This window comes from Nothoprocta perdicaria, unplaced genomic scaffold (assembly GCF_003342845.1).
Source record: "Nothoprocta perdicaria isolate Ctin4 unplaced genomic scaffold, notPer1 scaffold_110, whole genome shotgun sequence".
Taxonomy (NCBI): domain Eukaryota; kingdom Metazoa; phylum Chordata; class Aves; order Tinamiformes; family Tinamidae; genus Nothoprocta; species Nothoprocta perdicaria.
This window is the reverse complement of record NW_020454206.1, coordinates 72,696-141,792: the sequence shown is the minus strand read 5'-3', so window position 1 is coordinate 141,792 and position 69,097 is coordinate 72,696. Positions and strand designations below refer to the sequence as shown.

At 41.8% G+C, this 69,097-nt stretch overlaps 2 protein-coding genes across 2 annotated transcripts in view; both read left to right on the top strand.

Annotated features, from left to right (window-relative positions):
* Window positions 1-8,862: 8,862 nt before the first annotated feature.
* Window positions 8,863-40,072, top strand: TM9SF3 (transmembrane 9 superfamily member 3). Its single transcript, XM_026050240.1, has 14 exons — window positions 8,863-9,053; window positions 12,869-12,991; window positions 15,104-15,264; window positions 18,133-18,210; window positions 19,648-19,779; window positions 20,394-20,560; window positions 23,064-23,158; window positions 24,995-25,125; window positions 31,353-31,492; window positions 32,957-33,025; window positions 33,113-33,259; window positions 33,710-33,793; window positions 33,913-33,989; window positions 37,452-40,072. Exons 1-14 carry the CDS (start codon window positions 8,888-8,890, stop codon window positions 37,517-37,519), a joined length of 1,638 nt encoding a protein of 545 aa, XP_025906025.1. The 5' UTR covers window positions 8,863-8,887; the 3' UTR covers window positions 37,520-40,072.
* Window positions 40,073-46,877: 6,805 nt separating this feature from the next.
* Window positions 46,878-69,097, top strand: part of TLL2 (tolloid like 2) — an 84,179-nt gene continuing 61,959 nt past the window's right edge. Inside the window, exon 1 of the mRNA XM_026050367.1 lies at window positions 46,878-47,007. Coding sequence (XP_025906152.1) covers window positions 46,878-47,007 — 130 coding nt within the window. The remainder of the gene's footprint in view (window positions 47,008-69,097) is intronic.

Sequence of the window (69,097 nt, the reverse complement as noted above, 5' to 3'; positions counted from 1 at the left end):
CCGCTCCGGGCTGAGCCCGGATCCCGCTCCGCGCTCCGGGCGGCCCCGCTGCGGGCTGAGCCCGGATCCCGCTCCGCGCTCCGGGCGGCCCCGCTCCGGTCTGAGCCCGGATCCCGCTCCGCGCTCCGGGCGGCCCCGCTCCGGTCTGAGCCTGGATCCCGCGCCGGGGGAGCGGCGCTCGCTCCGCGCCTGCTCCTGTACGGTCTGGCGAGCCGAGCCAGCGCTTCTAACAAAACCCATGGAAAGACACTCCGCCTGRAGCTGCGCTTCCTTAGCAAGCTGCGTAATCGCGTGGGTTTCCTCGTGCAAGCTGGCTAGGATTGCTTTTGTTGGCGKCTGGTGGATTCGTTGCTGTTGGGGTTAAGGTCGGGAACGTTGGGCCCGTGGGCAGCGAGGGGGTGGTGAGAGTGTTCCCAGCGTGGGCTTCCCTGTCCCGCTTGGGCAGCGGAATCTGCTCGGAGAATCCAGGCTGTGCCGGATTTGTGCAGTTTGCCCAGTATCCTTCGTTTCCTTTAAGGCTGTTCAAGTTGTGGGATTTCCAGTCATTCCTTTAATATCAGTAGTTCTCTGGGTAGAAAAGTGTTTCACARACCTGCCTTAGAGCTTTAATGATTTCCTGATAAAAAATGAATTATCTAACTTTCTTTTTTCTTTTTTTTTTTGTCTAAACAATTATTTATGGGGAAAAATGTTTTCTTGTTATTTTTTTTTCTTATAAGTTAGTCAAGTCTTAGTTGTAATTCTGTCTTTAAGGTTATTCCAGTATATGTGGTGATCACTTTAGTAATATCATACAATTGTCTAGAAATAATTGGCATAAGACCATGGAAGATGATTGCTTTGGAATCCAGTCTCTCTTATTTAGATAGCTGGATACTATAATATTATATAGGAGATAGGGAGTAATATTAAGTGTATTAAGGGGGAAAAAAARGTCTTATTTTATAGTACCCCAGATTTGAAACCGACTGTGTTTGAAAAATGAATTTTTCCGCACCCTAAATGTTTTAGTTCATTTTGAAAGCTCYGCTCACCTTCTGGGAAGCTAAAGAGAAAAAAATGATCTGGGAATACCTGCTTTTAACAACTCTAGACCCTAAACTTTCCCTGGCTTTAAGACTGAGTCCTATACATGGGAAGATGCAATAGTGTGCGCTGCTGTTCCCTTATTAATTCTTGCACTGTGCAACTTTGTGTTTGGATGTGTACCTAGTTGTGAGGGGGTAAAGGGGCATCATTGTATCCTGCCACAGCTTTTCAGCTGCACGTGTGCAGTATCTCGCTAYGCAAGCTGTGTGCAGGCACTTGGAATGCTGTATGGTGCTCAGTAGTAGCAGGTTAATTTTTAATTTGTTTCCTGCAATTATAATAAGTTGTGTAAATTGTTAATGTTTCATCTCTGTCSTTTGTTTTATAACTATAGGACTGCATGGGCAAATATTATAAAAAGGTAATTATGGGGAGAGAGAGGACTGAAAATCAAACTCTGAAATTACAAATGTTAGTGTTTTTTGTGGTATTAGGAGTGGATAGACTACTAAAGGTCAATAGCTAACCTTTTCAGAAGAGGAATGTGTTATCTTAAATTTGAGGTGTCTTCATTTCCTTAGGAAATCAGTGAGATCACGAGATGAGGATGTAGATAATTTATAATCAACAGTAAATGAAGAGAAATTGGGATGTGACATTTAAAGTCTTCGTTATTAAGAAACAAAGCAGCAGCATAACTTCAGGCAGTGACAAAACAATTTATTGGAAACAAACCAAAAACATTCCAGCCTATTCTTTAACTTATTTTAGGTTTTCATGGAAGATTGTGACCTTTGTTTTTGTGTGTACTCATAGCTGTACCATTGACTGGACTTTTGGAAGTCATAGTAGAGGTGTAGTAGAGGTTACCTCATCGCGGTTTAATCTGATTTTKCAGAAGCAAGGTGAAGTTTAGGGTTGGTGCACCTGTGTCAGGTCTTTGCTCCCTTGTTTTCTGTTGGTTAACTTGGTGGTTTTGAAAATAAAATAAACGGAAAAAATACTCTGAAATAGCATGATATTTCTGTTACGGAGGAAAGAAAGGTTTAGGGAATGGGTAACATTGTAATTCCAATGCTACGTTTAGTTATCAGTGCTGAGTAAATGTGGAAATAAATACTGAGTATTACAAAGTAAAACCCTCCTGCATTTGGTATCAGAATTCCTACTTTGTATTATGATTGAGTGCTTTTAATGGACATTAATGGAATGCATTTAATGGACAAGTACTATGTAGTTCATTAAAATATGAAACTTTTTAAAAATTAGGATATAAAAATACCATGAAAACTGTGCGGTTTCTGTAAAAAGCCAGTTAGAGAAAGCGTATTAAAAAACTCTTCAGTGCAGATAAAATACATCTTCTCATGCAAAGTTGTGTGCAGACAAATAACCTAATTCTTCTCAGAGTTCTTGMAGTTACATTTTGAAGAGGTGGAAATAAAAAGTGTTGCAGAAGGTGGATGTGGCCGAGCAACCTCACACGTCGGGAAGTGTGGAAGTAAAGGGCTCGTTTTGTGTCAGCTGTGCTCCTGGTGCAGTTGTAGCCGTGTTCTGACCAGGCCTAAAACTCGGCAGGAAACACYGAGAGGGAGGTTGCTAGAAATAACCTGCTCTACCCTAATGAGAACATGAGGCTGAAAATAACAGTTAAATGGCCTGTGGATATGAGCTGCAGTGACTGAGCGTTATCACAGTGCTCAGTAGACAGAATATCCATAAGATACTGGGAAGCAGGTACTTTCTGCTCCTATGGTTTCCTTAATATTACCTGTCCTGCACCTGTAATTTTGCTCTGCCATTTAAAGATTTAAGTTTAAATCTTTGAATTTTTAATTAATTTAATTTAATTAGAAATCTTTAAACCTTTAAAATTTTAAGATCATTTTTCTCCCTGAGATAAATATTGGAGTTTAAGGGAGTACATTCTGGAAAGCTTCGCTCCAAACTTTGATTTGAATAAAGGAGTGGAATTGCAAAGTGTCTGAAAATATTTTGCTGATTTAACATCTAGGGTAAGCTAGTTGTAATGGTCTCTGTATCCCTTTTGCAAAGTGTTTTTCATTCTTTCAAAAATAATGCCCAAAACCTCTCTACTGCCAGTTTCACATCCTTTTCTGCGGCCTTGCACTTAATGGCTAAATCTAGCCTTAGTGGTCTTCGAAGGTAAATAGCTTATTTCCAGGGCTGCCATGCTAATTGCTGCAGTTGCAATATAATATATTGTTATTATAAAGAGAACATTAAATTGTGTTGCCTTTCACATGAGCATACTAGGGAGTAACAGGAAGAAGAGTTGCACGTATCCTGTGGTAAAGGTAGTCTCAGTATTTTCTGTGTTTGAATTMTTTCTGGACCTTGGAGATGGTCTTTGCCCTGAGCTTCAGCATGGCACAGAGACCTGTGTTTGGGAGTTCTCTTTATTGCCAGCTAATGGAAATCCACCCTTGGGCCTGTGTCATTGTATAGCCTTCTTATATCATTTGTTGTACCATTTTATTAGTCTCTCTGAACTATGTGTAGAATATCATCCCTTTATTTGAAACAAAACCAGAAGAAATTAGCAGTGTGAAGGTAGCAGCCTCTTACTAGTTCACCTGTTTTGACTCAGTGGCATCTGCGCAGTTGTCMTGTCAATAACTATGAACTCTGATGGCCACCTTCTAGCATGTGAAATACTGTGTTTGCATATCTAATTCTGTGCAAAGGAGACTGGAAAGAGAGTGACGAAAAGTTTCTGAAATGTCTTTACCTTGCTACAGAGAAATAACCATCCTCTGTACTAGAAATATATTTGGTGTTTGTGTTCTCAATGGATAAGCTTAAAATTGCTTTGGTGCAGAAGTATAACTCTAGATACTGTATGTAAGTAATTCAAATAATTTGGAGTTTACTCTGCAGATTGTTACTTCAAATTATTTTACCACTCGGCATGTTATTTCAGAGGAATATGTAGTAATAAAGCCCCTGTTGCAGTCTGTGGTAGTTTTGATACAAATGAAATAGGAATGTACTTGCTTCTTTCTAAAAGTCCTACAGCAATAATGGGTCAAGTAGTGACTCAAAACCTTTATCGCTGTATGTGTAAGGAGAACAGGAAATTTCTGTTTAGGTTGGTAAGGAGCCAGCTGCTCTACATGAAGCAGATGGAGATTTTTAACTGTAGACGTTTGATGTGGATTTTCTTGGACATTGCAGCTGACTTTTGCTGCCCGCTTTGATAGGGAATTCTTGAAACTATTTGTGTGAAGGTTGGTGGTTTTTTTTTTTTTTTTTTTTTTTTTGGTCCATTTCTTCTTTTTGTTTTCTTTCCCTGTGTCCTGCTCCTAGGATTTGGAGGGTTCTGTGGTTGAATCCAAGTATTTTGCTTGCTGATTATGTAGAAAAGAAGGAAAAAAAAGTCTCACTCTTCCAGTTGTGACAGCACAAGGAAGCTTTCTCTTACTGTATAGCAGTTTTTAAAGGAGATCATTGGACTTCATGGCGTATCCTGTGCTGGTTTTGACTGTGATGTCTTGCTGACTTGGCTGTTAACAGAAGTCAGTAAAATTTTGATTTGCTCTATTGCATTCAAAGCTCTCAGGATAAAACTGAGCAGCAGCTTTATCAGCCGCTATCACAGTAGGAGAAAGTAGAAGTGCAAGGTTCTGTTTTGTCACTTTGCTGAGTAGGATTAAAGCTGATCGCTTTGTGCTGAAAGGAGAACAGTTTTCAGCATGTTCTTTCCACTGCGAATAAGACATGGTGCCACTGAGCTGAAACTCTCCACCTATATTCTGTGGCCCCTATATTCTGTGGCCCCTATATTTCACAGTCTGTACAAGGCTCTGAATGACCACAGGTGACCTATGCAGGCTCGTGCAGTAGTTGAAACCATTGCAAATGCTGTTAACGAGGGGACTGACCCAAATCTTGCTGGTGCTGCAAGAGTGCCCGACAGCCCTGGCCCACTCTGAACCCTGGGGCTCTTCATCAGTTTGTCTTGTGAGATCTTCCTCTCACAGCACAGACATGCTCACTGTGAGATTCCTCTACATTGGCGTTCTCCACGTCTGGAAGACCTCGTAGAGAAGTGCTGAAACACACCCAGGAGATACTGTGGCTGCCTTGCCTCAGTGCATTTTTCTATAATTCTTTTGCATTTTGCATGCGTTGACTCTTGTAAATACTGTTATGGAGAAAGCAGTAATGCAAGAAAACACTTGAATTCTTTATGGCCCTGAGCTCCAATTAAAAAAAGCTCTACCAATAATAATAATAATAATAATAATAAAGGTAGTAGTACCAGCCATTGATGTATCTTGTTCTTCCATCTCTGGATGTTTTAAAAAGTGGTATGGGGCTTCAGTGGGGTGCACCAAAGGCCTTTGACTGCCATGCCCCTTAGCTGGGTGGGACTGAGCAGCCAAGGCAGAGGTGAGTGTGAAGGAAACTATAAAGAAGAAAGTTTTAAGAAATTGAATGAGGGTTGGCAGAAAAGAAAGCAGTTTCTTAAGCTTTCTGTGAATAAATTTTCCTGATACTTTGTAATGGTGTGAAGCAAGATAGTGGCAGACATCTCTGTTGCAAGGCTGTAACACTTTGCGCGTGAATTTATCATACTGTGTGAATGTATGACAGCGCAAAGATAAGAGTATGGCCCCACTGGRAGTTGGTCTGAAAATGCCATTTCAGATACTGCTTTTGAAAATAGGGAGTTCTCTTTCCAAAAGTGTTACAGATTGGTTAGGTGCTGGTGGTCTGGTGTTAGGTTCTTCACTGTATGGGAATGTGATGGCCGTCAAGAAATTATTTGTTACTGAAATGACTGTATCTAGTAAATACTTGTGTGGGGTTTTTTTTTCTTTTCTTTTTTTTCCCTCCTCCCCTGGAGGAAAGCTTATTGGCTACAACTAGAACCTTCGGCTTCTGGGTTTGAAGACGTGGTGGGTTATACCTGTCCCTGCACTCTTTGTTTAAATAAGCTGTAGGTAACTAACAGGGAAGCACTTTTAAAAGTCCCTCCACATGATTGAGAATGAACAAAACCCGACAAGTGTGCACTTGATGGTTTGCAAACTGCTGTAACTAGAGACCTGTTGGTTGTGAGACGTAGCCTGGAAGTGCCAAGGAACTCTTTTTTTTTTTTTCATATGGAAGTCCTGACCAGTTTTCCTTTGATCTATTTTGCTTTGATGGTTGTGAAAAAGGAGAAAAATAACAAAAATGGAGCAGTTTCTTTGGTTATGTGTGGTTTGAACGTGGAACTTCTAGAGAGGGTCCAGCGTAGAGCAACAAAGATGATTGAGGGACATCTATCCCTTAATCCTTATCTGCAACATCTATCTCATAATGAAAGACTAAGTGAGCTGGGCCTGTTTAGCCTGCAGAAGGGAAGACGGAGAGGGGAATCTTATCAAGATGTAGAAATACCTGAGGGGAGAAAGTAAAGAGGATAGGGCTAAACTCTTCTCAGTGTTGGCCAGTGACAGAACAATGGGCTATGGGTGCAAACTGAAACACAGGAAGCTTCATCTCCAGGTGAGGAAGAACTTTTTTTACTGTGATGGTGACAGAGCAGTGGCACAGGCTGCCCAGGGAGGTTGTGGAGGCTCCTTCTCTGGAGATCTCCAAAACCCGCCTAGATGCCACCCTGTGCCACGTGCTCTACGTTGAACCTACTCGAACCCTTCTTGAACAGGAGGCTTAGACTAGATGATGGCCTAAGAGAGCCTTCCAACCTCAGCCATTCTGTGATTCTGCATAGCCTCCTTTGTGCCAAAGTTGTTGTAATAGAGGGAATAATGCTAAACTGTGATACCAGCAGGTTAAGATCATTTTGAGAAAGGGCTGAAAATATCCTGTAGCTGCTGGAGGAAGGAACAAGAAACAAGTGTGGCAGAATAGGAGGAAATGAGGACCAGTTTGTCCCTTGCTGTCTTGGKGAGAGTTGTAGCAAGGACTCTGCTATCTGCCTCAACTGCCGAGTGACTGGAAGTGTAATTTTTTTCTCTCTCCACTTTCTTTGGAAGTCAGCTGTGTGGCACAGGTATAACCTCCCTGGCCATGGGTGGAGAGGGGGAGTGGCTCCTTTCTCTAGCTGTATTGTTTCCTTTGCTTCCTCCTTTGTTGGTCTTTACCCTTTGGAGCAGCTCCCGGGTGTGGGCTCCTTTCTCAGGCAGGTTTGTGAAACTGCAAAGTGTTTGATCTTTGCTGCTGCTTGGAATGCAGTTTTCCTGTTGGAAGTAGTTCAAGGAAAAGATGCAAGAAAGACTCTTGTGCCACATTGTAAGCAAAGGAGAGGGGCTTCTAAATGAAGTGACATGTTGAGATAAAGGGATTAAATTACTTCCTAAACACTCTTATATATCCACAGATTTAACTTTTGAACACCTCAAGAGGTTTATGTGTTCTGCATATAGCAAATAATTTCTGAGTCAACTTCTCAGTATGATAATGATTATTCAGAATAAATGAAGTTGAAGGACCTTTCTCCTTTTATTAAAAATGGAGATGCCCAGCTATATGAAGTATTTTACCTTTGTTTCCTGAAATAGTTACAGCTATTTAACAACTGGCTCTTCTTCTGTGTTTGTGCACCAGTCTTAATAGTATTTCATTTCTGTGTGCTCTAAAAAGAAAGTTCTCAGTGTATATAGTGACATGTGTGTATGCTGGTGGTTTTAAGGCAGTGTTTTCTGCCTTCAGACTTTGATCCTTATGCTTCCTGATGTGCTGGAATTAGTGCAGATGAAGGGCTCATCTTGAGTGAGAAGGCAACTTTGCAGTGACCAGCAAACCTCTTACATTATCCAGGCGCCCTCAGATAGAGTGTAAATAATGATTTTGGATCAGTTAATTTTTCTTTATTCAAACAGTACCTGTATACTGATGGACAAACAGATGTAAGGATTATGTTTGTTAAAAATTAAACAGACTTGACAAAAAGGCTTTGTCCCCTAGCTAGGGACATAAGTTTGGTTTGTTGATGGCAGCTGCAGAAAACTGAAGGTGAATGTTCCTCCAAAATTTTTGATTGCAATCACCAGACTTCTTCTGTGGGTTTTTTTTTTTTTCTTCAATGTGGGAATGGTGGAAATATATCAAAATATAGACCTCCTATCTGACCTGTTGTGTCTTGGCTGCTGGAGGTATACTGCAGTTGAATTTTAGTTCTCTCTAGGGTGTAATTCTCTGGGAATTTTGACTGTAAAAAGTTACTCCTTCTTCGGACGATTAAGAGAGAGTTCCAATTTAGGATGTAATTTCGCTGTGATTACTGGAATGAAGGAAGCTTGACTTCCTCCTTTGAATCCTGTTTGGTTGATTTATAATGCAGTTTAAAACAATTTAAACTCATGGCTATCAATGGTTGCCCCATCCGTAAGCTCTCTCTCATGGGCAAATGTCTGATTTGTTTGATAAGATCTTGTCTAACAAAGCGCTCAGCTTATTTACTTCCTTCCAGTAGCTCAGGAGGTACTTGCATAAGGTTTTCACAAAATTTGCAAATAAAAAAAACATTGTTGAGATTCCTGCCTTTCCCCCCCCCAATTTTGTTGTTTCTTTTCCTTTTTTTAATCTGATTTGCATGACCAGCCCTCCTCCTGTGGTACTTCTATGATAGTTGATCACACAGCTTCTTACGAATCTAAAACACTTTTCATAGAAAGGCAGGCTGAAAATCTTGTCATCTTGCCACCTAAAAACCCAGAAACATCAGACTGCTTTTAAATGTAACTGCTGCTTATCATTGAATGCTCCTGCCTCGCTAGTTAATATAAATAAGATATACTCTTCATTTTACTCTCCTGGGTATCTCATCTAACTGAGTAACTTTACCTTTCAGTATCAAGATAAAGAAGAAGTTGTTCTATGGATGAATACAGTAGGACCGTACCACAATCGCCAAGAGACCTACAAATACTTCTCGCTTCCTTTTTGTGTGGGATCAAAAAAGAGTATCAGCCATTACCACGAAACCCTGGGAGAAGCGCTCCAAGGAGTTGAGTTGGAATTTAGTGGTCTTGACATTAAATTTAAAGGTAAGCAATTGAAAGTGCATTTGGGCACTCTTTTAATTAAAAGAACTGCAAGTTACTGCTGCCAGCTGCTGAGTATTTTTCTTGCTTGAAACTCTGTACAGTTATCTAATACAGATGGCTCTGAAATATGCTAAGCTCTCATGTATATCCCTTAAGGAAGATGTTTTTTGTTGATAAATACTTCTGAAAACTGATTATCATTATCTTTTTTTTGTAAAATAAAACTGAGCTTTCAGAATACTGCATRAGTAAAGCATATTTGCAAGCTGCTTTGACCTATAACATGTTATATTTGTAGCATGTGTGAAGTGATTGCTCAAAACAGTAAATAATGTTACACTAAGACRTTTATCTCTGTCTACATCTATTCTCAAGAAGTCTTGCCATAAAATGATGGGATGATATTATTAATATGAAAACTTGTTTCATATAATATATTACATGATTGTTTTGATAATATTTTTGAAGTTCTTGATAATATTTTTTGAGTACTTTGGAAGATGCTGATTTCCTTTTTTTAGCTGGTTTCCAGCAGCTTCTGCATTAGATATTTTTCTTAAAATTTGGTGTTTTCCATTTGACAGATTCTTAATTAGTTTCTAAATTTGTCTATGCTTTATCCCTTGTTGTAAAGAAAGTTCTGTAACTTACAGAAGTTCATACAGAAGTTCAAATTGTTAGCCTGACTCTACTTATCCCTCTAAAAATACTATAATCATGGACAAGCACACATGTAGCTCAGGAATTTTATATAAATTTGTAAATATATACATATAGCCTCTGCAATTAAAAATGTATCTTTAATCAGTGGTGCTTGTCTGTGTTTCTGAAATGGCCATAACCTGTAAAATTATGACTTTGTGGAAATTCACGTTGCCAATAATGGAGGTCTGTGCCTGACACTTGCTGTGGTGTCTGGTGGGACAAATCTACAATATAGTAATGAACCCATGAAATATAGTGTTTCTGGCTGAGTTTTAAAAGCAAGTTTCTCTAAAGGATGCCAGTGACCGTATAGGATAGCTGCATTTCCTRTTTGTTAAAACAACACTGTCCAGGCTCATTGCAGGTCTCAAACCAGAAAAATACCTTTAAAAGAAGGTAGGGAATTATTACTATACTTTTGATAACTTTAGGTTTTCATTTAGTTTAATTCTATTTAGAATAGAATATTTAATTTAATTCTGTTCTATTCCAAATCTAGAATAATGATGCTTTTCATGTAATATGTCACATTCTTTATTCAAACATTTGGATTGACATCCTAGGCGAGCGGTGTACCTAAGTCCCAGAGGAAAATTAAATACATTGAACATTTATGTCGTAGAAACTTGACTGAGAAGATGAATTTTGGGCATTTACCCTTCATACGGTACCAGTTAGAGGACATGAGTTTGAAAGGGGAAAGGAAACTCCTTGTCTAGGACTTTTCTGCAGTATTTCTAGCAACGAGAGCTGTTCAGACTGATGCTGCATGTCATACTAAGAGATGGGCAGATAACATAACAAGGGATGTGGTTTGTATATCTGAGAAAAATCAAGGTAAACCAATCATTTCAGGGAAGCTTGAAATCTGGCTTAACTGTGCCTCCTTTTATAGTGAGTCTCAGGTTTGTGCTATTTTAAAACATTCTGAATGTGCTACTAGTGTCCTTGAGGCTGCAGKAGCAGATGTTGCCTGTTGATCCAGGTTATGGTTGTATCCAAAACATGCCAAACCTTAGATGTGGAAATGCCACAGTAACGAAGCACAGCCATAGGCTTCCCCAGCCACTGCCTGCTGTTCTGAGCCATTTCCCCTTAATCACTTAACCCAGTGGACTTGAGCATAACCACCTAATGAGAATCTCTGCCATGCAGCAAACCCACAGCTTCACTGCTAATGGCTGGAGAAAGAACTCTCTGTTCCCTTTGCCTGGGCTCCTGGCTGAGGTGTTCATTGTGTAGAATGTCTGAGGGTGAAGTGACGTAAGTTCAGTAAAATAGTGCTCTCGGTTTGCAAGATTTGTATGAGTTTACTGGCTTTTTGGGTGTATGCACTTGAGTAACTTCTCCTCAGCTGATTGTGGTATCACTGGCAGATCTCATGATGTTCTAAATATCAAAAGTAAAATCCATCAAAATGGGTGAAGGCAGCGTGTGGTGGCGTGCAGCAGTCTGCAGCCTGAGTCAGACGTGATGACAGCCGGTCCCCTTCCAATAGTGTTTCCAAGTCTCTTCTTCACAGCAGCACGAGCCAGTGCTCACACCTGCAGTATTAGATGCAGCTGGCTTGTTTCAGTTAGCAAAAAGACTCCAGGCAGCTGGAAACCAAGGAGGTACTTGAAATACAGTTATAATCTAAAGCCAAATTTATTTTAGATAATAAATACAAAGACTGCTGTATTCTGAGTAAAAGGGTCTCTAAACAAGACCATTTGTGTGATTAGAGTGTTTTTTTTTTTTCTTTTAGTAGTGACACTTGCTGCTGTCCCTATGTTGTCCCTCACCTACCTGTGCTCGAACTGCGCTTTGTATAGCTGTGAGGGGGWCAAGTCAGGGAGAGATCCAGTTAAAAATAACCATGACTGCCCCTCTTGTTGCCTGCAGACCAGACTTGTCTGCTGGGCCAAAATGTAATGCTTCATTTAACAATTTCTACAGGGTTATTTTCTTAAGTACTTTTATTGCTGTTTAATTCTGATTGATTACTGTTAATTAATAAATGCCAAGAAAATTCAAATCTCTTTAAGGTGAGAAAGCAGAGGCATTTTTGTGAGCATACCCCAAAACACATCGCATACAGATCAGCACAGGCATGAACGGGTGCAGCTGGGGCCTGGGTGTCCATGGTCGTGCCAGCTTTAACGCCTTGCGCCTCTTGATCRGGCCAATGTGGATCTTATAAATGTAGACCGTGGTGTTGCAAAAGAGAGCAGGGGGGAAAAAAAGAGAATAAATTGATGCTTTTCCTAGGAAATGAACAATGTCCGCATTCCAGGGCTGCAGGAGGTYGGCTCGGCTCTGCTGGGCGGCTTTTGCGGAGTTTCCTACTGTCTTGCTTTGTTGGACTCTGTTTTAGTTTTGCATGCCCAGTGATTGTGTATGTTTTTTTCATGTTGAGAAATAGATGTTATCAGAGAGAGAATGTTGGAAGTATTCTACTTGTATTTTTTCTGTGCAGCCTGTTTCCTTTTCTTTTTCAGCTGTAGTAATGTGTAGAAGAGTTTAAGTAAGCTAAATTTGGGTACAAACTGGAGCTATCCATGGAGTGCAAATTAATGCTGTCTGTTAGAAATGAGTTGCAATTCTGTGATGACAAATAGGAATAGGGAAGGCGAAGGTGGATTTTTTGTTTGCTTTATTTATTTGCAGACTGAAAGCATTCACTCTTAAGTRTTTTCTTCTCTAAAGCTTTTGCTGTTTTTTTTTTTCATTTTTAATACGCACTCTTTTGTTTCACTTGAGAAGAAAACAGAAAGCAATGAAATGGGGGTCCATGTCTGCTTACTGTCTGTCTTAAGCGGGGGAGGGAAATAGCCACCTGACTTGCAGAGGTGAATTTATTTCATGTTCAGATGCAGCCTTTGTGCCACCTTTGTTCCTGCTTTTGTCATCTTTGTCCTGTATGTCCTTGTTGCGTTCTGCATGCTAGAGGGCAGGAACAAGAAGTTGCTGTAGTGGTTCCTTTTTAAAATGCCCCTTTCTTTTAGCTACTCTCACACACAGATCCAGGAAGGGTTAAAGCCTCCAGAAACGTGTAATCCCGCTTTAGTTTGTGTTAATTTAGAGGCAGCTCACTAATAGATCATTAACAGTGCTTTAATTTCTTGCAGAGGACGTGATGCAGACCACCTACTGTGAAATAGACTTGGACAAAGGAAGAAGGGACGCGTTCGTGTACGCTATCAAAAATCACTACTGGTACCAGATGTATATCGATGACTTGCCGATATGGGGTGAGTGATGCTGCACATTAACAGCTCGAGCCATCGAGAGCACAGAGTGCCTGAGCTTGTGGTGTCCTCGATTCATTTCACTGAATGACTCCACTTCCTTAGAAGAATCTTCCGAGTGTGTGTGTGGAACCTCTGTAAGCAAAATAGAAATAACATAAGGATTATTGTGTTGAGGGAACAGTTGGGTGACTCAACTGTAAAAACAGTTGGGTATTACTCAACCGTAAAAACAGTTAACAGCAGAAAAATTATTCTTCTGAATGGTCTAGTAAGTGACAATTAGGTATAGGAGGTCAGATAYGAGGTCCGTAAAAGTATTCATGAATAAAATCTTAGTAAGCCTCTTTCATTGTTTGAGCTTCATAATGGTAGTTTTTGAGGTTTATTAATATCACAAAACCTTCTAATTTACTTTTATGGTAACTTGGTGACTTTTAACGTTTCTGCCTGTTACGTGTATTCTGTCATTTTATACAGTAATTTTATTTTATTTACTCCTATGCAGTTTTAAAAATTACTTTGGAAGTTTGATCTTGCTGAATGTTAYTAATCTGGTCAAAGAAATGTTTGTGTTTTGAATCAAAAATGTCCTTATTACAGTAGTCGCTTAACCTTTCTCCGGCTGTTCTCTGGCTGTTTTGCTGGCATTTTACCCTATAATCCGTATCTATAATGGGTTGCACTTTGGAACCATTAATATTTGAAATTTTCCTTAGGAATTCCTCACTGTATTCACTAACGAGTGCTCAACTTTCAGTAACGTTCAGACATAAAATATCTTTTCTTGACTGTTAATAAGGCAGTGACTTCAAATTGATGTTGTGATTTTTGGAAGGGCTGCATTATTATGTGAGCTTAAGAAGGCAAGCAAACCTGTTCAGGTGCATCCATGTAAAAATGATTCCTTTTTTTTTCCCCCAGAATTGCTAGTTCAGTGAAGTGTCTTGGCTTGAATGCCTTTGAATTTAGCACATATCCTTAAAAACATGCAACATGGYTTGAATGCCATCTTTCTGGTAGTGCTTGATCGGGATGCCCTTTACRCAGCGTAGAGGTCTGGATCGCTGTCGTTGGGGTGATGCTGTGGGAGCAGATGGCAGAGCAGGTGCTAGGCTGCACGATGGGGACACGAGCTGGCAGCTTCCTCTCCTGCATGAAGAAGTGCATAAGGCAGTTCTGACAGATGAGTAAAAAACACGACAAAAACCACCTCCTTAAATTGAAAAGCACAGATAACAACACACAACTGTTGTTCTTTCCCATACCTTTGTGGTAACCTTTTCTGTATCCTTTGTGTTTGCGTACTCTGGTCCATCTCTGTGTGGTCTTAATATAAGAAAAGTTATTGGTTTTGGCCTGTAAACTGATTACTATACTTGGTTTCTTTCCCTAGCCCCACCATACTACGAGATCTGGAATTTTTCTGTAGCTCAAATGTTTTGAAGTGAGTTATTAAAAAGGAAGAACTTAATTGTGAGCTAATTCTGAGTTCAGTTAACTGAACTCTGATGCTCCAGGAGCATCTGAGCAGTTTCTTGTCATGGATGTAGCCAGCATCTCTACATACGTAATATTCTTCTGTTTTTTTTTAATGAAAGAAATGCAGAAAATACTCTATGATTCTTGCCAAGCATCATGAACACATGAGCAAATAAGAGTAAAAAGTGTGGTCTTGAGGAATAAACTAATGTGGAATACAGAAAGTAAGTGAAGAGATTTGAAGGGGGAGAAAAATGAGTGAAGGGATAGTAGCTGGAACAAGGAGATGGAAAAATATGGAGGTCAGGGCAAAGAGTTCATAGAATTTAAATCTCTACTTGCATAGCTCATTGTCTTATATGAAACTTACATAAGATGAGACAAAATAAGTTTACTTTTGCTTCCTCTGAAGCATTAGTGGCTGCATCCTTTTTTATTAWGAACACAATGTTTTAGAAAGCTCTGTTACTCTCTTTCACTGTAGTGAAAAGGATTTCTCTTTTGCCGTAGTTACACTGCTTTTTTGCTGCTGAAACTGTTGTAAAGAAGCATGTTTTTAAAAAATAATCACAGGATATTTGGAAAAAAAATGCCTGCAACTCAGGTTTACATTTTAATTTAATTTCTATACAGGTATTGTTGGAGAAGCAGATGAAAATGGGGAAGATTATTATCTTTGGACTTACAAAAAACTTGAAATTGGTTACAATGGAAATAGAATTGTGGATGTGAATCTGACCAGTGAAGGAAAGGTGAAATTGGTACCAAATACAAAAATCCAGATGTCATATTCGGTAAGTAATTTGGTGATGTGTATGGTGTAAATATTACCATGGCTCTACATGGCAAATTTACCAATTTACCATGGCTCTGCATGGTAAAATATCTCAAAAATAGCTGAAGTTGTACATATCTTCTATGTGTTACTATGTCAGGATATACTAGAGAAAGATGCTGCTTGCCCCTTCAAATATTTTTTTCATTACTGGCTTGGTAAGAGTTAAACATGAGAGTTTTTTTTTTTTTATGAACACTTCAAACAAACTGGAGCTTCTACAATCTAYAGAGAAGTGTTTGGTTAGGAAAGGAACCTACATGAAAATGTGTGGAGACTGGAGATATCGAGATTCCCCCCCAGTAACTAGGTGTTTTCTGCATCTTCAGAGCAGTGACGTTTGCCTCGTAGATAACGTAGCAGATGGTTTCACTTTCCCCACGCCCTCCTTAAATTAAACTAGAATAAAGAGTAAAACCACTGTAAGCCTTTGTACTTTGCAGTTTATTGCTTTTAGTATTTATTCAGGTTTTGAAATTCCAGTAGAAACTTGTCTTATTTGTATAGTTTTATTTGCAAGATTTTGTCTGAAATCTGCTTGTGTTGAATTGCTATGTTAAAATGTAATGATTAAGCATGCATGTTAATATGGGATRTTGGAGTTTTACTATATTATTAACTTCCTTATATTTTTATTACTGTCATCTGTATCAGATCACCTGTCATATGTTTGCCAGACTTGTATTCTCACCCTGGTTGTTAATCCATTGATTTCCTGCAGTCAGGAGYAGGCGTCAGCCTAAGATCTCATTTTCTTGTCAGTGTCGTCTGTCCTATGCYGAGTGTGTCATAAAGTTCCACGTGCAGGTGGCTGTTTTCATCTGAGCTCCCCAGAATTAGGTTTATACCAGTCTCCCTTTTTCTACTGCAAAAATGGTACTTGTTTCGGTTTTCTGTTTCAAATTCCACCAGCATTGTGGAGTCCATTTGCTGTGTGCATTYTGAGGTCGACAGCACTGAGTAGCTGTAAGAAGTTAAATATCTTTGGCATATGATGCTCAAGATTTTACTTTAGATCTTGTTGACACCACTGAKCAGTTGCTGGGCTGCAGGCACGAGATGTTTAATTGACAGACTGTCTGGTGAACTTGTTCTAAGCAGTGCTGCTTAGTGGCAGATGCTCTAAGATAGAAACATGTCTATTTAAATCTATACTGAAAGCTATTAATGTTTTGAGCCATTAAWCTTGAACAAGCTGGTAATTTGAACTGAGTAACATTAATATTACACCTAAAAGTGAGGGTAGTATTTGAATATTGGGATTTTAGTCTGTCTCAGGGCTATGGTGACGGATAGGGGTACTCGGTCAACACTTAGAAGCTTTCTTCTATGCTGTGTGAGAGAGCATCGTGCTGGAAAAGATAGTTTATGATCCTGCTTTTAAATAAGGTGTATGCCGAAGTGGGAATGCACTGGTTTCCTGAGTAAAAGTTCRGATACTTCCTAAGACTGGAATGCTTTTGAAAAATGTGGACTTCGGTATAGAATTTTATTTAATTCTTGAAACTACATTTAAAAATTCAAGTTAAATAGCTTGCAAAAGTTCTGAAGTTTGTACTACAGTATTACATAGTAGCATTTATCTGTGCAAGTCCAAAGCAGTTCTCTATGGAACTAGTGGGGTAACTGAGAGCAGAAATAGGCTCATTATACAGAAACAAACTTTTCCAGCAGATTTCAGAGCTACTTATCGCCAGTAGAAGTGTACAGGTTACAAAATACCGAAGTTTAACAGTTTTCAGGCTACAGCTTTTAGGTTGTAGCTTTTAAATTTTTAATATCTGTCTTTTAGGGTTCAGCCTGTGCCTTGTTACACAGKTCCCTTCCAGCCAACTGAGTTCATGCTCTTCTTTTTCCAATAGTGTCTATTTTAAATCTGTCCATTTTTTTTTTGCATCTCCCTCACTTTGCTGGGCTGCTTCTTTTCCTTTGGAGTGCTGTACTCAGACARTGTGAGTACAGATGTTACTGCATGGCAGCAGACCAGACCTCAGCTGCAGCAGTAGAAGTAGTTACACTTGGTCTGAGAAACACTGATAATATGTTAGCATGTGGAAATGGTGAGGAAAGAAGGGTACTCGCTGCCGACAAAATGCTTGGAAGAATTCCACTGCTGTCTAGCACATCTTTCTTAAACGTATCTAGAAATTTATTTTCCTGGCACATATTATGAAATCTTGGACAAATCAGCTTGGATTTGTCTAAGGGCTTCTGCAAAGCTTCTGCGAAAGTTTCTGCAAARCTGTACTATCTACATTAAGTTGTCTTTGTCATTAGGAGTTTTATATCTTTGTGCTTTTGGATTTGTTGAGGGGAGCTTGTTTGTTTTCTAAGTGCATTCTTAGAAAYGGTGATTCAAGAAGACTCATCACTGCCTAAGCATGTGCTGTGAAAAGCATCCTCCATGAGCTTTTAGACTGAAAGAACTGAAAGCAGGTCATTTGCTGGAGGTCTTATTTGGCACTTCCAGTAAGAGTGTCAGCTCCGTCAGTAATCATGGAACGAGTTTGTTGTATTTGATGCTGAATGTTTGCATCTTTGTTTAATGTCACAGAGACATAGACAAGAGAGGAGTGTAAGACTTTTCCCTCTGCTTATTCCTGAACATATAGACAGAAGATAGGACTTACGAAGCAAGGTGGCCAGCGTTCATTCCGTCTCATCTATAGATGCAGGTTTTAGGAGAATCAGTCCCTTAATTTTGATAGACTTTGTGTCACTTTTGATAAGAAGTAGATGATATGAAAAATGTTTTGGGTGACGGTGAGTGAATATAGCTCAGTTTGTGTAACGAGTGAATTTCAAGTGTAAATGTTCTTTTCTTTAGGTGAAATGGAAAAAGTCAGATGTGAAGTTTGAAGACCGCTTTGACAAGTACCTTGACCCATCATTCTTTCAGCACAGAGTATGTARTGCTCTAAAACAACTTGACAAAATGTCCCATTGAAATGGATGCTTTAGTTCACCTTTTTTTAGGCTGTCTCTGCTAATTTTCTTCTGAAAAGAAAGGGGTATTTCAGGGTTATTGGTGTCAAATTTATCTCTGGGCTTTCCACTTGTCTCTTCAATTCTTTAGTGGTGTTTTTTTTAACTTTAAAAAGTTGTAAACCTTCTAATTTGGGGCTAGTAAGCCTTTTTTTTTTTTTATTTATTTTTTATTTTTTTTAATTGAAAAAGGTTCCATCTTGCATTGTGCTGTTAGAGTTACTGAAATCCCCCATCACTTGATCATTTGAATATCAGACCAGAAGGTGGTGTGCAGTATCAGGTATTTGGGTGGGGAGGTCTTTAAACCTAATCTGTTAGCTGCCTTGGTGAACTTAGTTGAGGTGGGATGAAGACAATGAAAGGACATTTAAAAAGCAGTAGTTCTGATTAATCATCTCTCTTATGCCTCTCATTTTGGTCTGGTCTGGAAGTCTGTGAGGCTTTCATCTCATTCAACAAATGGCAAAGAAAAGTCCCTCTCTTTTCATGAAGTTTTTGAAATTCAGCTCTAGTTAGTCTGGGGCAGTGTGGAGCCTGCTGCTATTGCCCTGCTAGCACTGGGCAGTTCTGGAGCAATGAGGCAGACAGCTCCAACACTCTACATTTTAAGCAACGCTTCTGTTGCTCAAATAGGAYGACTCTCTTCTTTTTTTAGTGTGCTTCAGTAAATGTCTGTGTGCGTGCCTCAAGCCCGCAGCAAATGCAAGGTAATTGAAGTAGATACATTTGTATGCTCAGAAGCAATGGAGTTTCAGGAGCACTATTGCTTATTAGTAAACTCTCACTGGCAATGTGTGTACTTCTCACCTAAGTAACTGCAAARCAAAAAACCTAAGCCAGTTTTGATAACACTTGTGATGGTTTATACCTGTGGTTATAATTTCCTGAAGGATGGTATACTGGACTGTATTTCTTTCTCAAATTAGGACTAAGAAGTGTTACTTGAAATTCAGTGAAAACCAGAGGATGTGCTTAGCAGAGCAAACGTTTTGGTCTTATACAAAGCAGTGGCTCCCAAAAACTCCTTTGGTTTTTGACTGTGAGCATATCTTGCTAGCTGAAATATACTCTTTAGGAAGGCAGTCCTACATCCTGTTGTTTTTCCATTGCCCTTGGTTAAGGGAACRTATATAGACAGCTGGTTGAGTTCTGCTCGTGCTTGACTAACTTAGTCTTGAGCAAGTCTTGCTATGGACAGCATACATATGGTCTTTTCTAGTGGGTCTTTCTATAAATGTAATTTACAGAATTCATTTATTGTTATTTAGTGAAATAGCTTGTGCTGAGTAATAATATATCCGTAGTGGAAAGTCATTGGAAATAGCTACAATTCTGAAATGTTTTCTCTTTGTAGATTCACTGGTTTTCAATTTTCAATTCTTTCATGATGGTGATCTTTCTGGTTGGCCTAGTGTCTATGATATTAATGAGAACTTTGCGAAAAGATTATGCAAGATACAGTAAAGAGGAAGAAATGGATGATATGGTAAGTCCTCTATTCATATGTTGATTTTTGTAAGACTTGTTTTCCTGTGTTCATAGTGTTAGAATCTCTGAATTGCATTCTTCATTTGGACAGAAAACTCCCATATGATTGTATTGAAAATGGTMCTGGATTTCTTTCATGTATGAGACTCCAAGAGTGTAACTTGGACAGCCAGTGTTGAGCAGCTGACTGCTATAGGCTGAACTGGTACATAAAACCTGGGTTGTCTATTGCCTTTTAGGAACCCCTTGCTCCTAGATTGCAGCCAAGAACTTCCTGTGATGGCTGTTCTAATGGTTGATGCACTCCAATTAAATGAAATCCTTTCTGCTCRGTGTTCAGTAGAAGTCTGGGCAAAACACAATTTCCTGAGGACTTTAGGGATAGCAAGAGATTCTACCAGATTTTGCTACATCATGCATTCRAGTAGCATTTTTTTTACTGTCTTAGTAAGCATCTGAAAGGCATATTTTTCTCCTAGATGGCTCYATTTGAAGACATGCTTACCCTTGAAGTTGCTTTACTAAATCATATCTTTAATTTATGCCTAGCATGTATATTTCTGTCATGAACTGTTGTGACTAGACCTAAAACTTTTTTGTTGTTGTTCCTAGGACAGAGATCTAGGTGATGAGTACGGGTGGAAGCAGGTCCATGGAGATGTTTTTAGACCATCCAGTCATCCTTTAATATTTTCATCGCTTATTGGTTCTGGTTGTCAGATTTTTGCTGTGTCTCTCATAGTCATTGTTGTTGCAATGATAGAGGATTTATACACAGAGTAAGTGTGATTGTGTCATGTCTTCCACATACAAATATTAAATGAGCTAAATCATTACAAAACTGAATGTTCTAACTGTGGTCTGAAAAGTTGCATTCCAGAGTCTATAATCAGATGCAGTATTCAAAAGTCTTTTTCTAAATTTTATTGAAATTTTGTCCTATTACTATGTAACTTGCATTTTTTTTGCATTTTTTTATTTATTATTCCTTGCTTTTTACATGATATATTAAAAAATGTGTGAATTTTTTTTTCCTGCAGTMCTGCAGGTGGATTAAGCATCAAAAGGCACAGATTTACCTCCTGATTTCATATGGAGGATCAGAATTTTACTGTTTCTGGCCTTTTCCTTGCCCTCCCATCCTGTAAAGACTGCAGTGCGAGTTTAGTGTGTTGTGGATAGTCTTGTTTATTGCTGGCAATCATTTAAGTTTATCTAGACATCTTCCCAGGATTGGGGACTTTAGGAATGCACACTCCCAAGCAGGGGTAACTGAACAGCAGTAGCTGAGCTGTAGTCCTGACTGGAGAGAATGAATTTAAATGGAATGGTGTTTTAGTTTACATGCCGCCACGAGTCTCAGCTCAGCTTGTTCTGTTCCTTGCTTTTTACTTGTTTGCTTTTGAGACTTTGGTATTTTGGAGGAGTGATGAACTTCGTGTTTGAGACCATAACAGTTTCAGAGACGCTTAGTTCTAAGCACCTACCAAAACGCCCAGTCTGTTCTGCTGTCATTTTCTCGTGTGTCTCCCCCAATTCTGGGGTTTTTGCAGGCTGCAATACTCGTGGCGTGCCACTAGAGAGAACTCTTGCTTTGGAATTTAAGCCCCGTAATGCAGTGGCTTCTGAAAATCCACCTGGCAGGACCAGTATTGTGGTGTATTTTTGCTTGTCATATGGTGGTATTTCCCTCCTCCCTTCTCCAGTGTTTCCATTTCTGGAGAGACTTCTAGGCATGTTTTTAAGTGGCTGGCATTTCAGCTCTGTAAGGTACGGACTGAAACTATTTCTTAAGTTGAGGAATAGAGATGAGTGAAGAAGGTCGTAAGACAGACTTACCAGTTGCTACCTGTGGGTGTTGTTCAGTCCTGTAAAACTCGTAAAGACCAGAGCTGACATCAAGTACATCTCCCAGTGACAGCTGATCAGGGCAGCTGTTAGTTTATTCATGTGGGGTTGTGTCTTGAAAACAGTTCCCATTAGAGCATTTGAAACATAAATGAGCAAGCTTGAGAGTAAGACATCTTAAGATCATCCCAAATTAGCATCTACTGGTTGTGATACAAATAACCTGTATCACTTCAGGCTCTGGAGAGTCTTACGGATTTTATTTTATGTGTRCTTGCTTTTATAAATTGGCTCAAATGAAGAAGGCATTAAAAGTTTGGTTTCTGTCTAAGTGGCTTTCTAAAACTGAAACATTGCTTATTTTGAATAAACAACCTAATATAAGAAGGTAATTAAGTGTTGCTATTTAACTAGTGCTTATTTCAAAATGTAATTAATATTCAAAATTTAATAGCTAATTTTCAAAAATTAGCTATTCAAAAATTGCTAATTAACTATTGCTTATTTCAGACCTTTCAGCAGCGGAAGCCAGTTGTACCAAAGGCTTCCAATGTTTGTCCATCAAAAGCCAAAATCCCAGGTGTCCAGAATAAYTAAGAGCAAATGATTTGGAGACAGTTCAGCAAACTGCTTGAAATCCTTATATGACTTACAGCTACAGGAGAGTCCATTGGATTGAAGGAGAAGCAGGGAAAGGGTCACCAGCAACATCTCTATCTTGCTATTTTTAGAGATGGCTTAAAAAGGTGTATTTCAAAGTGGCTTTTATGATTTAAAGTTTTTAGCTTTGCCTGGAAATTTTAGGAGAATACTTCAAGATGAGTACTCCAACATTTAGTGAGGTGATAATTTAAAAATGACCAAACTCTTTATAACTTAACTCCTCCACCCTGACTTGTAGCTTCATTATAGCAATTACAGTATGTAAATCCAATTCTCTAAGGAAGACTCTACTCTCTAAGTGTTCTCCAAGGAACACGTTCATCTTTAAATTTTATCTCTGAGAGATGGCAGAAATATCATTTGCAATCTTAGTATATTTTTAAAAAAATTGTCATCTATGTTTGCCTAAGAGTACCTTTTATCAGCAATAGTTAAGTCTTCTGCTAAATGTGTGTCAAATAGTTCAGTTTTCACACAAGGTACACACCTGGAAATGTCAGAATATTTTGGTCAAAGATGATACCTTGTGCTTAACTGCTGAATACACATTAAGAAAGAATGTGGTGTCTCAGAACCCTATATTTTTTTCCCCCCAATTGTATTAGACTGTGCATAAGAATGAGGATTCTTAAATGAGCRATTTCTCTTTAATTTTTACATTGGTTAGAATTATTTAATAACTGTYGCTAACTTTGCACATTTTAATGTTATGTATTGGTTTTATTCTGTTTTCTTCGCTGTTTCATTTACAAAAAATATCACTTTTTSTAGGAGAGGATCAATGCTCAGTACAGCTATATTTGTTTATGCTGCAACATCCCCAGTGAATGGATATTTTGGAGGAAGCCTTTATGCTAGACAAGGAGGTAAGTTGTTTTCATGCTTCACTGTTTTAATTATATTGTCAAGGGGAAAAGTTACTATTTTCTCATCTGTACCATTGTAGAAATGTCCTTATGGAGTTAGGGCATCCAGATGGAATCCATTAAATTCTTAATGAACATAAAATATTTTGAGTATATTTAACTATCCTGTTACTTCCTCTTCAATGCTGTCTGCTTTTTCCAGCTGAAAATAGCTGAAGTCTTTGGTTAGTTTAAAAACAGTAAGAGCTAAAGAGCTATTAACAGTTGTATCCTTTAGGGATTGCATGTTACACTCCTGCATATAGCTCCGTGTGTCTGATGACATCCAGAGGATCTAACAGACTCTCCCTGTTCTGCCTAGTAAGCTGTTAAACTGTTCATGTCATGTAAACTGCTCGTGTGACATGTTTCCCAAAGAGCCTTCCCTTATAGGGGTTGTGGGGGTTTTATTTACGGAAAGGAAGGGTCTGCAGTACCTCCTAGGACACTAATATCATAGATAAAGAAAAACTGGTCAAGGAATCTTTTTCAGAGTTTATTCTCCAGTTCATTATGCACTCTTCTTTGTACTTAAAATTAAAAATGAGCATCAGTAGAGAAGAGAGCCCCAGTAAATCAGACTTGATGTGTCTTCAAGTGCTCACTGCAGCATCTTGAGTCACGAGCTTGCGCCACAAGCTGCACCCATCCCCTGTGCTGCAATAGGGGAGTAATCAATATCTGTCATCCTCAGAGTGCTTTAGGAAAATTAAGTTTGGGTGAGCTTGCAAAACAAAATTTATATCTCTTCAGCAATAAACATTGATTAGTATTCAGTTGCTATGGCAGAGTTTGGAGGTCAGGTGTCTTTTTATGGCTTGTGTATCAACCATGTATAGTGCTATGCAGAAATATGGATATAGGCAGTTTGGAGTTACTGATCTAAAACTGTTGTACTGCTTCATTGCCCTTTGCTAAATAGTTAAGCCAGTTTTGCATGTCATCTGCATATCAATTATTCAATAAGCCATGAATTCCTGCTTATGTGGCTTATGATGGTAAATATATATATATATTATATATATAAAATAGTCTTGAGAAAACATGCAGTATTTTCTGGTTGTTTTCTACTTAGCTCATACTACAGTTACATCCACATTATATTTATATAAATAGAGTATTTAAGAGCTTAGAAAGGCAAGACAGTGCAGATAGTGAAATACGATATTGCCCAAGAGGTTTTGTTTTGATCTGGGATTTTTTGGAGCCCCTTAGGGAGCACTAGATGTACTAATAACTGCTGACAAGMGTTGCTGTTCCCCTTGCTGCCTGGGCTTTAAACATCCTTACCCTTTTTCCATTTCTATTGTGTTCTGTGATACTGTGCTCTATACGGCATGTAGTCACTTCCTTAAAGCATGCGGGAGGCAGGGAGCTTGGTGTGGGGCCACGATGACCTGGAGGGGAGGCGGCGCTGCCCGGGGGCAGCCGCAGTGCTGGGCTGGCCCCGGGGCTCTGCGCTGAGCTCGCCCGCACCTCTCCTGTGCAAATCCATGTGCTCAGGTCTGTACCTGTGTGTCTTTCTCCAGCTGCACAGCGTATGGTGTTGCTTGGACCGAAACTGTTCGCACTATATCCCCTTTCCATCTTCTCTGGCACAATAAAGTGCTTAACATCCTGCATCCTGTGACTTTCCAGGAGCCAGATAAAACTCTTAGTTGACTCTTGTATGTGTGGAGCGTGTTCTTACTCGTCTTTTCCCTTTGGGGAGGGGAGAAGGAAATGAAACCTAAATTCTGGAGGTGTTGCTGGTAATTTTTGAGCAAAATGACGCTCATCAGTTGCCCTTTCTTACAGGGAGGCGATGGATAAAGCAGATGTTCATTGGGGCTTTCCTTATCCCCGCAATGGTGTGTGGCACTGCCTTCTTCATTAACTTCATTGCCATCTATTACCATGCTTCAAGAGCTATACCCTTTGGAACAATGGTGAGTTTCAGTGGAGAAGTTAAACAGTRTTGCGGGCCCAGGAAAATTGCCTTTTAATCTTAATACAACTGTGAGTCATAGCCTCAGCTTCCTAGTTAGAAAATTATTCTGGTGGGATTTTCGGGTGCTTTGAGCAAGATTTGTTTTACTCGCAGTAACAACAGCTGCTGGAGGCTGACAACAGCCTTCTCTCTTCTTAAAATGGCACTTCTGCTGTGTATTCAAGTCTCATGTTTAATAGCCTTAAGAATAAACTGGGATAATAGCCTTAAGAATAAACTTAGCAATTTTAGTTTTCTTCTGAATGGCCAATGCAAACTGCTTATAAGCTAAAATGCAGTAGAGAAGCAATGCAATCAAAAGGCCCTTCCAAATCATTGCAGTTAAGTAGTAAAAAATTGAAATAAACAGAATCAGCTAATGGTGTGAAATTAGAAATCTCAGCCTTAGGAAAAGAGTCTCTCTTTTCACATCCTGAAGTGCTGTTTAGTTTCTTCTGTCTCTCTATAACTGTGTCACTTAATGCTGTTTGGGTGACTTCCTTATTTAATTAAGCTAACTTTCCTGTGTTTTGTTCTCCTGGCTTTTGTTAAAATTTTATTTGCTCTCCTTACCCTTGCAATTTAGCTCAAGTAACCCTGTTAAAATAATTTAGGAAATAATCTCTCCACTGTTGGATAAAGTTTCTGTTTGACCTTACAAGATATGATATTTGTGGGACCAGAGGGTTTTTTTGAAAAGTATACAATGAAACTGAGCTTTTTTGTGATATCATTCAGTAGCGCCGCTGACTTAAATTAGGTAGAGAGAGATTTCATAATAAAGGAAGGCTTGTGTTCTCTGCAATGCTTGTAGTAAATCTTGAGGTTATTTTTTTCTTTTTTTTTGTAGCCCCCTTCTGCTTTGCATGCCTCTCTTTATGGCATGTTAAATCATTTGGTCTCTGAAGAGATACTTGAGAAGTCTTGTATTTCTGCTTAGTTTAAATCTMCCAGAAAATGAAGCTTGGTATCGCAATGTCTGTTTTACGGATTTTAATATTAAAGTTATAATAAAAGTTGGTATGTGACTGAAAGTACTTAAAAACACATTGTTAATGAGTGAAAGTAGTAGAAATCACTTGATATAAACATTCCTAATTATAGTTACCTCAATATTTTTGGTGCTGTGATGGATATGCTCCTATTATTATTTCTTTCATATGAGTGAAGTGCATTTGGTCACTCACCCCAGCCACCACTCGTTCCGTGACAGATGCTCACCAAGATGCCACTTCTTACACTGAATTAGACATTAATTGCATGACCACTAAATACAGTATCAAGTCAACCATTTATAAACTGTTCATTTAATTTTTCTGGTTCTCTTCAAGAACTTAGACTGAAACTCGGACTTTGACTATGTCTATTTTAATTGGCCTTTGTCTAATAGGAATATTGTATTGGATTTTTTTTCCTRAGCTAGTGACCGTACACAATACTGTCAGAAAGGTTTACAATGTTAATCTCTGATATGTGTAAAGAGGCTCTGTTTTACTGCTGAGCAAGCATTTATGATATCACATTTCTTTCTGTATTCCCATGTGGAGTTCAGGAATGCTGACAGAAGGGAATTTCACCTGTATTGAAACTTGTCTTGTAATTCTGTTCAACTAATTTGTATTTTAAGCTCATGAAAACATGGGCGTACAAAAGCAAATGAGCACATAAATCTTCAGGGGTCACTTAATCTGGATGTTAGAACTCTGTTCACAGTGATTTTAATGATCTCAAGGTTTTATGAATGTGTGTGAATCATTATGACTGTGGTAATAAACCTTCAGTGGAGTTATCAGACTTGTAGAAGGCGCAGGTTCTGGGTAGGAAACTTCATCAGAATAATCAGCACTTTAATGAATTCTAATCAACTGATGAACCTGATTTGTAAAAGGAAATGAAAATTGTTTGAAACTTAACTGTATTGTGCTCAATGTCCCTGGGAAAGCCTCTGTCTTTCTGTAGAAGAATGTGTTGTGTTGTTTCTAATGCCTCCAGAATTCTCTAGTGCAAACTTGCTGCTTTCTTTGGGAAATAAATACTCTGCCATTCAAGTACACTCGAGGTTACCCCTTTACTCTGGGATGTTGGGAAAGACTTGCTTTAAATAGCTAGCAAGAATTACCACCTCTTCAAGTTGTGTAGATCTGGAAAAAGCAGAAACTGAGTTTCCAGAAAGCGGCACTGCACCATCAGCTTGCCAGGAGGCCCTGGTTAAACGTGGGATCTGGGCTCTGCCCAGTTCACCTACCCACTCTCCAGTGAACTACTAAGAGCAGCTTCCTTCTGTGTCTTCGTTTTTCCCTCCAGAGCTTTTCTGTTGAATTTGAGAAGAGCACAGTCATAGGGAAGACATCCAGACTAACCAACTGTGATGTACCTGGCATTGGTTTGATGGCTCTTCAGCACAGGGTGCTGAAATACTCAAACTGATTGGGCCCTTTAGGACCCTCACACACTTCACTGTTACCTCAGTCTGTCTGAATTTCAAAGCTTCTTTCACCTTTCCCTTCTGATTCCTCCTGTCTGGGATCTCACTGGAGATGTGTCAGCAGGGATGGGAAAGATGGATTGTCTCTGAAGTTGTGCTTCAGCCTTGGGGCTCCTTTTAGCCCTTTTGGATTTACATGCAAGCCCTCTGCCTACAATGAGACAAACCTTATGGAGTGAAGTACAGGGTACACCCGAACAAAGGCTTAATACYGTCCCTGGGATCTCTTTCAGCTGCTCTTCCCTTCAAAATGTAGTAAAAAAACATGACAGATTTTGTTTGAGGATGAAAGCTTTTTAAAACTTAATGGTTAAAACTTTCAGCTAGAGTGCTTAATTTCCCCTAAGCATATGAAGGAGCTGTAAAACTCTGGTTTCCACATCATCCCCATCTTCACAGAAATGTAGTGGATCCTGTTTGATTCTTTGTGCTTTTGGAACCCCTTTTCTATTTATGTTAGGGTTTTTTATTCATTATATCCTGCAGCTGGTGAACATAGAGTTCTTCTGAAAGTGTAGTGCACATTGACTTACCTTTTGCCATTTTAAGTTGGACTTTTCAGTATACTTGATCTATCATGTTTCTGTCTTGTAGAGTTTGTATTAAAAGCAGCAAATGCAGTATGGAACAGTTATCATTAAAAATAAAAAAATGATGCAAGTAAAGTGAATTGGCTGCACACCTTCCAAAGGAGTGCTGTAGTGATTTTATATATATATATATATATGTATGTGTATGTGTGTGTATATACATATATATATATATGTGCCTATCAAGTAATGCAGTATTTCTGCAGACTAGAGCATAGTTAAATTTAGGGAGACCATCTTAGTTGTGCTATTTCTCAGTTTATGGCTGCTGATGTTGTTCTGTGCATGACACATACCTTAAGGATTTCCATAAAGACTTAGTGTAACTACTGTTATATTCTAATTGCAGAATCTAAGCAGCTTGTACTAAACTGCTTAAACATACCCTTTCTGTTGCGTTTGAACAGTGTGTTCTTGTGTGGCTAAGATTTTCAGTACGCATTTTTAACTATGTCATTAAATAAGGTTATGCACATGTAATATTTCTTAGAATCAAGACCCTAGTGTTTGCAGTTGTTTTACATGGTGTAAGTGTTGTTCCAAACTCCAACAAATAGTTTAATCTCGGCTACTGCGGCCATCCTCAGGGGTTGTAAGTTGACAGGAGCATGAGCTGTTGTGACTGAGAAAGGTGGCAGCCCGGGTTTTCGTGTGGTGAGCTGGATGAGGAAAAGTTTTGGTTGAAGTTATATCTGCCCAAAAGTGGAAAAAAAAATCAGTGTATTTTCAGCAGAGTGCTTCCTTGGGTTGCTTGAAAGTAGCCGAGACCCTTATCAGAAACCTCGCTCGTCCAGAAGTGGACATAGACGCAACACTTCTGGCTACATTTTCAGCAATTCAGCTTATTTTTCAAAGCAGCATCATAGGTTAGCTATTTAATTGTAATAATGTACAACTTTATTTTGAAGTCTTGTATTTTATTTTCTTCTTCTGTGTGGTGACTGAACAGATTAAATGTATGAAGTTGTTTTGTTTCACTATAGAGATTCAGTAACCTCTACATAGGAGAGCCTTGTGCTGTCTGAGGGTGCAGTTTTGGTAGGTGACAGGAAAGATCAAGCATCTGCTGCTGCTTTGACAGTTAATTTTTATTGCATTTCTCCCTTGTGCATTAAGCAGTCAAGGCACTGCAGCCTGCCAGTATCTGTTTAATATTAGATATGCTCATAAAAATTTTAATTATCACCTTTGAATGAAGTTTAATCTACAGTTGTCAGAAAATGTGAAACACATGGTGGWAGAACATAAATTATATCCCTTCTCAACAGTGTTTCCTTTCAGATAAAGAGAACTGCGTTCTACGCGTTCAGTCAAGGGCAATAGGATATTCTTTCCTCCTCCTCAAAAAAAAAAAGGTTGGAAAGAATGCAGGCTTAGTGGGAGAGATAATCAATTTAAACTCTGTAGGTTTAAACATTACCCAGGCTGTACAGTAATTGCAATTGCCTGTGCGATCTGTGAYCAGAGATGATACCTGTTCAGTGCAGAAGGAAGGAGTGTCATCTTTGCAGGTCCTTTGCTTTGAGGGCTCTGTAGATGAGAAGAATGTGGCTGAAATGGTGCAAGCTGCAATGGCCAGTYGCCTCCGCCTTGCATGCAAAGATGCCAAGAATGGGAAAAGAAAAGGGATTTTCATCACGCATCAAAGCAAACTGCTCTTTCACATAGCAATTGCTCTCAATAAAGTGAGACTCTTTTTTTTTTTTTTTTTGATTCTGCTCCAGCCTTATTTCTTGAACATCTTTACAAACCACTGCACCTTGAACAAGCTGGGATTTCCTGATCAGGAGTTGCTTAGGCTTATTTAGGAGGATTTTGGGTTGTTACTTGCCTTTGCAGTAGTRTCTCATATCTTGTCCTGTGATGCTAATGGATTTTATTAAATATGGGACTTAAGATGCTGCTCTTTCAAGTATTTTACACTGAAATTCTTATCTGCTCTTCTTTTTTCTTTTTTTCATCCAAGTTGAGCTGCTTTCAAGAGCCAAGTTGCAGAACTCCATCCATTAAGTGAGGTCTAGGTAGTTACCTGCTTCCTCTGAGCATCATTCTTAGGTGACCTCAGAGTCCTGCCTAAATCACTCTGCTTGCTTACCAGGCKTTTTCCTGTGTTGGAAAAGATAGATGGAAGATATTAAATGTGTAGTGAGCTCTGCTTTATTAGTGTTGTCAGATGTAAAAACTACTTAGTGTCTTCTTATTTACAACTAAAGCTTCCAAGTTTTAGTGGTGTCTGATATTAATGTTTAATTAACCTCTTAACTATAAAGCATTTTGGACAGTGCTTCTGCTTGTTGCCCATTTTCACCGTATATCTCTTCTGTGAAGAAGTATCAACACTTGCTCCATCCAACCCCAGGCAATGGTGTGCAAGGCAGCAATAGACTCACTTTAGCCAGATGTTGCCTTAAACTTGTGTAAGAGCTGATGTAGTGCAACTTCTCTTCCCATAAAGCCTAGAGATTATTACTTGTCAGTTGCCTGAAGTAAGGTTTATAGATATAATGTATGTGAAGAACCTTCATTTACTGCAGAGTAACACTGGACAAGTCAGTCCGTGGTTCTGTTCCCTATTTTGGATTGATTTGCTGCCATGGACCTTTTTATGATGGAATGGAAGAGGAGTAGAGCAACTGTGACCTTGCTGAGGAGGTGCAGGGACAAGGCATGGGGCATTCCTTGGAACATAAAGAGCAGGCAGCAGTGCTCTTGAAAAAGCTGTTTTTCATATGTTTGTATAAGGGCGTTCACACTCTCAACATACAGGACAACTGTAATTATTGCATTACAGGAAATTGCTCTGTCTTTATATCAAGCTATGTAATACTTGTTCATTTCTGTGAAAGATTCACCAGTAGAAAACACTTTGCTAAATACTTAAAGCTATTTTGCAAAATAGAATGTATTGCTTTCCATGAAGAGCCAAGTAGAGCTACATGCACGTATTGCATAAAAGATGATTCATGGTAAAATTTTCTGGAGGGTGCATATTGTATAATGCTTCGTAATTAGAAGTGTTGTTCTACTGTGGTAACTGATAAGCACCAATATATCCAGAGTGGGTTGTTCATATCCTCTTCTGTCTTCTCATCCCTGTGTTTTAATTTGCAGGTGGCAGTGTGTTGTATTTGCTTCTTTGTTATTCTTCCATTGAACCTGGTTGGCACGATTCTGGGCCGGAATCTGTCGGGACAGCCTAATTTCCCCTGTCGTGTTAATGCAGTTCCTCGTCCCATACCAGAGAAAAAATGGTAAAGACAAGTGCATGTGAACTAGAACTATTCACTCTAGAATGTGCTTTTGTTTGGTTTGTTTTTTAATAACTTTTTAGGTTTAGATAGAGTTTTGTCTAAAAACACCTCCTCTAAAGTTTCCTAGTACAGTTTTTCTCTTGGAACAAAAATACCAACTGCAATTAATGGTTAATAATTGTAGCAGTAGTTACAGTCCTGGATCACTGATTGACATTTGGCCTGAATTGCTGTTCAGCCCCTTATATAAAAGGAATGGTCCCAACACAGTTCCTATATGGCTGTCTTGAAATGCAACTTCTCCTCTTTCGTTAATGCCTCTGACAGATTTAGGATTGAATGTGCCTTGGAGGCAGAGCTGTTCCGCTTAATGGTCTCCCTGTTCAGGCTGAGACACATTTGCAGGGTGATGTTAGGGAAAAGTTTGCAATACTGTTCCCTCTTCTGCACCTTTTTGGATGGCATAGAGCCAAGTGCATAGTTGGCATCGTGAATAAGCTTTAATTATTTTTGAAGTGARTGTCTGTGGATGCCTAGCCTAAGTAGGCTTAACTTTTTGGAGTATCACAAATGCAATCGCATTTTCTTATTAATTTCATTCTGAAATTGAAGCAGCAAGCTATGGAAATAATATCCTCAGAGGATGTTTTTAATAGATTTTTCTTGCCTTTCCTGTTCAGAGGAATGGAACAGATGGGCTAAAGGGGGCACTGAAACATGTACACTTGCAATATCCAGGAAGTGCAGCACACTTAGTCTCTTGTCAGTGGCGGGTTGCACAGCTGAGAAGCTAGGATTTGATTTATAGCGTGGCCTGTATCATGGGAAACTGATGCTTTTTGCTGGATCAGGATGACAGATAAAAAGAAATAAGATAKTCTTCATGAAGATGAAATTACACACCTCAACTTAGACAAGTCTCCTTCTAAATAATTAAGGAAGCTGCAAATTAAATCACTGCTAGCTAGATTGAGTATCATTGTGAGTACTACAAAGAGGTCACCTTTAGTATGTAACACTATCGTCTACAGGTAGCTAGGTATTAATTTTTGGCCATATACTCATGACACTGACTCAGTGTAGCACTGAAAAAGTACAGTGATCCTTAATTAAATGACCATAACCTTTTTTTTCCCCTTTGCAGTATTAAATGTATGGTGATCAACAGCACTGAGTTTTCACTGACCCCATTCAAGGCYGATGAGACTTTGTTGTTAAGAGACTTTGTTCGGCCCTTTTTAGAAAAGAGGGGTTATTTCTGTAACCTTTAAGGCTAGTTAGATTTATAACCTTTGCTTAGGATTCCCCACAAGTAATTTTTCCTCTCCATACACATGACATCTTTGGGGAAATTTCCTTTCTAACGTAATGGTATAAGAGAAAAATTCTTTTTAACATGCCTATTATGTATGTTTATAAATAAAAGATTAAAGCTGTCCCTATACAAATCTTAATATCTTTCAGGTTCATGGAACCAGCTGTTATTGTTTGCCTAGGTGGAATCCTCCCTTTTGGATCAATTTTTATTGAAATGTAAGTTTGTCAGCTATTTACTGATTCAAGCTACTAATAATTTGTCTCATAACAATGTCATCTGTATATTTGGWTTGTTCTCTTCAGGTATTTCATTTTTACGTCATTCTGGGCTTACAAGATCTACTACGTTTATGGCTTTATGATGTTGGTTCTAGTTATCCTCTGCATCGTGACAGTTTGTGTGACTATCGTTTGTACATATTTCCTGCTAAATGCAGAGGATTACAGGTGGTAAGTATTGTATTTTTTGCATAAATAGACAAATCAAGAGTGTTTTCTGTGAAAGTACTTTTTCTTCTGTCTAAATGGATCTTTTCAAAGTGTCCCATGTCCAGATTTCAGCTCTCAGGGTTGTAGAAGGGCAAACTTGCTTGTGCATACCTGGCTCTTGAAATCTTCGTGAACAGGAGCTGTGCATGTGTGTATATGCATTTTTTAAAAAAGTCTAGCCTCAGTATCAAGAAATTCATCATTTGATATCAGCAGTGGCTGCCACTGAAGCAGGATCTCAGAGGACTGGGCATTCCAGATCTTGGAGTGCCCCAAAAGCGCTTGAAGGGATACATGTAGATTTTGTTAAATAAGTCTATGGATAATCAGTATACTTCTCAGAGCAAGTTGTTTTAGCCTGTTGTGTATCTATTTCAGTTAGATACGTGATGGGTATATGTTTATTTTCAGGCAATGGACAAGCTTTCTTTCTGCTGCGTCAACGGCGATATATGTTTACATGTACTCCTTTTACTACTACTTTTTCAAGACAAAGTAAGTAGTAATTTTCTTGCATGATGGTATGATTATTGATAAGCCAAGGAAGTTTTTTTTAGCATGCATGTAGAAGAATGGGAGAATAACCTGGCAATTTTTTCTTCTTTTTTTTTCAGGATGTATGGCTTGTTTCAAACATCATTTTACTTTGGTTATATGGCAGTATTTAGCACAGCTTTGGGAATTATGTGTGGTAAGTTTCAAATGCATTGAAAATAAGCTGTCAGAAATTATCAGATTGTCATGTTTCTGATTTTAGTTCTGTGGTAGGGAAATAAGTATGTGTGTCAGATCTGCTAAACAAACCTTACAGTCTTTTGAAAGTCATCCTAGTTCTCATGCTTCCTCTTACTAGGTTAGGAGGCTTCTATGGATTGTTTCTTCACATAGGAAATAATTTTTATGTACTATGCCAAGAATTTCAAMCTCAGTGCAAGGCAAAGACTCAATGTTGAGTCAGAATACAGTAGTAGAAGCATTTTCAACCCACTACATTTTGCGAAATAAATTTCAAGTTAAGCTGAATCCCTGTTAATGTTTTTGTTCGGAGTTTTTACTATTGTCTAATTACAGAGATCTAGATATTTGTTGAGGCATCAGTGACAGCCCATTCGAATGATGCTCCCATCTGTATCTTGTAGCTTGTGTATGTGAATGATAAGATACAGAATGAACTGAAACTTCAGGATAGTGTTTGAGAAGTAAACATTGAAATATTCACAGATATGGAGAGAACGGATGCTCTTTTGTGTCAGCTGRGTTTCATTGCTTGTTAAAAGGTTGTTTTTTGAAATATCTTTAAGGGAAAAAAAGCACTCTGTAGTGAAGACCATCTGATGAAGTCAAGTGTACTTGTCTGTTAGCTTGATTTTCATCACTCTGAATTCCAGAAAGTGCTCTGTAGTTTTTCTGCACTTTTATGGGATGTACTTAGCTTTTTTTGCATTATCCTTATGTAACACCTTTTTCCTGTCAGTAAATGAATAGTCCTATAGACTATAATGAAAGACTTTTTTGTGAATTAGAGATTTGAAACCCATGATATCTTACAGGACTGGACTTTCTATGAAGTGCGGATTTCTTGATATCCCAAGAAGCTGATTTCAAAATGCTCCATAAAAAGGGGAGAAAATCACTTGTAACTGCTGAGTACCTGTTTCCTTTCTCCCTCATGAAATCTAATCTTGCCTCATCAAGTTCTTGGCACATTACAAGACTTCCCTGCTGTTCTGGTAGTCTTGCAGCCATTTTTTTTCTTTAATAGGCTTATACTTTTCAACTCTAATCTCTTTCTTTTTAAAGTGTTCAGGCTGGTATTGATTAAAATGTCTGTAATGCAGAAGCCGAGCTTGCACACAAGATTCTGTAATTAAAATATTTTTAAAACATTAAACAGGAAGATTGTCCAATGCTTTCCCATCACRATGGGATATTACTTGATGGAATGTTAGAGCAAAGTCTACATTGCTTCAGAATCAGGAGACATTTGTTTTACGTGTTGAATTGCATCCCCACAGCCCTGTTGAGACTTTGTTGTGTCTTTTTAACTGTATATTGGAAGAGAAGCTGTGAGGTTCCTTTTTACTGAGGACTCCTATTTTCAGCCTGTTGAGAGGGGGGGAATGTGGAAATCCCCTGTCAAAAAGCATTTGTCCAAGGAGCTGGCTGCCATTGAGGACTAACAAAGACATTTGTGTTAGGGAATTGTGCCATGGGCATGTTGCTGACTGTACATCCCCCGGGGAAAGCGTGGAGAGCTCTGCTTTCCACRCGCATGCAGATGGGTATGGTCGGTGCCACACAGTTGGGTACCGGATCCAAAGCAGCCCCAAGGAGAATCTCTGCAGGCTGGTATCAGTCAGGCTCCTCACTAGACTTAATGAACTCAAATCCCACTTGGGGTGGGGTGCTTTGATTCACAAAGGCTGCTGCCCTCTGCAGAGCATCTGGGGCTCGACGGTAGGGAGCCCATGAGAACCTGCAAATCTTCTGAGCTCCTCAGTCTTCTCCCTCAGTGACAGGTAAGGACAAAACTGGTTTCCTAGCTCAGTAGATGGCATTAGAGCTAGGTGAATTGTGCCCTTCTGCAGTGTCATACTCCACATCCAGATAAACACTAGGTGATTGAAGGTAATTTGGCTTTTGTTTTTTTTTTAAAAAAAAATCACCTCTATAATGAGAGTTACTTGGTTTAAATTAAGAGAAGGGAGTCAATATTTTACTATTCTATGGATGCTTTATCTGGCTACTTGGATTCTTTTGAGTTCAGTTTGTTTAAAGGCTTGTTCCGCTGAGATACGGTTATGGCCTATTCGGCCAAACTAGTACAGGCCAGAAATAGTTAATATTGCATAACCTTATGCAATGATATTTATAACTTTAAAGAATCATTTAGAAATAAAGATTTCTAAAGGGAAAGAAAAAACTTTCTTTTTTAGTGAAGGAAAGCTGTTGTCAATTTTTCTTAATAATGGTAGGATTTCTGTATTTAACTCATCTTGTGCAAGTCTCATGCATCCTAGCTCACTTCACCAAGAATGCTGCTTCATGCTTCATCCTGGCATTCTTTGCATTGTTCCAGGGAAACAAGAGACTCTCTTCTATCTCGAGTCCATTCTTTACTGAACATCTAAATGTTTGATGTTAAGGTTCTCTTTATCTGTAGTAAGTGACAGGCCCTGACTTCCTTATCATCATCTTTTGATATTTAATGATACGCTTTTTGCAGCTGTCTGAGAGCAGTCCTGTATATATCTTGCTTGGTTTTCCATCTCATTTCTAACCTGAAAGTTAGCCAGACTGACTTCCAGAAGGCTGGTTTAGTCTTATTCTGCTTGCAAGCAATGAGGAACCCCCAGATAGGGTATTTGCTGTGGGAATCAACACTGTCTGCCCAGCCTGGCAAGCCTGAGCCGCTGGGTTTGACCATCTCAATCCCCTTCTGAGAGGAGATCTTGATCTTTCGTGGTCCTGTGCATTTCTTTCATCTTTCCAGGTGTCCTTAGTCCTGCCATATTTTAGATTTTATGCTGAACTGTTGCCCCTATCAAAAACCCAGTGACCCGTTCTTTTATTACTGCTGTGCCAATAAGTACTCTGCTCATGACTCTTACTGATTTGAAAACCACAGGTTGCCATTTCTCTTAAGTGCTAACTGCTACTAGTTTAATCTTTTTGTACAGACCTCCTTGTAGTTGAAAACCCCTGYGATGGGGATCTATTATTATTTGTGCCTCGTGGTAAGAAACAAGCCATCTGTCAATAAAACACTCATCCAGAAGGCATGTGACTTATAATAAAAACCCGCGCTCCCATCTCCCTTCCCTGCAGAGTTGGGGATTGTGTGTTTCCTACCCTCTGTTCAGAAAGGAGGACCCGGTTATTGGCAGCAGTAGGGGGGCTGCTATATTTATCGAGGCCAAGTGAGCATGGCCTCTTGGTAAGGTGACTTAATGGATTTAGATTGCTAGAGTGGGGCAGTTTGGGGCAGACATGCACTGGGAGCACGGATAATTAGAATTTGAGAATAAGTGCCCCTGGTAAATGATTTGCTTTGAAAAGTATGTGATTTATGTTTAAAGTCTGTTTGGTTTCTGTTTCTGTTTTGTTTTGATGATCAGCTCTAACACTGAACGTTTTGTGTTTGTTTTTGCAGGAGCTATTGGTTACATGGGAACAAGTGCCTTTGTTCGTAAAATCTACACTAATGTGAAAATTGACTAAGGAAATACGAAAATTGAACTCTGGATCAGCTTGTGTTTTCATGGGGATGAACTTGCACAGCGAAGAGCGCGAGAAGAGATTTGGGTTTAACACTGGGCACTCGATGGGTCTCCGTTTTGTGGATGGCTTAAAGTAACATCTATTTCATTGATCCTAGGTTCTTACTGACTGCTTTCTCCAACTGTTCACAGCAAATGCTTGGATTATATGCAGTAGGCATTACTACAGTATGTGGCTAATCTTCCCCAAAAAAAGAAAAAAAGAAAAAAAAGAAAAAAAAAMCTAGCTCATTAAAGATGAATAGACTAGCTCTCTTCAGTGAAGAGGACAAACGGTTTATTTAAAGCATTTGTTCCATTCAATAAAAAGAGGGAAACTTGGCTGCTAAAACTACTTGATTAGTAGTCTTCCTGGTACTTAACATTTCTAAATTATGTAAAAATGCTGTTCCAGAAAGATTACTTTTCTGGTTTTTACTGCCATTGTCAGGATAAGGAGGTGTGTTTTATATTTTGACTCCAGGTGCTTTTTGGTTTATTTGCAATATCAACTATACCCTACACTCATTTGTTTAAAAAAAAGTAATTTAAAAATATATTAAGAAACCCATATGCATGTAATATATCAGCTATCATTCTAGTTGGACCAACTTCCCTTTATTTATCTTTAAAATAATCCAGCTACGTCTTAAATCCATCCAAAGAAAATACAGTCTGAAAATGGGATGTGTTCTCTGCAATGCAATTTACTGTACAGTTAGAAAGCAAATATTAAATGAAGAGGATTTTGTTTTTAATAAACATTGAGGTCTAGATTAAAACAAAACCAACATTTTAACTGAATGTCTAAAGTGATTCTCCTTTTTTTTTTTTTCCTCCAAGTTAGTCTTTTTTTTTTGTTGTTGTTTGGGTTTGAATATTTTGCTTTAGACATTATACAGGGGTAATAAATGTATATAACATTAAATAATGTAACTTAGGTATAGATCCCAAATGTATTTGGATGTACAGATTTACTACAGAGTACTTTTCTGATGATTCGGTGTACAAATGTGTGAATTGGGTGGCTTTTTACATCTTGCCTGCCATTGCATGAAAAGTTGGGGTTTCTTCACAATGTGTGTATGTCATGCTTTTCTGTTCTCTTTCTTTTCTGAAGCTCTTACAGGAATTAAATTTGTAATTTAGAACATTTTAATTTTGTTAATCTCATCTGGACACTTGTATAACATCAAAAGCAGTCGCTTCAGAGTGTTCAGAAAACAAAAATAAACTTTTCAGACAAAAATGTTCTGATTGTGAAAATAGCTGAGTTTGCAGTTGAGAGTGTCTGCTTAAAAAGGCAATACTACTGAATGCCAGTTTCTGTATACAATATTAACATGCTTTCAAATATGAAAATCCCACACAAATCAGAGTTTGCCTGCAGCTGTATTGAACAGTACAGCTCCGGAGTGGATGACTAGTGCAAAAATGGTTGCTTCTGGATGAACATTGTTGGAGAAATCTTGTGTGCTGAGAAAAAATGGAAGTAAGCACAGATTAAAAGAAATGGCCAAATAGAAGTTAAGTCTTTCTAGGACAGATGAGTGTGAATTATGCACTGTGCCTAGCTGGAAGGATTCTAAATGTGTTTCTGTGACAGATGTGAGATCCAGTCAGCTTGAGACTTCTCTGGCATCTGCCGTGTAGCGATGCTTTCCTCGGTGAGGCTGTTTGAAATGGAGCCCTGCCTCGGAAAGTGCAGCTTGCTCAATCTGAGAAAGAAGGAAAGTCTTTGTACTTGTTAGCACTGTGCTGCCTCTGGACCAAATCTGCTGGTAATGCAGTGGCAAAGGTGCAAACCARTCCTGCCTTTAGCTTTCCCCTCCCACAGCCCCCAAAGTTATAGGTAATAGTGGGAAACAGTGCATCCTGTATATGACTTTTTGTACAAAAACATTTGAGCTTTCAGCTGTGATTCTTGTGGCCAATTTTAACCAGTCTGGTTAAAAGAATTAAGTTTTGCTTCAAGTGAGTGGTTGGTGCCTGTTGCTGAATGCTCTGCCATTTAAGAGGAGATGACTCTTTTAACATTACGGACTGATTTTTTAAGATGGGCTCATAAATTGGGTCACCAGTTTTCCTTTATTTCAAAGTATGGAGACTTGGGGAATGAGTTTTGTACTTGTTCTTGCCGGGGCACGCAGCTCCTCTCTTCATCCATGTTCTTCTAAATTTGAAGTGAAAAGCCATTATCTCCACACAATAAATACATTAAGTACTCCTCTGAGATACAAGTTTTCTTTAAAGGGAATATTTTGATAATGAGTCTGTTTCTGTACTTACAGCACTGCTATATGATTAGCGTATCAGAAATGTCACTAAACCATTTGTGAATTCCATGTAATCACTTTTTAATGCCACGGAATGGTGGGCTGCCTACTTGCTTTCTCTATCCTCTGGCATTATTAGCTTTTGCATATACGGATAGGATTGTGTAGCTTTTAAAGTGAYATAGAAAAGACACGTCACAGCCCTTGCTTTTGTTTCTGAAAGGACGTTACTCTGGAGAAGTACTGTGTGTTTAAATAATTGACATTTTTATACTTCTGCCTTACCACATGAACAAGCTGTGAGTTTGCTTTGTTTTTCCCTTTCAGCTTCTTAAGGAGTGCAAAGTGTGACCAGTTTTGAACAGCTTTTCCTTACGGTTGCTGTTTGAAGCAAGGCTATTTATTTGCTCTCCAGAAGCTGTGGATATATATTGAACCATCTTGCATAAAAGAATTTGGAAGCTCTCTGCTTAGATAATGTAGTCCTTCTTCTTTTATGGAAGAAATAAAGGTCTTGCAGCCAACACTCCTTCTTCCATGGTTGTTTCAAAGGAGTTTGTGGTTCTTGAATTAAAGATTTTTGATAACTCCTCAGTTGGCCATTCAGTGATTCTTTTCCAATTTCTGGTACAGAGGCCAGAGAATTCAAGGAGTACTTCTGTCGTAGTAGCTAGTCTCTAGCGCATGCTTTAGATGAATGCAGTTGTGACTCTGTTAAATTGAGGCAGAGTGCATATAGAAAGCAGCTCGGGTACATTTTGTTTGAGAAGTGGTCAACACTGGATTGTGGATAATGAGGGCTGCAAATAAACATTACATGATGCTCCTTTTTTGATGTCCGAATGCTTTGAAGCAACAGTAGCTATCAGTTCCTCTCCTGATCTGCATTACAAGATGTGTAGGGGGTGCACACAAGGCAAACTGGTTTCTATACCATAATATGGATGTAATTTTTCAAGATGGCTTTTTACCTGAAACTTGCACATACTGCTGAATTACATTTTTTTGGTGCTTAACCTGCTTAAAATTGATAGCCTGTTTATAAAATCTCAATGTGGTGGCATCCGCTAGCTTCTCTGAAGATTTTCTCTTGATTAATACTTAACAGAAGTAACACAGAAATGATAAAGCTGAATTTTGCCCTAGCTTTAGCACTAATATATCTAGTCAAATTTATCTTCCCAGGCAAGTAGATGTAGACAACTTTACTGCAAATGGCAGAATTGCCCAAATGAGAGTTAGCAATTAGTCCACTGGAATGGATCAGAAAAGCGAAAGCCCAGGAAAAAAAAATAAGTGCCTCATGTAACCTGTGGTCTGCAGCTGCAAGGAATGTGGAGATACAGTCAGTGGCTGGATCTAGAATAGATGGATGTAGAGTGCCTGGAAGGGCCCATTTGCCTGGAATTCTTCTCTATGCAGCTCGCGGGTCAGGGTGGGCATCAGTGGAAGCCATAGGCTGGACAAGGATCCGTCTCCTGGAGCTGCTCTTGTCACGTTCGAGCTCCGTGCACTGGCGTGGCAGCAGCCTGGCCGTGGCTGTGACTGCTGCAGCTGCACCAGAAGAGGCAGCAGTTTGGAACTCAGCTCTCTCAAGAACGTCAAGATGTAAGTCCTAAAAGACACTGCTACTGSTAGAGCTCTGGACAAAGCCCACACCTTACAAATTAAGAATGCAAACCATAAATAATGTGGCTTCTAAGGAACATCTTTTAAAACAAAGTTTTGGTTCCATTCTTTTTCCAAATGCGGAAGAAATGTGTGGCAAAAGAACATTTCCTTTCTGATAAAATCAGTGAGAAAATTCTCCCAGTATTCGGAGAGGAGACATCTGCATGCATATTCTGCAAGTAGCACTCGTGCTCCTCGCAGCTGGCACTTTTATCCGGCGGGTGGTTTCAGTCTCGGGGAACGGGTGCTGAAGTAATTGCTTTTATGACTAGTTAACTGATTCTGAAATTCTTCAGTTTTGGGGTTGTGGCATGTTGGAGAGGGGAAAAAAAAAAAAAAAGTGAGAACTCCTGAGTCTAAGCAGCTTAACTGTAATTCCAGTGAGTTAAAGCAGTTTTTGGAGAGAATCGCTTTAAAGGGCAGAAACTCAGCTGGGAAAAGGATAGAAAGTTGCCCTGCAGAAATGGGAGGGAAACATTTCCCCTCCCGTTTCCCTCTGACCAGCAGTTGGCAGGTGAACGGCGAGTGTTGTCTCTCTGCACTAATATCTGACAGCCTTACAGAGACAGAGCGCAGCCAGTCGCACGTGAGGGCCGAGGGATGGTGCTCGGTCAAGGGTCTGTCTTCTAATACAGCCTTGAGAGAGGCAGTTTTGTGAGCCAAGGTCTGGACTTGGACTCCAGAAAGTTGTTTTAAGTAGTAATTTGAATCTTTTATCTTAGTTTTGTTGAGGTTGGTTTTGTTGTTTTCTGTTACTGTGCAGGCTACTGCTGCACTGTCTGAGCCTGAAATGGGACTGCGTTTTTTATGCATGATACACATAGCTAAATAGCGCAAAAGGAAGTGACTATTCCTCAGTTTAGTGATCTAAAGTGTTACACACAAGATAAGCCAGATTTAAAATACTGCTTGCCCATATCTGTCCGTTCTGTACCATAGCCACGGGTGCAATGTGGGAGAATGACAGATACATCCACGTACACAACTGGTGCTGAAACAGCAACTGGGAAACTTCCCTAGGGCAATTCACCATGAAGCAATACTAATATCTTCCCTGTGTGCGCACACACACTAATTCATTGGGATTACTCCATCTTTGATAGCAGAGGTGTTAGGAAATGCTGTTACTTTCACATATCCATTCCTCAGGGGAAAAAAAAAGTTTATCCACAGCGAAGTTTTTTGCTCGTCTGTTCTGACCACAGCAGCTGCATTTCCAAAGGTGTTTTGTTCCCTTCTGTTTAGCCTTGCAGCAGAGATCACCAAAAACGCTTGCTTTTGCTAAACCATTTTCAAACACACCAGACTCCTCTATGAGCTCTGAAAATGATTTTTAAGTGAATTAATGAAATATCAGCTTCACACACGTCCAGGATAGGAACCTGTGCCTAAATCCAAATTCTTAGGCTTGAATGTGAGAGGTCTTTCCCACAGCTCACAGCTTGTTTTTGAGTACAGTTCAAAAATACCACAGAAGGTACTTTGCTTTTCCTCACATAATTTAAAGTTTGCAGTAATCAAAGAGCAATGCTGTTTGGAGAGTGCTTGCTGTTGTTTTAAGATGGAATAACTTAAAATCCTTAAAAACTTAAAAGATAAGGTGAAAATAAGGGACTTTGTTGGGGGAGAGAAGCCCATAAAGTTGTTAGTAGAAGATGTGAGACTGTGTTGAGAAGCAGAGGGAAAAAGAGTGGCTGAGCTGTGCCCGTGGTGGGGCTGCAGAGCACTGGGGTTCCAAGTACGGCAGGGTGGCTCCCTGCCAAAAAAGGGGGTAATGAAATGGGAGGCAGTGAGGGAAGTCTAAGCAGAAGTGATAGGTAGAGGGAAGAGAAGATGCTACAGGTTCAGAGATGTGCTCTATCTGCCCTTGTGATGTGGCCAAATGAAGGAAGAAAAATCTTTGCCTCTTTGGGAACTGAGAGCAGAAAAGGAAGTCTCAGCCTGGGGAAAGCCGAGGAGTCAGCAGTGGGACGGGCTCTGAAGGGAGGTGCCAGTCACTTTGTTATGAGATTAGATGGTCCTGGGAGGGGGCAAGCAGTGAGAAGCAGGTCTTATGGAAGAGCGGTGCACTTGGGTGTGTGTTTTAGCCTGAGGACACGTGTGCGGGGTAATTCCATCAGCAATAAGTAGTTTCCACACAGCTTTGCTCATGGATGCTGTTCGGAAGCGCTACGTGCATACTTGCTCAGTGAGGCTTGAAAAGGGCAGATTTTATTTGTGTGCATTTGGGGTGGGAAGGGGGAGGGATAGCAGGGAGATTCTTCCTGGAAAAGAAAAAATTCCCTCAGCCAGCAAGGGATGAAGATTGCTTTGTGTCCAGTTGTTTAGCCGTTACTGTCAGGAGTTGCACTGCCTGTGTGAAACTTCACTGACTGCTAAAACTGAATGTTTTAGCAGCTCATATTTAAAATGTCTTATGAAAGCATCTTTTTTTTAATGTTCCTTATTTGCACTAGGGCAAATAGGGCACCACTCTACGAAGGTGATGCGAACTGATCATTTTCTCAGCGCTGAGAAGAAGCAGCCATTGCTCGGCACACGCTGCTTCGGATGCTGCTCACAGAATGACGTGAGCTGGGACCACTCAGCATTGCTAGAAAGGCTGAGTTGCCCTCTTGCTGGGGAATGGACTGCTAGGAGGAAAGTTTGCTGTAGTGGAGGAGCTATTTCGTTTGTGTGTGGATATCAATAATATACTGCTGAGAGCTCTCATGGGCTCATTCTAATTGCACAGCTACGTTTTGCTGCTTTCCCCCTCTTTCCGCGCTGCTGGATGTTCTGAACGGCTGCATCCACAAGGCACCATCTACTGCAGAGCTCCTGCTCCCCGGCATAGGCTGCCAGCCTGCAAGAGATTATCAAGCAATTTCCATGTGGTCAAAAGACTTTTTTCTCGGTGGGTAACCACCCAAATCTCCACACTGCTGAAAAGTGCATGGCTCGCTCTGCTGATCCATAGTGTTGATCACGGAAGCTGTTTATTCTTCCTTTGAAGTGTCCAAGACTTTATTTTCCAATTTCCCACATGGTTGGTGAAAGAGAATAATGTTGCAAAGACCTGCTCTATTAGAGGAGGGAAAGGAGCAGGTAGTGCTTTTATCTCCTAGAAACCAGAGTTCCTCAAAGGAGAATCAGGTTTTCCTTTTGAAGTAACTCAGTCTCTTAGGCTCTGCTCTTTGACAAAGTCAGAAAGTAACAGTCTAATAGGGAAAGAGTAAAGGTTGTTAACAGGTATATGGGAAGTATAAAACTCAGGAAATGGGGGTGGATCTAGGTATTTTACTAAGTTATTCTGTTGGATATTTGTCTACATTCCTGTTTTAAAAACCCACAAAGTCTCTCCCTTCCCCATAACAATCTGCCTCAGGGTTTCTCTGTTCCTGTTGCTGGAAAGCTTGCCTGAAACCAAAAGTGGCTTTTGGAAGAGCCACTGCTAATTCTTTATTTACATATTTTAAGGTGGCTATTGGGTGTTCCTTCTTCCCTCCTGTAAGTTCTCAGCCTCAGGTCTTGCATAATTGTCCCTAAATCCCCCAATAATCATTACAAAGTGAGTTTGTAATGAGCATCCTAAGTAAAACTAAATGGACAGACAGCTGTTTCATTATCCTGAATTAGCAACAAGTCCTAGTCATAACCTGAAGTATCTTTCTGTTGTACCTGTTTTCACCTCCTTTCTTGCCCAATTTGATATGGCAGAAGAGTGGACAGTGCTTTCATCAGCGAAATGTCTGAGCCCTTCCTGGTAGCTGTGTTCGTGACATCGGGTGTGTTTTATTTTTTTCTTGACCTCTCCCCCTGGGGAGACTGCATATAGTGGTGTGTTATTTTGCCAGTGTCTCATGTGTCCTTAGAGCTGTGTGTTAGAGAAGATAGGTGGAGAATCCGATGCTTAGAGTACAAGTGGGGGAGTTGCGATAGCTTCACCTTCCTTCGGGAGTGTTCTCTGTGGTCTTCAGACAGCTTCTACACAAATGGACTTTCACCAGTTGTAGAAAATCCTAGCATGTTTGATCAGCAGATCTTGTTGACCATGGTCTTCATGTGAGGTTTGGATGTAATCTTTTTGGCCCATCTGAATGTTTGAATAGGATATGCATATCCCGATTGGATGTTTTCTGGGAAGCCAATACAAAATAAAGGAGGGCTGAAGGGGAGCATGGTTCACGGCACCCTGTGATGCTGCTCAGGAGATGTCTGAATCACATTGTGCCTTTTCATACTCGGGTGTTACTCACTGCTGTGGACAAGCCTGCCAAGGCCAAGCCATTATCTGCCTGCGCGCAAGGAAAGGTTTGCAGCTTATGCCATGGTGGGAAACTGTTTGCAGATACCACTATGGGAGTTTGGAAGGTGTGACACAGGGAGACTCTAGTAGGTCTTTCAACCCACAGAGCCTGCACTGAGTTGAAACTTCTCAGCTTTTCTCAGCTCAGCGGTACAGCACCTGAGTTGTCTTTGCCTAATGCTGCATGGTTGTGAGTGACAAGAGAATAGGGTGACAGATAGAGGAATGGGACAAATTCTGGTACAAACGGAGTCCGTAAAAAAAAAAAAAAAAAAAAAAAAAAAAAAAAGTGGGAAGAGAATGAGGTGCATGGATACAGGAGAATGAGGTGGATAGATACAGCTGCTGCTTTATCTCTCCTACTTATGAAGAGGTAATTTGATTTATAAGAGGAAAGGCACAGATTTTAATATGATAATGTCTACTCTCCCCTAACTTTTTTTCCCCCCTCACAAATGCACATGAACTTTTGCTTTGCCTACAGGTGCGCAAGCTGTTCCCAAGGGAAGGAGGACGGAGCCTCTTCTAAGGGCGCACGCGGGGCGGCGGCCGTTGGGTGCACGTGGGGCGGCCGTTGGGGCGCGCGGGGCGGCGGCCGTTGCGGGGGGGCGGCCGTTGGGGCGTGCGGGACGGCCGTTGGGGGGGAAGCGGCCGTTGGGGCGGCGGCCGTTGGGGCCCGCGGGACGGCCGTTGAGGGGGGCGGCCGTTGGTGGGGCGGCCGTTGGGGCAGCCGTTGGTGGCGGCACGCGGGGCGGTGGAGTGGAAGCCGTGGGGGGTGCCCCGCAGCGGCCGCCCCAGGCCCGTCCCCGCCCGGCTCCTCCGCCCCCTGCCCCCCGCGGCCGCGGCCCCGGCCAGGGGCGGTGCGCAGGGCGCGGGGCGCCCCCCGCGCGGGGGCGGTGCGGCGGCGCGGGCGCCATTGGCTCCCGGTGCGCTGAGTGACGGGGACGGAGGCCAGCGGGGCGGGGGCGTCCCCGTTCCCCGCGGCAGGAGCGGCCCCGCGGCGGCGGCAGGGGTGGCGTGCGAGGCTCGGCGCCGTGCAGTGCCCGCAGCGCGGGCAGCCGAGCCGCTCGCCCTGCTCCGCCGCCATGGGCAGCGGGGCCGCCCCGCTCCGCCGCCTGCTGCTCGCGTTCCTGCTCCTGTCCGCCGCGGGGTCGGCGGTCCACGAGCCGGAGATGGCGGAGGAGCAGATGGAGTACCGCGACCCCTGCAAAGCCGGTAGGCGTGCGGGCACTAACTCCCGGAGAAGTTTGCGGTGCGCTGCGAACGGCGGGCGAAGCGCCCCCCGGCGCTCTCCGCTCGCGGGCGCCGGCAGGTGCCGCGGCGGGACCGCCGGCCAGGACCCCGCTCGGCTGCCGGTGCTCCTGGGGAGGCGGGCGCGGGGCCGCGGAGAGGCGGCTCGAGCGGCGCCGCAGCCGCGTCCCGCCGTCGCTCGGCGCCACTCGCGGAGCCGTCACCCTGGCGAGTCCCTCGGCTGCCCCGCGAGGGGCCCGGCTACGAGGGCTACGTGTATGATTTTGAGAAATTCAAGGCACTTCCACCGCGTCCCGTCCCTCAGCCACCTGTCACCGACCCCTCCCACGTCCCATCTTCTCTACAGAGCTACAGAAACGCGTGGCACTAGTTAGCATTTCCCCCTCTCGTGTTAGCTTCTTCTATGCGTTTTTGCAGCGTTCTGGCAGCTGTTTGAACTTGTCCTGGTGTCTGTCTCCAACTTTCCCAAAGTTCTGGTGTGTGCCCCGACGAGGCACCACTCGGTTTCTTTCCAGGCTGCCTTTCTCGCAGCGGGTCTGGCTGCCGGCTCGCGGGCTGTTCTGGGGCTCCCAGCGAGGCAGGAGGCTCCGAGGGGCAGCGCTGAATAAACCAGCACCAGCTCCAGAGGCTTCAGCCAAGTCTCGCACCGTATCCAGATACTTTGCAGTTACGGCTTCTATCAAAGATACTGCATCCTCTCTCTGGGAAGGCTCCAATTGCTGTTTTCAATTCTTTTTCAAAGTTTTCCATTCATGTGCTAGGTTATGCTAGATTGTTTCTGAGCTTGTGCCACTGTTTAGGCATTTCTGTTTCTCCAAAAGCTTCTCTTGTTCTGTCCTATCTCAATTTGATATGAATATGAGTTGATGCTTTCTCTTTCAAAACTGGGGATACTTTTGATGTAACTCTTATTCCTTTTTGTTTCTACTCTGTGTCAGATAATGTTTTGGACTTGTGAATTGTTTCTCTTCTAAGAAAGTAGCAATTAACATCTCTTGTCAGCCTAGATTTATTTACAAATAACTGTGCAAACAAAGTCCTAAAGAATGTAAAGAATTGAAAAAAGAAAATTGCTTGTGTGTGATGTGCTTGGTCTCTCTCTCTCTTTCCCTCTCTCTCTCTCTCTCATTTTTTTTTCCCCTTCAGTTAGGACTTTGTCCGAGAAATGGTATCGTAGCTGTTCCTTACTGTTTCTTGACAGTGGCTTCCTGTGTTATCACCTATCTCCTGATTACTTTTAGGATATTAGCAGCCATCTCTGCTCACATATACAGAACTCCATCCAGTCAATGTCTWCCAGAGTCTATCCATAGAAAGAAAAGAAATATTCCCCAGCTTGCCATCTACCTGTCTGTGCTGTGAGATCCTCCCTTTCTCTTGCAGCCCACCCATCTTCTAGGCTGTCTACCTCTTGCTTGATAGGAAAGAGCCTGGACTGCAAACAGCTCCTCTTCACTGCACGTCCTTCCCCTCCTGGCACTATATGTGCATTACTCCTGTCTATGCACTTCAACCAGGATTACTTGCAAAAGAGATTTTTATATCCTGATTTCTTAATGTTGCCTCTAATAGGTTTTCAGTATCATCTTTCAAGTAGAAAGGAAGGAGCACACAAGACCTCTAGGGATCAAAGTCCTCTTCTTGAGCCCAAGTGCAGTCTGTGACAGTGCTAGCAAATAACCTGTTTCTGGTGGGGGCTCCCACCCAGCCTAGCCCAGTGCTCTTCTGGCTTTCCTGTTTTCTAGCCTGTGGTTTCAGTACTGCACTTCTGCTGGCTCTTCTCACTTTAGGTCTATTTCTTCTCCTGAGATTGCATGGACATGAAGGGTATACAGCACCTTTCCCTTTCCTGCAGCCTTCTTCACTGCTGAACACCATTGCTGTTTTTCTCATGTCTTGCCTTTCTTTTCCATGTACCTTGTAACTCCMGCTCTTTCAGGCTGCCCTGCCTGACTCTGCTTTCTGCTCCCTTATGTGGTGCCTCTCCAGGTGTGCTGCATTAATCAAAAATGAAGCACAGAGCACTCAGCATGGAAGGAGTGTCTTGCAGCCTGTGTACCTACCTCTGCTCWTCTCTGAATGGCTTCAGTTTTTAAAGGAAACAAAGGAAGAGACCCTTGCAATTCACATCCTCCTTCCAATGTTAGGCTATTAGCAGAGCTAAGCAGGTATTCAGTAATGAAGATAGGCTACATCCAAGCTAAGTTTTATGAGTGAATAGCTTGTTTTCTGCTAATGAGACAAGAAGAAGACACTTTTAAGTGAATTGGCCCTCTAAGATGGGCTATGTAGGGGCTGTTGTCTCATGATTATATAGGAGGTCTCTCTGATTTGCTTCAGCAGTCACAAATCTAAATTTCCTTGGCCTAAATTTTTCTGCTGGTGACATAGTGTCAGTATTAGTCAGATAAGTGGTTAGTGATTTGATACCCTACTGTGAAAAGCTCAGATACCTTATGCATTTTTTGAGGGTCAGTTGTTGAGGATCTATGGAAACAGAGCTGACACAGGAATTGCAGTGGTCCCATTTTTGCCATAATCACAGGTGCCAGGGATAGAGTCTTGTGGCTAGAGCTTGTATGCAGTCTGTTAGCCTGGAGCAAAGACAAGGTGCTACTCTGCTAAAATGCTTTCCAGAGCTGTGAAAACTACTGTGCTTTACTACGCTCTTGCTGCAGGCTAGTGGCTGCGACCCGCAGGCCATGATGCATCTRGATTGGGCAGGTTGAGAAGTGCAACCAGCTGGTTCCTCAGCTCTGCACTCTGTACCCTGAGGTTGAGCACAGGCTGCTGACTGCTGATATACCAGACTGGGAGCAAGATACTTGGCACGTGTTCCTCTCTGTTGTGTTAGCTAAGGACGTAATACTTTCCAAGAGCAAGGCAGGACAAGCAGCACAGTGGAATAACCTCTTAAATCACTGTAACTACCCCTCAGCTGCTAGTAAAAAGTGTGTCCAGTTATCAGAGCTCAGGAGAAGTGCCATAACTCTACTGCTGCCCGGTCCCTAATTTCCGTTTCTTAATCTGTGGCTGCTTTCCTTTCATTTTTTTGGGTTGTTAGAGAGGATAAAATACCTCAATCATAAAGGTGAGATAGGGCTGAGCAGTTGCTTGATTCATAACGCTGGAGGAGGTCATGGTGCTGACTCTGCTTGGTGGTTTTGTTGAGTGTTGTGTCAGGTCACTAGCTCTTTCCAAACGGAATGGTGCAAAGCTTCCTACCTGGCTCTGCTCTCTTGTGGATGGGAAATGCCATAAACCTGACATGTGTTTAGGACAGACCTGCCATTCAGAGGACCCAAATGAAAATATCCAGAAAGGGGTGCACACCTGAGTGAGGTCTGCCTGAGTGAGAGGTAACAGGGGAAAATGTGGATACCTGGTAAAGAAGACACATGCATTCTTCTAGATGGCCTCAGGCATGCTGGAACCAAAGGTATTAAATAGGCTGTAGTTAATTGTGGTAATTATTTTTGTGTGAGCTTATAAGAACCTTGATTTGTGGCTAAAACAAATTTGTTGTAGTTGGAGGTGACCTTTGTAAATGTAGTCGAACTTAAGTCAGCAAGGGGAGGCGGGAGACATAGGTAGGAGGGGGAGCTGGGTCTTGAATAATTTTTCCCCTGAGTATTTGCTGACTCAGTAACTGCTTCCCTCCAGAAATTAGCTTGTGAGGCCCTTTTTCAATTTGGTGAATTAGCAAGTGAGGGGGAAAAAAAGCTGCACTTCAGTCCTAGCATCTAGGTTTCTTGGTACAGTCCATCCAAACATAGATGCTCTTTGCCCCATAGTGGGACACCACTAGGCCTGTCCCTGTTCCACCTGCTGATTTGGTCTGCCTGGTTCCAGTGTGTCACACCAGAGGTCTTAAGCCATAACAAAGTGCTGCTCTCTGGCCGTACTGATTTTGCCACACAGAGTTCTCGCAGGGAGATGTAATTGGTGCTTTGCTTTCATTCTGCTCCTCCTGGCTTTCCCTCTGCAGAGTCTCTGAGCTGGTTTGGGAAGCCAGGCAAGCTGCTGTGCAGCTGCAGTGGAGTTACTTGTGTTTCTGGGTGTCTGGAGTGTAGAAGACAGTGGGAGCCAGCAGGTTACCCAAAGGCAGTCACTGTTGTGGTGGCAGTGCTGGGAGCTGAACCAGGTCATCTTGCACTAGAAGACGCATGGACTTCCAGAAAAGAAAGTTTCCTTCTACTTTAATGCCAGTGCATTAACTGATTAACATGAATCAGTTGATGCCAGCGCATCAACTTTCCTTTCCAGAGGAAGAATGAAGTCCTTGCAACCAGCCCTTCCTCTCACGTTTTTTTCCCCCACTAGGTTACAGGAAGGGTTAAATGCTCATAGAGGGAGTTGACTGAGTCTCTTTGGGTGGTCTGGGAAAGGAGAAGAGACTATTCAGTCTTTAATTTACCTGCTTTGGGGAGGTGACAGCAATTAAAGGAAAACAGGTGGGTGAAGACTACTGGAGACACTCTGTCTTTATGTGCATGCAAGCAAACTTGTGGCCCATTTGCTGCTGGAGAGCCTATATTTTGCAGTGGGATAGAGATTTAACAGAAACTCCCTCCCTAAAGTGAAGATTTAAGGTGTCTTTTATTATAATCCTAGACAGGCCAAACTAATGGCTGTGGTTTAAAGAAAAAATAACCACCGAGCATTTTCTCACACCTTGAAATTTCCAGGTGCAGAATCCCTCATCCTAGAGAATTTGAGAGCAGAACTTTATGATCACTGAAAATGATGCTTTTAAGATCTATGTTTGAAGTCCTTCTAGTGTTAAACTGGCTGCTTGGGATGTGACAAAGATGCTTGGTCTTCAAGCCTTCTTAGGATTTGTAGGATTAATTTGTCCTGGATGAAATTTCAACATCAGTGATATACCTAGACTTTGAGATTTATCAATGGACAGGATAAAGGATGGGCAAACTTCATATATGGAGCTTTTACTTCCTAAGGAAGACTGGTTGGAGTTGTCATACCTGCTTCTTTGTGAGGACCTTGTAGAGTGTCTGTGTGTGATCTCAACACATGGGTGTATATCCTTGAGAGTAATCTGGGCAGTTTTGGTCAATGAAGATTGTTTATTCCCTGATTGTTATAAAGTGTAAGGTTTGTGAATCACAGATGCCCAAGCAAAGGAATTTAGGAACTGTTGTGTGTTCTCCTGGCTTCACAAGTCCACAAAACAAAGGGTCTTGGTTCAAGGCACTTTGCATTTGTATAGTTATATTCTGCCTTTGCAGTTTTGCTTGGCARTTCTGCTCTTGCTGGATGGTTAACTCAACTGGCTGTGTTTTGCTGGTAAGCCACCTGTTTGTTGCTGCTAAACCTGTGTCCATGGATGTTTCTTGGGTGGTCAGCTGCTGCCCCAGGTTGAAGAGGGGGCTGGTTGTGCTGTCTTTTGTAACCGCCTTTCTTCAATGTGTCTACTTCCCTCTTTTGATGTTGGTTGCGCTGCAGACCCTGCTGCTGCCTCTGCCCACTCCCCTCTGTGTTCCCTGCAGATTTGTTTCTGATGTCCTCATCTTCCTATTCCTGAAGCTTCTCTTAATTCCTGCTTGGAGTAGCTGTTCAAATCCATCTTTCCTTTTTGTCTCGGGTACGCTAAGATTTTTTCTGACTCAATTTATGCCTGTGGTCCACACTCTCCTTTTCCAAAAGTGCCATTTTCTTGGTTTCATTAGGTTATTTTGCCTTTTATCACCTGAACAGCAGCACCGTCACATCCATTTGCCTGTTGTCTTGCAACCTCCCCTTTCCCTCAGGAATCCAGAGAGAAATAATGGGGTCTGCTTCTGTAAATCAGAGTTCAGACCTGCCTGTACCAGGAGATGATGTTGGGACTGCAGAGCATCCTGACCTGATGGGTCCATATGCTCTTTGTGGAGATAGGTAACAGTGGAAGGAAGGAAACATCTTTGATAGCAAACCATCTTGTCATCCTTGATCAGGAACATTACAGGGAGCAACATGCAATAAAGCTGTTTTCAGCCAGTGCTGAAATATGCTTTCCCTTCTCAGAAAGGATGAATGATTGAGTAGGAACTGCCTGTTGTTTTGATTTAACTAGTTAAGTCTTCCGCTTTTTTTTCTCCCATTATAGCTGAGTTCCCAGAAAACCACGGATCTCCAAGGGCACACGTACTGTGGTGTTTAGATCCACTCTAGCACTTCCTGAACAGGAAGGTTCCCTGTCAATAGAAGCCACTTAAATGTGCAAGGAAGCTCTTGATTAAAGAACTCTCAGTGATTGATTGCTCTTTCTTGGCCAGTTTGTGTCAGCCCAGCTCGGAATGCAGAGAAATATTTAATTGCATGTTGAGAAGAAAGCCCCCACAAAACCCCAGCCACTGGTAAATCACCCTCTGGTTYGACTGATGTAAATTGTCAGAGATCTGCAGCAGCTGCCGGTCCATGAATCAGCTCAGTTTTAGTCCCAAGCAGAAATTCACATCCTCTCAAGTCATTTTGTATTCATGCAAATGTCAGCACCGAAGTAAAAAGCATCTGTTCAACCTTCCCCTCCACAAGCCCCAAAGCTATTTACGGAGCAAGCCATACCACAGTGTTTTAAGGCAGAAGTTCAAGACCAGTATGTATTTTATTTCCTTCTKTTYGGAATTAATGTCAAAGTACAGGTGAGTCCCTCCTACTTGCTAGGAGTTGATTGGTAGAGCCCTGGATGTAACGGAGAATTACTTTTTTGTAATTGCCTGCCAGTCTTGGTGTTGCCAGTCTCCCATGCCTTGTCAGCACAACTATGAACTTAGATAGAATTGCCTGCAGTCAGTGTTGCCTAATTGACAAGGTTTTGATTAGCTGTTTTGGCTGGTATTTTGTATGCTGAATTTCAGGTGAGGCCTTCTGGGGGATGTGGAGTCATTTCAGAGGACTGGGTTTGGAGGAAAAAGATTCATTTATAAGCTGTGCCTTGCCTCTTAACTAACAGCAGCTGCATGTAAGAGAAGGATCTATGCATACTGTGCTGCTCTAGGGGCAGATATCTGTATCGTGAGAGTAGAGGACTGTCTGCATTGCTGTGTGTTTTGACAGGATGTATTGTGATTAAGCTATTTGTTCAGTAAGGCATCAGTTTGGACCAAAAAATAAATTCTCATATTAAAAAATACTTGAGAAATAAAGAAAGAGTTATACACAGTAATGCTGCAGAGTCAAATCTCTCACTTGCTTGAAGGTCAGGGTTAAGTCCATCTTGGAGCTTGTAGTGTAGCTCCTTGGCATTACAGTAACCTTGAATGACGTGAGCAGGAACTTAGCTTTTCTTACAAAGCAGCACTGTGGGATGTGTCTGCCCTGAGGGCGTGTTGGGAACCGATGGCAGCAGAGATCGGGTGGAGAGCAACTGTGGCAATTCTTGCAGGAAGAGCTTGGATAGCTGCATGGCAAAGTCGCTTGAGAACTGTACTGGGGTCAGAAAGTTCCAGTCTGAGAAGTAGCAGTTTGTAAATGGTCCTGCCAGGCCAAAGCAAACAGTGGACCTTAATGGAGTGGAAAAGTGGGAACTTAATGGAGTGACTCAGGAGTTGGAGAGGTGATCTTGAAATGCATGGAAATCATGTACCTGCAAGTCCCTTACTGAGTGTCCTGGACCTAAATAGGGCTATTGGTTGGGAGACCTGCTGCCAATAGCTCAAGCTAGATGTGGACAGAGGAGCTGTAAGACAGCAAGGGTCTGTAATTCTTTTGGTTACGCAGTTTAGAGGCTGATAGCCCAGTTCTGTTTCTGTTGGCCTTGCCGACAGAGGTTCTCCAGTTCTTGGGGCTCTGAGGAGGCTGGACAGGGCCACTGGACTGGTTTGAAGTGCCATAGAAGCCCGTTACTGCTGTATTGCTCATATTGGAAATGTATTTTTTTCAGTGACGCTCTGAGCTGTAGCTGGCCCCTATGTCAAGTTGCTGATGTGTTGTACAGTTGAACACTGCCCAGATTTAATCTCCAACCTTTGAAAGCATGTTCTGAGGGTTGCATTCCCACCCCCACACCGCTCCTGTGACCCTGTCCATTTCCTGGTGTCTAAGTACAATACAGAAAAGATTAATTAACCTGGTAAGTAACCTCTTTTTATGGGAGAAGTGATTTTCTGTCATGCTCTGTTGGATCCTATTGATTTTTGGTTTTCCTCTCTTTGGCCTCTTATGCCATATACTGTCTTTTTTTGTTACAATTCAGTAAGAAGGTGATATGTGATATACTTTTTTTTTTTTTGCTGTTTCCTGTGCAGAGAACTAGGATCTCCTAAGGCCATTGCTGAAATGCCCAAGTCTCTATTTTCTTGGAAAGTTTTGTTATTAAGATCAACCATGTTAGGTAATTGGGTGTTGGCATTCGGAGTACAGCTTCCTGGCTGCCCTCTTTTCCCTTGACATTAATGAGCATTTTCTGTCCTTTTGCCCTCATTGCCTCTTGTACAATCATTTGTTTTCTGGCAGAGGTATAACCTGCCTGCCATGCGTTTTGCAAGCATGTGTAAAGCAGAGACTTTAATACAATTCAACCTCTGCTGTTCTTTCTGTCCTCATGGGCCCTGCTGACCATCAGTTGCTGACACATTTGTGATACCAGAAGCAGGTGTGATGTAGGGTGCACCAGTGCTACACTTTTGCCTCTTCTCCCCAGATGCAAGTTGAAAGGGCAGGGCCTGGTCTTTTCATCCAGGAATCCTGGCACTGAGCATGCAGGAACGTGGAAAATGTTTTCTTCCTCAAAAGTTGTCTCCCTCCTGATTATGCACATCTGTATATTCCTCCCACTGCAAAGTCATCTTTATTGTAGTGCAGATATAAAGCATTACCAAGGTAAATCCTAACAATATATCCCCAGGCAGGTTGCCTCTGTTTTGAGAAGGCTGTTGTTATTTCTTAAGATATTTTATTTTAGACAAAGTCTGTGTGATAGCAAGGCACACTGATAGATCATATTGTGCAAAGAAGTAACTATCTAGAGAAATGTTTTCCCCTCCGTATGCATACTTTCACCTGTCATTAATTCCTCAGCATTCATGATTCTTGCTAAGCTCATCTTTATGTACAAATATTTTAAAGTAGTCTTATATAGAAGTATTGCAGCTGAAGTGGCAAAGGCTTAAAATGTAAGGGAGTGCTACTATTTCTTTGAACTTTTATATGCTAAAGCAAAAAGCTTTATTCTGAAGAAAGACCTTTATAAGAAAGCATTTATGTGGCACATCCTACTGCTGCTCGGGTTCACTATATCAGAGTTAGAGGTTCTACGCAGAGGCAGAAATAAAGCTAGCTATGGCCAGGTTTGTCACACAGGTTGTCCTAAAGGAGAAGTGAAGAACAGTTTCTCTTAATTTAAAAATCTTAGCCTGTACTTTCCCTAAAATAGCCAATTAAAAATATGTTAGCACTAGCTAGTTTGAAGGTGGTTTCTCTGTAGTACAAGAAAGCATTTTATTAATGACCAGCCGGCGTGCAGTATGGCTGAAGACATCTGTCAGCAAAGGAGAATGTTTGATTGGAGAGAAACAATGTGGTGTAGGATTTGATTCATGGAAGTGCTTGTGACCAAACGTCCCCAACCTGCTGTGTGATTGGTATTTTTGAACTGTGCATGAGAGCCTGATAAAAAGCAAGTTGCCTTTGGAAGAAAGGCTTCCATCTGTTGTGTTTTCTTCCRCACACTCTGAAATAGCCGATGTTGCCTGTGAGTTCCACTGGAAGTGGAACTTGTCCAGAATGCTCCAAGGAGTTACAAACTTTGTACTAGGCCCAGAATAATTCCCAGTCCGTTGGATATTATCTGTGTCCATGTATGTGGTGAAATAAGATTATATATGTGTTCAGTGAGACAGCATGTGTGTATATGCACATGTATAGGAAATGGCTGTCTTCAGAGAAGGAAGTGATACATGGAGGTTGCTGTTGAGCATGGAGGATGAATTTGGAGGTACGGAATGGGCATGTAAAGTACATCATATAGGTGCCTTGCTGGCAGTTGTAACGTGTTGTTAGAGGGTTTGAAGGAGTGGTGAGTGTAGTTAATGCCATGTAGCACTGCTCCTCCATGGTGTTCTGTTTATGGGGATCCATTCATCTGTCCTATGTGTGTGTGTGACCCCTGGAGCTAGTCATAAAAGCCTCCCACAAACTTTAATCCATTTTGAAGTGACATTTCTGCCACTCCAGAGACACATTTCATTGTGTTTCGTGGGTTACCTCACAAAGAAGATCTCAGTCATCTTTCAGAAGCACTCTGTGGGCTGTACGTAGTGAGGGAACATGGATATTTGACCCAGCATGTTTATGTGTGCCCAGGTCCTACCAAATAAATCTCATCAAAGCATTGGGATGGCATTAGCCGACTTCAGCGCTCATCTGTGTGGAAAGAATTTCTGCGTAAGTGGGAGCCAGTTGCTACCAGCTGCAGGGAAATACTGCTGTAGGAACCGGAGGGCTAGAGAGGGATCTGAGCTGGTGAATGGGGTTGGACCTGTGCTGCTGCTGGTACCTCTTCTCCCTTTCTTTTGCTCATGGTGAGGCAGAGGAGGAGAGACACATGCAGGAAGTCCTGTGTGTCCTGGGGCTCTTGGTGTTCATTATCAAAAACCTGCCAGCAACCTCTGCAAGGCCGGCTCCTGTCTTTGTCTCCATCCCCCTGCCTTACCCCCAGTTTTGCTCACATGCATGAATGCAAAGTTCTGAAATTTAGGTTCATGGTTCCAAAGTTCATGTTCTTGAGAATAAACAAAAAACTATTGTGGTGGCTGAGAGCTGGGTACCCCATTAACCCAGAATCATGAATATTTATTGTGTTGGATTACAAAGGAACATAGAGACTATATTGTATTTACTATAACTTTATTTCCATGGCATCTTTTCTTTGCAGGTCACTTTAATGTAAGCTTTGCTTATTTGGTTGCACACTTTAAGCCGATTAACTTTTTACTAATAAAATGTGTGTTGACTCCCTTTTTCCAAGCTCCTGTTTGTTTGTACCTACACTCCTATGACAAAGAGTCACAGAGAACTGCTTTAAGCCTTGGCTAAATCCCCCTGCTGGAAGCTTTGGAGGAGCTGAATTTGTCTGGGGGCTATTCCAGTGGTGCATTTTCTTCCTTGCTCTGTCACCGCCTGGAAATTTGGGCTTGTAAAGCAAACCTTTCTGAACACTCCCCCCTCACTTCACAAATGAAATCATTTGTGCTTCTTTGAGGTTTGGCAGGAATGATCCAATCTCATTGTCAGGCAACGGTAAAACCAATTTGTTACTACTAGTGGAAGGAAATAAGGAAGCTTTCCAGCAAGGAACACCAGTCTGTGCATCTGCACATTCACTGCTTTCCCAGATTGGAGCCACCACATCGTTTCTTCTTTGCTATGCTTACATACCTTGCCCTGTTCTTCACTGGCCAACATAATACCTATTTTACTGTGACTTTTCTCTCTGGGAACGTTCTAGGGAAATGATTGCACCTTGTCTTTAATGGTCTTGAGTGTATTTGTCTTCCATTGATTCTTCCACAGAGTTGGCTTTTTGAACTCACATAAATGTTTAGCATCCGTAGCTGCCTGGCATGAGGAGCATCCCTGTACTCTTTTCCTCTTTGGGGCTTGTTCTTATTCAACATGGCTTGTCCTGAACTCAAAGCATGGCATGAGACTTGGGGAGCTTTGGCTTATCTGTGAATCTGCTTGGAAGCTAGGAGTGGCTAAGGTTTTACCACCTCTAGATCTTTGAAATTCTTAGGGCTGTCTTCCTCTTTGCTCTACTTTTACCCGGTTTTGCTGCCTGTGGCTATATGGCTAAATTTCACAACTTTTTTTGTGCCAGAGCTCAGTTTCCTCCCTTACAGCAACAAGTACTTGGCACTTTTATAAGTAATCTCTTTATGTTGTCAGTGGCCAAGGAGGGCCAAGCAGCTGCTCTGTAAGCCAGCCTGGAGGCTGCCGTCGTGACCACCTTATTCTTGCTTAAGTTGAGAAGGACATTCTTCCGTCTCATCTGCTGCCATCCTAGTGCTGGTGTCAGTGAGCTCTGTGGTCACACCACAACCAAGGAAAAAAAATTTTTTACTCAACTGTTTTTCACCCACATTACTTTTTTGATCTCCATGGTTGCTCAGCCATGGGAGTGCTTATGGCAGCACCAGAGTGGCTGTAGGAACAAGTTGCTGCAAAGGAGGAAAGGGAGTGAAATCAGTGTGATAAAAACCACTGCCTCAGGGAGTGCAAAGCTGTGGTTCTGCAAGCTGTGTGCACAGCAAAATGTTGGGTATTTCTGTTGGGCAYGTGTTTGTCTTGTGCTCACTTGTCTGGACAGTCACAGCTCTAGAAGGTCATCTTCACCGAGACACTCTCTAATTCCCACACTTCAGTCAAATGTCACTGAAAAGGCTTCAGCATGAGTTAGCAGTTTGGGGCAGTGTGGAAGGCAGGCCGTTCTTGCACAATGCTGTTCATAAATGTCATCCTCTGCTGAATGGTTTAAGACGCTCTTGCTGCATGAGGAGACAGAGCTAAACTCTTCTGTGGCCTTTCTTTCTGGTGCTCCCTTGGAGGTGAAGGATTATCAGTGCCTCTTTCAAACTACTTAATGCTGATGTTATGTTGATTCTTCACTTCTGCTGTGATGTAATTCAGTGTTCTTTGCTGTGAAGGGTCTTTAAAYAGCTTCCACCTGAGTTCTCTTTGATTTCAGAACAGTTGATATATCTTCTAAATTCCACCTTGCCTTTGGAGATGGCCGTCTGTTGATTTTCCTTTTACATAAGATCTCCAGTATGCTGATTACCACCAATGAGAAGACTTGTGCGTTCTGTAGTAGTTGTCTCAAAGCTACGTTTTACCATCGTGGAATGGACTGCAATGAAGAGCCCGGCTGTGTTCCCAGTGCTCTCTGAGGGCAGCTTTCCATTACTGCAGTCTCATTCCTTGCATAAACTCCAGGTTTGCTGTGGGGATCAGATTCAAATTGCTCCTGTAATTTGGACCGAAGGAGAAGGGCCGAACTGAAGTATTCMTATGGATTCTGCAGTACCAGGGCAGGAAGCAAAGATGGGCTGCCATTAGCATGCTAAATCACACAGCATTTTCRTCCATTCCAGCTGTTTAACAGGATTATGTGAGGAGTGGCTTCTATCTCCCGGCAGTTAGTGCCTGTGGCAATCTGCAGCTGTCCTGATCCGTCATGTGTAAATCTTTACGTATAAGAATTTTGGAATTATAGAAACTATGTGAAGCAATTGTGTGAGTGATTTTTCAGGCCCTTCACCCTGCAGCAAATTCAAGGGACTGCTAGTTAGCTGTTCCTGACAGCCCCCAGCAGCTTCCCCAAAGAGCGGGGAGATGCAGTAGAGTAGCCACTAGATGTATGTGTAGCGGAGTATCGTGGCTCTCATGAATGCGAATCCTCCTGCTTGGGCAACAGGAAAGTGCTCAGCATACAGGTAGTATGGGGTGATGAATGCCCTCATCTCTTTCTTGATCTTAATGCCCTTTCTGCTGTGCAACTCTTGTGAAATGGCAAGTATTAGAAACCCATCAGCCTCCAGAAAGGGAGGGTAACCTCAACACCTCGGTGTTGGATTACAGTGGAAGGTCCATCTGATGAATGGAGCACTGAGATGAGGAGTTGGGACATCTGCCTCTACCTCTGATTTTGTGACTGAAAAATTGCTTTACTTCTTCAGGATGTCCTGAGCAACACATGTTCTTTAGATGTCTTTTTGGGACATTTCTTTAGTTCTTCTTCCTGCAAGCTTTATCTAAAAAGATAAGGCAGATTTTACTGTACAGGACCTGTTCTAGTGAACCTAGATTCTGCATTGTACACCCTTTCTGGGTTTGCAAGAGTAACTTGCTGTTATTGACAAACAAGTGGTGGCACCCCTGTTTTTCCCCCTTTGAATTTTTAAATCCTTCTAATGGCTTTCCATGCATTTCCAAATAGCTTTATTGTCTGCTTTGCTAACTAGATATATCTTCTGGAGAACCGTACCCCTTAGGAAAGCACGTTGTGGAATCCTAAGAGCTACAGCTTAGTATCTGGTAGGGATGTCTGGGTGAAGCCTCAGGCCAAAAGCTTGCCTGTCTTGTGAGTAAGTAACTTTTCAGAAAGCAGGAGCAGGGGATGGATGCGCTGTGTGACCTGAAAAATCCTTAAACCTGTTGAGCCGTCGGTGTTCATCCTCAGTGTTTTCCAGAATCTTTTTTGCTGCAGTTTCTAAGGCATGTGATAGTGGTGTGATCCCGGCAGGAGGCAGCATTTAAACCAGTCAGCATAACCTGACRGTGGAAAGCACTGGGAAAGCTCACACAGACCTGAGAATGAAGGAGCCATTGCTCCAAGCTTAGACCTTTCTTGGTCGAAGCCAGACAATCTCCCCATTTATATGTAAGTGGCATTCAGTCACAGTTTTTTGGCAACATATGGAAGCTGTTTAATTTAGCTATATGAGCCATACGTGAAACAGATGCATATTCTTGAACAGACTTTTGTCATTTATGCTCGAGCAAGTGAAGGGTGCAGCTGGCTTGGGAAGTGGGGAACATGTCCTCACCCAGATGTAGTTGAGTGCTTGGAGTGAAACAGAATCAGAACATTACAGGATGTCTGTTAATAAAGACCAACTTCTCATGGGTGCCTACTGCAAAATAACATGGATATATGTAATGGTATGTAACCCTTGACTGYGCTCCTTATTGCTCACGGCTGTCACTACAGGATCAGTTGTGTGAACGGAACCCTGCATGGTCCATGCCTTTCTTACCCACACCCTCCACTTGTACATTAGTATATCATCATGGCCTAGTTTCAAGATCAGATGCTTGATCAGAACACAGTTCCACRTGGTTTGAGCAATATTAGTAATTAGAGGGACATGAGACCTTTTTAAAAGAAGCAGAACATTGTATCTGCTGTGGCASTTGGGTGTGAATCTTGATTTATTTTCCGTTGGGTGAGATTACACCCAAAACTGGGTGCSTGTGTAACTGCAGCTCTGGCCGTCTCTGCACATTAAATTCCTGTGGAGCTCTGCATTGCRGGGATTGTGTCACTGCAGGGTCCTGGATGTTCGTGGTGGTGCGTCTGGCTGGGATAACACAGACTGACCTTGAGCATTAAAACCATTGACTCTGTAAGTGCAAACCGTGCAGGAATAGACTAGGTGGGAATTGCTGAGACCACGTTGTTGGGTGTTGTGGATGTTTGGCTGAGTTTAACCACTAGTCTGAAGTGAAGTGGGATAGTTACACTGAAAGACAAGTTGGGAGAGCTTATGGCATAGGGCTCAAGAAAGGTGAGGAAGCAGCAAGAGAAGAGCTCTGCCGCCAGTGCTGATGCAGCTGAATGAGAAGGAGTAGGTTTGGGGGCTTCAGGAGAACCATTCCAAGGATGGCTGTAGCACGATATGAACTGCCCCTACGAGGGCAACCCTGTGCTTTTTGTGTGCCACATAGGGAGGTCTTTCAAGCTTTCATGCGAATGTGTGTGGATGACAGCCTTGTAAGGCTGGCCATGCAGAAAGCACACTTGAAGAGTGTCTGCTGGCTGCAGCCATTGCGCCTTGGGCCRCTAAAAGTGCCAATCTGCAGAGGTGTTTGAGCAGGCTGCTGGCAAGATGTAAGAGCTGTAGAGCTATGGAAAGGAAAGCAAAAGATCCTCTTTACCCTATACACATGGTGAGAGATGATGGTCACTGGTCTTACAAGATTTTTTGTTTGTTTGTTAGTTTTTTGGTAGGTGTTTAAAACAGGCAGGAAACTACCAGACAAGATATATGGGGTATTTTAAAGAACYGTAGCACAGCTTCTATCTGGGGCATTTCTGTATCCTGCAGGATTGGCCTCTTCTGTGAAAAGCTGCTCTTTGTGGCACGAGAAGTCAGTCTGTGGTCAAGGTGAGTTATAGCCATTCCTGTGCTGAGCTCTGTGGACCACAGTGGTGTGTGACAGTGTAGATGTTACTCATTTGCTGTCGTTGCYGTGCAGTGTGCTCGGGAGTGTGACCCAGGTGTGTGCTGGGCATGGGCTGAGTGCCACCAAAGTGAGGCCAACTCCTGCACCTTTCCAGTGAAGTTGTTGGCAGCATGAGGAAGTTTTCGTGTGCTCAGCCATCCCCCTTGAGTTCACCCTAGCCCTGGCTAGGCAAAGAATCTGTAAACAGGTGCCTTGACTTCACTGTCATGTAAATGGCAAACATGTTCAAGTGTAAAACCAAACTGTTTCTTAAACTTCAGAAGTGAACAAAATGGCCTTTATGACATCTTCTCTGGGACAAATGTTGGTATTTGGGCTTATGAAAAACTTAGATGAAAAATKGGCTGTGTTTTGACATTTTTTTTCCTCTTACATGTTTCTTTGAACTGTTTTTGCCAGTGATGAGACTTACCCGGAAGCATCCTTGTCGCACGCGTTACTCTAGTAGTGCTTTGCGTACTGCAGGGGGTGGAGCGCTTCATTCACAAGGCTKTTGTAACTCCTAAATACTTGTGGTGAGACTAGTCCAGGGTGGTGGCGTGATTCTTCATGAAGGGCTACGTTCCACTGCCAGGGTGAGCGATTTCCACTCTTCCTGCTCTGGGTGCTGCTAGAATTTTCCGTGGATATTATTTCCTTCTGAGGAATGCTTGGAAAGTTTGATTTTAGGGGGAGAAGGAGGAAAGGAGCTAAAACTTGCTGTTTCCTTTGGGGATTTTTTTTTTTTTTTTTTTTTTTTTTTTTTTTTTGTGGGGAGGGGAAAAGTGTTGTTCTGCATTTTATGCCTTAATGCAGCAATGTTGCTGTGTTTCACGCTGCATCACACCTCAGCCTGTGCCCAAGGGCGGTGCTTGTGTCTTGAGTGGACAACCTGCTTGCCGGGTTCCTCACCTAGCTCTGTGCCACTTAATGCGCTGTTGTGTTGTGCTGTGAGACTTGTTGCGTGTGCTGTCACCTCTGCATTTTTCTTTACATTGGGATTTTGCAGCTTGAGAGAGCCCCACTCTCATGCAGTGCTGAGGCTTTTATTCCCTGCAGTGTGCTCAGCAGTCCTGCTGGTCAGTGGAGCACAAATGTGGTATTTGCACAGTTCCCAGGATCTCATAAGGAGAACAGTTTCTTTTCTTTTGTCTCTTTTGCTGGCACACCTATGCCCAGCTTAGGGCCCAAACCCTGCTATGGTGTATAGGGGGCTTCAGTTACRTCCCATGCCCCCACCATGCCATCCRCTGCTGCTCCCACTCTGGCTGCTAATCTCCTGATCTCTTCATTGTTCCATTTTTGGCAACCAAAATTCTGCACCCGGGCCTGAGAATTTAACATCAGCACATTTGCATGACTGATCAGATTTGTCTCGCTTCTATGACGACATTGTTTCTATGGAAAATTAATGGATTCTCATGTTGTATTTTTAATGGCTGAAACCACCCCCCTGCCACCCTCCCATCCCCAGTGTGCAGAGGGGAAGTTGGTAAACAGCTCAAATTAGCTGTCAGCTGTAAATAGCTCCCGTTTCTTTCCTGCCCGCTGTCCATTTCTTTTCAATCTTCCATCAATGCTGCAACAGTCCTCTCCTGGTGTGGGTGGATAAGAAACAATGAGTCAAATGAACCTATGTTTGCTTTCCATGTCTGGCCCTTGAATGGCTGTGATTTATCATGAACTGCCCCCTTTCATGCAAGACTATGTGATTATAGATTGCTGGCGTGCCTTAAGGTTTGCTGCAAGCTTGCCTGAGTTGCTAGTGTCCTTTCCTGAGGATGTAGCTTAGCTAATGGCTCAGCATTTGTTTGTCTGCGCTGAGACAATTTCTTTCTGTGTCTGGAYAGTTTCCAGTGAGTTTTCTGCCTGTCCAACTGGGAGCACCTCTTCCCCTACTGCATTACTGCAAGTGAGTGAAAACATTGTGTTTTTTGACACCACAGTGTCAGGGAAAAGGGGCAGTTGTTTTTTCAAAGGAATGGGGCCACTTGAAGGAGAAACATCCCTCCCTGAATGATGCAGTTAAATAAGCTATAATTGTTCGTTCTGCRTTATGGGCATGGCTAGGGAAATGCCCTTAACATGGAGAATGTGCTCAAGCTCTTTATTGTCACAAATGAAGGTTAGGGTTGCAGCAGTCTATTTCTAAAACTTTTCTTCTGCCATCTCAACTTAATTCTGAGAAATAAATCCAGGTCAGGCCCCATGGTGTGGCAGTTACCTGAGGAGAAAGGTTGGCCTGGATTGTTTCCTCTCCCAGGATGAGCTGATGGCCGGAAGGCTCGGAGACCGCCTCTCTCTTGGGCCTTCCAGCAAGTCGGATGCATCATTTTGGGTCAAGGTGTCCTAACCCTTGATATTARTTGTGATGCTGAGAAGGGTTTGTTGAGCAAGGACTTAACCTTGAGACAAGAACTCTTCTTTCAAATGCGGACTCTGATTCTGGCTTCTGTTTCCAGTCATTATCGTATCTGATTGTTTGAGAAAGAAACTACACAGRAAGAGTCCTGTGTTTGAGGCGACCCTGGAAAGAGAGGATGACCTCTGACTCTTCTCAGCCTGGACCATTCCACAGGGTGTGTCTGAGCTCATCTTCAGACATAGGGAAAGGGCAAGCATTCTTAACTGTGGTTGTAAGTACGTTACACCTAACTCTCCCCTCTGGTCGTGTCTTCTCAAGGGCATCMTTGCACACAACCCCTAGATGACAAGATGCCATATGCTAGTTCAGAGTAAAGAGACTGCAGAATGAGGCAAGGGTGCCTTCTGAACGAGACTTCTCTGAGCAGCTCTGAGCATCTAGGCCTGTGTGTGCTGGTGATTTCCTCTTGCCCTGTGACAAATGCACCCAGCAGGCGACTTAAAGCCTCTGGTGTGTGGGTCCTAGAGCGGGAGGGATGTGTGCCTGGCAGGTGGGGTCCCATGCTGAGTGAGGAGAATTCATAAATCTTGTGAATGATGCTTGACGAGTATGGGAAATGGTCAACCACTGAAATGCTCTGGAAAGGCAGGGTCTGTATGCTCCCCAAGGCAGAGGGGAAGGCTGCTTTGAAAGAGCCGCTTTCAGTGCTGCAGAGCTGGACTGCACTTGCTTGTCTTGTTTTTCCTGTCTAACACGGACTTGCCTCTAAAGCCTCTGTTCTCACAGCCAAGGTGGGATGATGTCTTACCCTAAGGGTAGATGGAACTACTGGGAAGCCTAACGGAGCATGATGTTCCTTCCATCTGGGTTAAGTGCAAATACCTGAAGTATAAAACTAGCCTAGTGTCTCAGGGGATTGGTTGCATTTGCAATAGGAATATGCTTTGCTTTATTGCCTTGATAATTAAGTTGTGCTGCATGTGGGAGGCAGGAAACAGAGAACTGAATTGTTTAGTCACTTAGAATGAAAGTGTTGCAACTTCTTTGGGTGAAAATGCTGAATATATAGAGGTAAAGTGATTAATTTGTATTCCTGAGATGGAGGGAGAGAAAGGAGATAGAAGATCTGCTTGGCGTTAGCGGGGCTGAAGCAAATGGCTGTGCACAGTGTTACTCTCCTGGATGTTGCTTGGGGCTTCAGATTATATTAGCATGGAAAAAAAGTGCCTTCAAGTGAAGGGCCACAAATCATCATAGGGCCAATAGGGAAGGAAAGGGAACTATAAAAGAGGAAATCAATTTAATACCCAGTGGGTGTTTGCAGCGTGCTCACCCTTCCTTCAAATTGCCCAAGGAAAGATTAATTAAAGTTATATTGAGCTGCAAAAAATGATGGAGTGAGACGAGACTTGTGTGCCACAGCTTTTTCCATAATTAATTGACAAACACATCCTTGGATTTCATTACCCAGAACTTTGCCATCTCCTGCTTTTAAAGGACAGGTCAAGCAAGGCCAGTTTTCCAAGCCAGTGCTGCTGCCTTGCAGGGAGATCTGATGAAGAACATCTCATATGCGTTTGGGGCAAGCTGAAAGCTTGGGAAAGGTGCTGTCTCTGTCAGGTGGGCTCTGCACCTATTATGGACCTTATCATGTACAATCAGATCACTGAATTGTTTTTGTCTCCCTGCCTTTTTGATTCCCAGCGTCCCTGTGGCTAAGAGCTGGGTGCCCTGTGAAGTGTGGGTGTTGATGGGGGATGTGGATGGCTGGCACCTCATCGCTTGTCTTTGGCCTTTTCCACACTTATTTAGCTCGAGTAGCTTCTCTGCAGACTGTAAGAAAGCTGCGTCTGCTTTGTAAGGTGATTTGAGAAGTCACAAGAGGCCATGGCTGTCTGGGCCACTTGCTGATGGTCAAACAGAGAAGTTGATATGGCTTCCTGGCATACCATGGCATGATGAAGCTGCCATGTACGTGCCCTCTTTCTTTTCATTGAAAAGCTGCACCTGATCACTGCTATCTTTGTGACAGGCTTTTCCCGCGTGCACTGGTAGGTTTTTTGAAACTGTTGTCTATTGCTTTGTACGTCTGTGATAGGATTTGGATGCACCAGGGCTTTGCTTCTCACTGCCTATGACTCATTGTAGTTTTGGAAAAATCCATCTCCTGTAAATTGAAATGCAACCTGGACTGCTAGGTTTTATCTGTCTGTGGTTATAATATTTCCTCTCAAATTGTCCCTTCTGGATCTTTGTTTAGCTTGTTGCCAAATCTTCTCTTGATTCTGGCAGGGTGTGTAGCTTCTTGCCCTCGTCCTTCTGGAGGCAAGTTGTTTTATTCCACTCTGAGGGTATTTAAACACCTCACAGTGGAAGAGAAAGTATCTGTGTGCCATGCTCTTAAAATGGGAAAGCCCTGGTGCCTGCCCAGCAGACCAAGACTGGAAAATCTGAAGATTTGTTTCCTCTGCTGGTTTCCATAATAAATTCTAAATGTCCCTGTTATTGCAGAGCTGGGGGATGTAGAGCAGGTTTGAGGCTTTGGATTAAATGGATGCATCAGCTCCAGTTTACATTGACAGTACTGACATCATGGCCATAGCCTAGTTCTGTTTGTTGTGCATTGTTGCAGTGATGGGTGATTGTGACCATGGGATATTGTAGAAAAGAACTTATATATATATAATTTTTAATATAACAAACTCTTGATGGAAGGTCAGCACTACATGTTCCTAAAATCAAATGGAATTGACTGGACCAGGAAGAGAAAAAGTGATCATGTCTTAATGGAAATTGAGATTTTGGCACTTCTTATAGCAGCTAGGATGACAGAAGCAATGGCTTTGCTAGCTGAGTTCAACTAAGTTGGCAAATCAAGGGTTTTGATTTGTTTTTGGCAGGGGCAACTTGCCATGCTGTTGGCTTAAAGAGAAGATATCAGATCTTCTCTGAATCACCGTTGACTTTTCTCCTATTTGGCCCAAGTTTTGTGTCTCTTGGAAAACAGATCCCTGAACATTAGCCCTGTTTAAAAGTAATTAGCCTGCACTCTTTACAGGCTGGGACTGTGTCAGTGGCTCAGCTCATGGTAGCTACAGACATAAAAAAATGTAGTTTCCGATGAGCCCTGAATTCTCTAAAGAGAGATTATCGTTCCACATTTCATTAGCTCAGTGCAATAAAACATTTTTTTTGCGCGGATTGCTCCCTCAAACAGTGAATAATAACAAATGGAGAGAAGTCCAGACAGAGAGGAGGGGGTTATTCRGCTTAAGAATAGAAAGTCATCACTAGTGTGGAGGGGAAAGATGCTGAGCGGGCTCAAGAGGCAAAAGAAGAACCTAATTTTGAGGAGAATCCAAGTTACCTGGGTGGAAGGACAGCCCTCAGTCCTGGGGAGTCCGCAGGCGCTGCAGGGCTCAGTGTCGCTGGTACACGAGTGAGGTGGCTAAGAGAGTGTAACTGCCTACAGGGTGGCTCTGTGCACGTCACATAAGAGTATAGAGTCTGTGTGCCCATGATGGCTTTTTTTTAAAATTGGTTGATTGGTCATGTGCAGTGTGGCCAAGATGCACACATCACTCTATGTACAGCTTGTCAGAGGCACAGGCAAAGCCCTATCTCTTACCAGTACTGTCATGGGACATGCCTAGGCACCTATAGCAGAAAAAAATGTGCATTTTATTAAGCTAACATAGCTCAGTTTACCTTCCATGAAAGATTAAGCCAATCCCTTGGGTT

Bases quoted from the DNA above. Each gene is read 5' to 3' on its own strand.
- TM9SF3 (XM_026050240.1), top strand. From the start codon at position 8,888: ATGAATACAGTAGGACCGTACCACAATCGCCAAGAGACCTACAAATAC. The intron at 33,260-33,709 runs GTAAGTATTGTA...GTTTATTTTCAG, and splicing joins AATGCAGAGGATTACAGGTG to GCAATGGACAAGCTTTCTTT. The intron at 33,794-33,912 runs GTAAGTAGTAAT...TTTTTTTTTCAG, and splicing joins TACTACTTTTTCAAGACAAA to GATGTATGGCTTGTTTCAAA.